This window comes from Varroa jacobsoni, unplaced genomic scaffold (assembly GCF_002532875.2).
Source record: "Varroa jacobsoni isolate VJ856 unplaced genomic scaffold, vjacob_1.0 scaffold_712, whole genome shotgun sequence".
In the NCBI taxonomy this organism is placed as follows: Eukaryota; Metazoa; Arthropoda; class Arachnida; order Mesostigmata; family Varroidae; genus Varroa; species Varroa jacobsoni.
In genome coordinates this window covers 1-71,682 of record NW_019213614.1, presented here as the reverse complement: position 1 = coordinate 71,682, position 71,682 = coordinate 1, and the positions used below count along the sequence as shown (strand labels likewise).

At 38.9% G+C, this 71,682-nt stretch overlaps 6 protein-coding genes and 2 long non-coding RNA genes across 10 annotated transcripts in view; 6 read left to right on the top strand and 2 right to left on the bottom strand.

The window, feature by feature from the left end:
- The window catches only part of Duba (Deubiquitinating enzyme A), a 12,030-nt gene extending 11,222 nt beyond the window's left edge, over positions 1-808 (bottom strand). The window contains exons 1-2 of the mRNA XM_086969356.1: positions 734-808; positions 385-560 (exon numbers count right to left, since the gene is read on the bottom strand). The gene's annotated coding sequence lies outside the window, so the exon portion shown is untranslated. The remainder of the gene's footprint in view (positions 1-384; positions 561-733) is intronic.
- Positions 809-837: 29 nt separating this feature from the next.
- LOC111262895 (uncharacterized) lies at positions 838-2,376 on the top strand. Its single transcript, XR_002681915.2, has 2 exons — positions 838-1,092; positions 1,875-2,376. It is a non-coding gene; the product is annotated as an uncharacterized LOC111262895 (long non-coding RNA).
- A 1,662-nt stretch (positions 2,377-4,038) lies between these two features.
- LOC111262887 (uncharacterized) lies at positions 4,039-20,222 on the top strand. 3 transcript variants are annotated; one of them, XM_022837493.2, is made up of 13 exons: positions 4,039-4,433; positions 11,918-12,065; positions 12,299-12,810; positions 13,066-13,513; positions 13,874-13,967; positions 14,718-14,917; positions 15,439-15,550; positions 16,512-16,605; positions 17,429-17,605; positions 17,829-17,905; positions 18,352-18,589; positions 18,993-19,114; positions 19,718-20,222. In XM_022837493.2, the coding sequence occupies exons 1-13, from the start codon at positions 4,368-4,370 to the stop codon at positions 19,884-19,886; spliced, it is 2,457 nt and encodes an 818-aa protein (XP_022693228.1). In that variant the 5' UTR covers positions 4,039-4,367; the 3' UTR covers positions 19,887-20,222. The 3 variants fall into 3 exon arrangements, with proteins under 3 accessions (XP_022693228.1, XP_022693230.1, XP_022693231.1); XM_022837495.2 differs by having other exon boundaries at positions 4,040-4,433; positions 13,069-13,513; XM_022837496.2 differs by lacking the exon at positions 4,039-4,433 and adding an exon at positions 7,198-7,484.
- Positions 20,223-21,971: 1,749 nt separating this feature from the next.
- On the top strand, positions 21,972-25,883 carry Membrin (golgi SNAP receptor complex member 2). Its single transcript, XM_022837507.2, has 4 exons — positions 21,972-22,125; positions 23,619-23,766; positions 24,415-24,571; positions 24,931-25,883. Exons 2-4 carry the CDS (start codon positions 23,624-23,626, stop codon positions 25,255-25,257), a joined length of 627 nt encoding a protein of 208 aa, XP_022693242.1. The 5' UTR covers positions 21,972-22,125; positions 23,619-23,623; the 3' UTR covers positions 25,258-25,883.
- Positions 25,884-27,655: 1,772 nt separating this feature from the next.
- Positions 27,656-32,444, top strand: Rpt3 (26S proteasome regulatory subunit Rpt3). The gene is made up of 6 exons (XM_022837505.2): positions 27,656-28,176; positions 29,512-29,760; positions 30,057-30,263; positions 30,685-30,912; positions 31,158-31,379; positions 31,640-32,444. Exons 1-6 carry the CDS (start codon positions 27,964-27,966, stop codon positions 31,754-31,756), a joined length of 1,236 nt encoding a protein of 411 aa, XP_022693240.1. The 5' UTR covers positions 27,656-27,963; the 3' UTR covers positions 31,757-32,444.
- A 1,302-nt stretch (positions 32,445-33,746) lies between these two features.
- Positions 33,747-62,389, bottom strand: LOC111262893 (protein phosphatase inhibitor 2; the record flags this gene model as incomplete). The annotated part of the gene is given in 6 exon segments (XM_022837510.2): positions 33,747-38,667; positions 39,366-39,455; positions 47,563-47,731; positions 58,376-58,841; positions 59,420-59,482; positions 61,254-62,389. Coding segments are annotated over 4 exon segments (471 nt in total). The 3' UTR covers positions 33,747-38,541.
- Positions 45,694-51,850, top strand: LOC111262894 (uncharacterized). Its single transcript, XR_015312083.1, has 3 exons — positions 45,694-46,424; positions 46,874-47,403; positions 51,392-51,850. It is a non-coding gene; the product is annotated as an uncharacterized LOC111262894 (long non-coding RNA).
- Positions 62,306-71,412, top strand: LOC111262891 (FGFR1 oncogene partner 2 homolog). Its single transcript, XM_022837506.2, has 6 exons — positions 62,306-63,501; positions 65,478-65,615; positions 66,191-66,273; positions 69,593-69,665; positions 69,827-69,952; positions 70,132-71,412. The coding sequence occupies exons 1-6, from the start codon at positions 63,394-63,396 to the stop codon at positions 70,384-70,386; spliced, it is 783 nt and encodes a 260-aa protein (XP_022693241.1). The 5' UTR covers positions 62,306-63,393; the 3' UTR covers positions 70,387-71,412.
- Positions 71,413-71,682: the final 270 nt, after the last annotated feature.

Genomic DNA, 71,682 nt, shown 5'->3' with positions numbered 1-71,682 from the left:
ATAAGCGATAAGACGTAATGTAGAAACGTAATTATTTCGTTAAAAGTTAATGGCTAATTAGGCATTCGAGACGTGTAAATAAAAAACCTATAATTCGCAGACCTAAAAAGAAAAAAGCTATAATAGTAATAATAAGTGAATAAGTAAGAACAATGATAATACGAATCATTGTTAGTAAACGAACATAGACAACAATAGTGCAGCCAATGAATACCAACGCTAAAGAGCCAACAGTGAAGTAGGTGAGATCAACTTTATGCGTACACCACCGGAAAGTACAAGGCACTCAAAGTAATCTACATTACCATAGGATATTTATTATATATGATTTGCCACATAGCATAAATGAGGTTTGCACGAGCACTTCGCTATCGTTATACTAACCAGCTTGATAACGTGAGGCGACAAACGACGCTCACCAGCTTGAGGCGCAGAAACTTGTGGAAAGCGCATACTAGACAAGTGTCTGCCGAACGCTAGGCCCTAAATGAGAGAGCAAGCGAGAAGGTGAGAGAGAGAGCGAGCTGCGAGGGAGAAAGCGAGAAGGTGTTCGATGGTACCTAAGACGTTAAATAAAACGAAAAAAAAAAGCGTTAAAAAAATCGCAGTGCGAAACAAAGTATACCTACGCTCGAATTTGAAGCTAGGCTAGCAGGTGTCCGTAAGTTGTCTAGTTGGTAAACACGTTTCCCATTGCGCTATCAGGGGCACAGGGCGGTGTATACATACATACATGCAAAAGCTGGTGGTCCGATCAGCTGAACCAAACTCGGCTGCTTATTGTGTCAGCTGACTGATTTGAATTTCCGCGCGTAATAGCAGCCGACGCCAATGGAGATGGAACGAAAACAGCAAAAAATATCCTGCGGCAAAGTTACAGCAAATACTATGGGTGAATACATAGAATCACAGGCAACAGAGTATTAAATGGCTATAGTCTGTATTTACATTGATCTGGGAAACAGTGGCGGATATTTGCAGAAATTTCTTGATGCAGGTGTCTTAAGTGAGAGCGCCAAAAACGAGTTACCTTTTGAACTGAAGGAAGATAGAACGGCGGACTGTAATATCAATGAAAGGAACAAGTACAAAGTAATTTGCCGTTTCATCTAGCAAAGGTTTTCTAAGTCTTCAAATATTTTAAAATTTATTATTATTGAGCTGGTCAACATAATAGGGCACTGTATGTATTATATTTTGCATTTGTACTTAAATTGGTATCACAGTTAGCACAAACAAAGGTTACTGGAACCTTGAAATAGTGCAACGATAACTGGCCATCTGCTGATTCAAGAGTATTCTAGATTGAAGTGCTTTATCAAAAAAATAAAATTTCTGCAAAAAACGAAATTCTGAGACCTTTATCATTTGAAAAAATCTTCATGACTGAGTAAAACATTTTCGTTTTTAACATTAGTAATCACCATTATAGGAATGTAACTAAGAATATGACTTCTCGAGGTGAGAAACTCCTTTTTAATGAAGAAGGTTTCTTCATGTAACATAACACTTAAAAAAACTAGCAAACTATGATCGTAAGCATTTCAAAATGAAATCGTATGCTACTCATTTGCTCGATCTTTTTTAGTCTACGTACTTTGAAACAAGTCAAGCTCAAGCCAAAGATTCTTTGCCACAAAGAGCACGTAAACACTGAACACAACTAAGATGAAATAATGTAATTATGTCATTTTGTCAAATCGAATATAAGTACAGCATATTTGAGTATTCTGTCCTAGTAACTAAAATTAGTAAGGTGGTTTTAACGATACAAGTTTCGATATAAATAGTAACTTGTCATAATGATCATCGTCAGCGAGTGGTAAGCGAATCAAAGTCCGATGCATAGTTCAGACATCGTCATTGTATTTCAGGTTTACCGTCGGTGTCAGGATGTTTAACCTAAAGCAGTGTTTGCACATGGTACAAATAGTAAGTTTTCCGCAATGGTATCTGCAGTGTGGTTTGCAATCTACTGAAGAGGTTTCCTATTTTGGAGGCTTCTACGCAATAATCAAAAATGTTAAAGAGCAAAAATTCTCTTTAACATCTTCTGTGGGTCCTCTCATGAGGCTCACAATAAGCTAGTGGATACAGCCCCAGCGAACGCTCTGTGATGAACACATTTTAGGCTACTAATAATTAAGTTGAGAAAAACAACGAAAAAGGCACAGGATGACGCTCACAAACGCTCAAGCTGGAAATGCGACAACAGATTTCAATCGAAATAACGAGATAATGAATCGAATGAAAAAGAGTTTGTGCTCCCTTTGCACTAAGTAAGGTTGAAGTTTGCACAATTTTCCAGACTTAGCATGTGCAGTAAATATAATAAAGTTCGTTAAGTAATAAAAGGAATTTCAATCCCTTCCCTTCTGACTTGTGTTCAACTTTAGTCATTTCTGAACAACTATTTTTGCAGAAAATTAACAAATCGCCGACAAAGTGTAAGGCACCTCTTTAATATTTTATGGTCCAAGAGTGGGCTCAGTATAAGAGTAGAAAGATCATATTTAATTGCATAGTTTTGACTTTTTTAAGCAGTTGTCAAATAATGCTAGGCAAACGGATGCATTGATTATTTTCGAGAGTAATAGATGCCTAATGTCGTGGATATGCAGCTATTTTAATAACTTTTTCTTTATTAGAGCTTTCTTTGTTAAATTTAACAATAGTTTTAATGGAAGTAATGCTTTTAGGCCCACTGGATGTCCCCAGGGCTTTCTTTTATCAACCCACGGTATAAAAGGTGTGATTCAAACAAAAAATTTATTGAAATAGTCCTATACTATGCTGTCCGTCTAATAACCCAGATATGATCATTTCGATCACCATAGGATGCTGAATCCTGCTCAAGTATTTCAACCCGTGTCCAAATAACTCTAGCATAAGAATCTCAAAATTTCGAGGGATAAATGGCCAAAATACTCGTTGATACAGTCAGGATCAAAAAGAATATATCATATATTCACGCAGCATATATTTAGCTCACTTAAAAAGTAAAGCGGAATACATTTATTGTATGCGCTAGGTCTAGGCTAAATATTTATGATCAATTTGTACATAATAACTGTTTTTGCTTTGTAAAGTTAATAAATAAAAAAATTTAGTAAATGGTAAAATTAAATTGACGGAGTGTTACTGATACGACTGCATAAACGATAACACGTTTTTCTTTCCTTCAGGTTTAAGTTTGTGCATTAATCTTGGTGTTTAAGTAGCGGCTTAAGTAGCAGTAAACGTAAAACACGAAAACCGTACAAAGGGGTCTACGAAATATCTGTGTTTTATAAAGCTAGAAGAACGGTGAGACGTGAATTACATGTTAATCTAAAGAGGCATGTGCAATAGGTTAGAAAAAAATTAACCTTTCTTCGGGTGTCGTAAGTTATTTGAAGCCTAATTTACACCCTGGCACATTATACACAGCATATTTAACTCCATCGCTAGTTAAATTAAGACGCCTGATTTTGTTTTACTTTTTTTGTAAATTTTACATTTGCAAGAACGTCTAGAAAACTCGAACCTCACCTTATTATTACTTCAACACGGCTATTGTATCCTCTTACGCAACACCAGGAGAGAATATAATGTCCTGTGCAGGTTGCTTATAGTCCTATTAATGCGTCAAACAGTTATGTCGATATGATTTGATTCTTAAGGCAGAAGGCTAAGCTGCGAGTGGTTGCCGAGGCACTTTCTCACTTACGCAGTCCATAAGTGTTTCCACCAGGGAGCCCCAACCGAAACCCTTGACTCAAGAAAGCTGAAGTCCTTGCGCGCGCTTCGCATAACTCAGTAAAACTTCAGCCGCCTGTCACCTCACTTCACTGCACCGCGAGAGCAATAGTGAATAGCTTGCCAACATTAAGTATTTGTGAGAGTGGGTGTTTTGCGAGCGCTTTCGATCGTAGATTTGGACATTTCTGAATGACGCAATAGACTTACGATGAGCTCGCATGATTACAGCGATGACATATTCCCGAGCAGATAAATTTGATATTTCATGATTAAAGACTAATGATGCTGGGCATTTGATAGCTCATTTACGCAGCGCCGTTAGTTCTTCATTTCCTCCGTATGCATTTACATCTACATTGAGCGCTGTTACTGATAAATGTAGTTTTCTTTTGTATGTTTATAAGAGAAAGCGCTAAGGGATCATAGAAAATCATAGCGCAACCAGGTCAGAAACGCCGATGTGTGCATATGTTATGAGTTAGAGATTATAATGAGTTGAAGGGAATCGCGTGAGCAGCGTGGAAAAAACAAGGCGCTTATGGTGCTGAGCAGTCTATTTCGGTGTTCGAAATATTCAACGTAGTGCCAAGTTCTAAGTGAAATACGAGATTTACAAGCAGCTGAAAATGAGCGAAGAACACCACTTTTACCTGGGAAACGGTTTACGGATACCACTACTCGCAGTTCTTTTGGTACGTGCATTTATTGCAATAGAGAAATTCAGATGGCTTTTGACAACGAACATGGCGTTCATTAAGTAAACGTTTGCGGACAAGTTACCTCAGAAAATACTGCAAATGAAAGATACATATTTTAAATGAATAATTTTCCAAGATACCAAAACTCGTTCGTCAACTTCAAGTTGCATAGTTTTTCGCAGTCAACAAATGTGCTATTATGCTAAAGTAAATTCTAGAACTTGTTGATCTACATCAAAAATGCATTTTTGAAAATATCAAAGGCAGAAATTAATCAAACACTTGCTTTTGGGTCTTTGTTTTTCATCTCGCCTTTCTTTTATTACCAGAAGTCCTTTTTTTATAGCTGATGTCATTTCAAGGGTTTTCATATATAACTCATTTTGTAAAAAAACTCATACACCTAAATCATCTGTGTTCAAAATATACAAGCTGAGATGGAATCTAGTTTATGCAAGTTTCGATCTCCTAGTTATATTAATATTTATTTTGTTACCTAAGACACCAGAGAATTTTCCTGTTTTATTGAACGTTTCCTGAGATGCTTGGAGTGGTATTCAGTTCATATCGTGAAGGGAAGTAATCGTAGTTGAGAAAATGACATTTATTAATATATAAGATGAAATAAATCTTCCATAAATTTTTTTCATGAGATCAGGTAACATTACTGAATAAGCCCTGCGGCTCGAGCAGTTGTTTTAACCAGTTTTAGCACAATTTATTTCTTGATTGGTCAGCAGGTTAGAACAACGCATTACATTTTGAATGGCAGTGGATGAATAGCTGATTTCCTGTTAAGAACAATTAAACTGTTCTAGTTTTTTCGATAATTCAGCACAATTTGACTATGTATGCACTTAAACTTAGAGAAACTCATTCAAAACGGATCATTAGGCTTTCGGGAACAGCATTGATAAATATCTAATCGTTACGATACAGTCGCTACACCTACTGGAAGATTTACAATACTACCCTGCCCAACTTCAGCTCCCTAAACTGCGTCTAAGATCGCTGATTTCAAAAGATTCATGCAGCAGAATTACAATAATAAACACAGCGAAAACACTCATAAGCATAAAGAAGCACTCCACTCAGCAAGATCTCGCCCTCCAGTTTGTTGGAGGGGCATCCGTAACGCTGTGTCGTTTGTTGGAACCGTTATCATATTCCTTTTATTACCAGGAAGTTATTCTTTCATTGTTACCTTATAAGACGAACCCCCCGGAGCCATACACAGAGATTATCTAAGCATGTGTGGCATTGTTTGCACTGTAACAACATCCGCAAAGCTTAGGCGAAAGACCCGAAGGGGAGTCTATTGATGCTCATTCTGCAGTACATAGGCCAAACCAGCTTGTCTTACTCCAGGATTCCAACAACTCTGCTGATTAAATCAAAACAATCGTTGCCAGATCGTGCCCATGTTTAACAACAGATCCGCAGTGTTCAAGGGCACCAAGGACTTACTCTTTTGCTTCGTAACAAGATCGGAATTTTTTTCATTTCACTTTCCCTCTCGCTCCCAGCCGCTCCAGGGTCTCCTTGCCAACTTGTCATTTCTGCATTACTGAATAGTACCAGTTTGAACACGTTTTGCCTTCTCGGCAGACCTTTTATGCTCTGATTTAATATTGAATGTTCTTCTGTCAACCAGTCTATAGCAGTGGCTAAAAGGGTCGGTTAATGGTGAGCACCCCCTGCTCCCGACTCCAAGGCAGACGGGTGCCAAAGTGTCCCATTACTACGTGGCGTCTCTACATGATATCATTCTGCCATTAATGGATCGATGTGGGGTTAAACTATTCTTTTTGCAGCAGCAGCAGCTTATTGTAAGATTTTCTTCTGCGACCATTGGCCAGCCACTCGTTCGTCGTCATTCGAAAGGCGCACCGGAGCGTCGAAGCGTTCGGGCAACGAGGCACATTTGCATTACTCGAGCCGTTTAAAGTTGCTGCAAATTGCCCTTTGTGTCTGTCTGCGTACATCCGGAGAGGGATAAAGATTGACTTATAGTAAGCCACTCGTCTGTGAGAATTGTATAATTATGATCTTTTTTCACCACTTAGTTATACCCAGATATGTTGATCCCAATTCGTTTTAATGTACGGGATTGATTGCAATGTCACATTTGACTTTGGACTCCGGTTGATAAAGATATTCTCGACGCAGTACCTTGACACACCAAGACTGCAAAGGTCTAAGTACATTGGCACTAAGCTTTTCGACTAAAGTACAAGCTTAATACAAGTATAGCTTTGCTTTTGCCACGAGCAGCTCAAAAGTTCAGCCCAAATGCTTCCTTCGTAGTTCTCGGTGGAGCTGGCACCTTTTGCAGCCGAATCAACGACAACTATTATAAAAAAAAAAAGTAATGCTGCGCTAACATCTGAACTGTAGAGATACAAAGCTAATTTCTGAACATAAAATGAAGTAAAAAGAAAATGGAAATTAGCAAAGAAAAAATAAATGGAATACTTTCTTATAAAGTTATACGAGGAAAAGCATAGAAAAGATAACTAAAAAGAGGTGTTTGTAACGTCAAAATTGAACGACTTAGACTACTTAGATATAAGAACTAATAGGATTTAAGTTTTGGTTCAGGTGTCTGAAGACACGAAAAGTGAGTGAGCTCTCCCTTAAGACACACACACAGACTAAAGTGATAGCTAGTATCTACTTGCCTGTCAATGTAAGTCCGCTAGCTAGATAACTACTACTAACGAGCTTGGAAGTTGTGAACTGCAGTAAGCTCTTTCCAAGAAACGTTATCGTAACGTCAGCCAATCGCAGTTATGTCCATCTCAGCAGCATGTAGCACTGCCACGAACGTCAGTATTCTTTTAATTTAGGCATATTTAATGGCTATTCCCGTTTTGCGCTTTCAAAAGACATTGCCGAAGCAATTATAGCCGTTTATTTGAAGCTAGCGCGTTATAGAGTTTAGTTTACCACGTGAACTGTCACACCCTGCGGAGGACGTCACCGCCTTGAAAGCTTCATCGACAAATGGCGGCTACACATAAAACGTTCCTCTCAGGAAAACGAGTAAGTTCAATAGTGGCTTCTGAAGAACCTAGACAAGGTTAGGATGTTTTCGAATAGCTTTTAACCAGCGTACGTAAATGTTAAGTTTTATTACCCGAGCATAGAGTTAGCAGACGGCTATGCTGAGCACAATGAAAGCAAGTTTTGACTGGCTATAAGCACAGTCACGGCTAATTTATTCTGGTTTTCTCTGATATGGGTTCTCTATGCAGTCTCATAATAGATTATCTGCGCATGGCTTAAAATAGCTATGGCGGAGATCAGCTATTTAATGCCTATTTCCGCTATACGATCGCTGTTTGATTCAACGACAGTTGGCTTTATGGTCTTGTCTAACAACTTAATTGTTTAAACGGGCGTATTACGTATAAAAAAGAAATCTAGATATTCTCATATGTTCATTATTGTATACGCGTATGATGGATAGGGTTGAAAGATGTTCCAGCGGAGTCGCTTTAGTAGAAATTGAAATGGAGCCACTATTTTACTATGCTACTTTCAACGCTGGAAACTTTTACAATGAAATAGCAAGCATTTTTAAATAAAACAAAAAGTATAAGAATGACAGTCTTTCATAAATAGCTAATAAGGCAACAAAACGCGAAGATACGTAGTTTGGTGGGACGCTCAAGTATTAATACTTATCAGTTTTGGACGTTTCATTTAGCAAACCCTGCAATCGATCATTAGTACATCTTGAGGGTTTTCTCGTCTACGGGTAGACCCCTGACCGAGCCTGACTGTAAATAGAGAAAGTTTATTCTAGGGCGGCCTCGTTCAAAAGCTAAAATTTAAGCTATCTTCACGAGTGTTACCTTTAGCGGGTATGTCTACTAGAGTTACTTATTAAATTGTTATGGCTTTAAAAATAGGCGAGAAGATCGTTGACAACACGGGCTCTGACGAGATTGACCAAACCGGCTATACGGATTGTGTAGAGTTGTTCCCCTGTGTAATCTAGGTTTTGGCAAAAGCAGCCTTTTCTCTTCCACTAGCCATTTGTAATATAATGGCAAAGTTGTTGTGTGATTGTGTATCGTTAATTCTCCCAATTTTGTCACCTCAGTTTATCGACATAGACATGGTTCAGCCGTTCCAGCTTGTATTCTAGCTTTCTTTGAAAAGTTAAACATAGAATAAGGCAGCTGCCATTGTTATCCGCGTTATTGTTCGAGTCGCTATAATTTTTACTTGTGACCAATAGCCGACCGTCGATAGATCAATCTCCGGTAGTAAGTAAATCCTTGCTGTCAATACGACATCGGTATATGTGGAGATTGGACAGGGCCTTTGTTGAAGTGTTATCGCTTTTATAGATCGCTTATATTTTATAGATCGCTTAGATTTTATCTTTTACTACGTTTTTCACAATGTTGTTGCCATACCATTTCTCGCGGTTCGATATATTCGTGCTTTCCCACTATCTATTACGGCAGCTACTCCACAAGCGGTTATGATTATTATGATATCTGGCATGGCCACTTTATGTAGTAGTCTTGCATGTCTTGAAACATACGTCATTGGCTATGTATCGATTACCGTTTCCTGTCATTATTAGATGGTCAAATAAATGAAGCGGAGATGTGGAATGAGTTGCCTATTGACTAGTAAGAGGAAATATCACGCGTTCCGATACTGTGTATAGAACTAAGTAGAGTTGTCGCGTATGTGCCTGGAAGGTGATTTGCCTTCTTTAAATGCTGCCAGGCTTTCGAACGGATCATCAAAAATTTGGATCTATAAGTGATCTGTGTATTCGGATGTCTGGCCGATAGCAGCTATTGCTACATATGTATGCTTAACTGATTTATTCGTGTCGTTTCGGCTAATACCTATGGGAAACCGATCAGTTTTTGATATAAGCTAGTTGTCGTACACGCACTGCATCTAAGATATACTATAAATATCTATTCTATATACTATCTGAATAATGCAATATTGCAGTGCCGCATAGTCCAGCACAGCAAAATTCCTGAAAACCTGAATAAGCATTCTATTGATTTGATTGTACACATTTATATTGGATGAAACTCTTGAAAACATTTTATTCATATAATGTTTGTTTAGCGGAATTCCCTATAAGGTTCAGTTTGTTGCCAAAAAGCGACGAAGTATTCTAGCCCGTTAGACCCGAAGGGGTTGCTAGGCTCAAGCCAAAAACGTCTGCGATTTCGGTTCAGTTAAATCTCTACAGGCGACGAAAGCGCAGGACCCTGCGACAATAGAAAACAGCTTTGCCTTAGTTAATGGAACGCGTTTCAGGCTCATCCCAGGCGTGGAAGGTCAGTTGTTGGAACAAGTACCAAAGTGACCTGTATTGCGAATTTTTCTAAAATAAACCCTCTAAATTAATGTGCCTACCGGAATAAAGTGCTGTATGCTACCACTATATATTTATGAGAGCAGTATTTTAAGCTGCACTATACGCTGATATCAGTACTTTTTCTAATTTCAAAATTTTCACATCAATTTAAAAACAGACTCAATCTCGAAAATGTGAGGTAGAATGGCATCGAAGTTCCACTGGGGCAATTTTGCACTTTTCCACAATCGACATGCCGCGCTTGCGCTCGCTACGCGCAACAGACAAGCCCAACAAAAATCACAAAAATTTGACAGCATGCATGACCGTGAAAAAAATGCATGTATATACACGTATATATATACTTGCCCGTATAATCTGACCTGTAGATGTGTGAAAATTTAAAGCTCAACTTATGTTGCTATAACGTTGGTTAGTGTGTGGCAAGCGACAGTATGTTTTGAGGATGAACGAAATGAACATGACCTGGTGAATAAAATTGGTTAAAGAGCAACTTTAACTGGGTCGTTTCATTTGGCTTCGGTGAGATGAAACCGTTGGAAGATGTGTCCATCATTATCATATGCATCAGCTATTAGCCTCATTCCATAATTTTTGAATACCAACGAAGCTAAACAGTGATAGACTTCACTGGTTGGCCTTTTCGTCATTCTGCTAATCAACAATGCTCAGAAAAAGTTCAACCACAAATAAATCACTATGACCAGTCACAAAAGATGATAGCTACAAGTTGAAAGACCAACCATTCGATGCTACAATAGAAGTTGTGTAAGTTGCAGCGCAGATGGAGGGACCAAAAAAAAAGCTTTAGGGCGATAAAAACAGGCCGCTCCGCGGAAAATGCATTTCACGACATTGTGCGTTAATCTTTCAGGTGGGCTTTCCCCACAGGCGCGAACTTCTGCCCTATACTTTGCGTGCCTCTACGCTTCAAATTTTACGTCCCGTATCGCCGTTAGACTTTCCATCAGACGGCTGGCTTCCAGCACAAACGCAAACCGTGTGTCTATGCCTGGGTTCGAATTTAGACCACAACTTGGGCCTAAGATTAGCATGCAAGTTGTTACCCAATAAGCTGTTACGGGAACTAAACTGCACCTAGCCCCACACTATAGGGGGTTCAAACTGACTGCGTATTTTTTAGCAAATTTCTGCCTTGATAGTTTGTTCTGATATTAATTCACCCATTTGATAACGAAAATGATGAGTGCTGAGGTGAGGATCGTAATGAAGCAAACGTATTTATCCTACTATGTGTCATCATCGTCCTACTCATGGCGGAAGCTCTCTCCGAGAAAGCCATTGCCTTACTGTAGCAAGCAGTGATCAGTCCTACGGAAACGCTCAAGGGAGAAGGTGCTACGAGACGAGCACGCATTGACTTAGCTAATTTTCAAAAATAAGATGAGATTCTTCAAGGAATTTCATATGTTTGGGGGATGATATAGGTAAAACGAGTATCAACCAGGATGGGACAGCATTAAGCACAGGGCAAAATGTGAGCTAATGTTACCATTGGCTCAATAATTATGCATATTGCTTAAATGCACGGGGAACAAAAATCTGGGTGCACAAAAATTTCAGTTCAGCCGATTTCAATATCATCGGCTTTATCTAGAGTAGTCGTCTTGATTCCAGTATAGTGGTGACGTGTTGGTTTACTAAACTTACTAACTACTACTTGGGCTAGGTTCATAGGCGGGGCAGACAGAAAGGAGCCGCCGGCCTTCTAAAACAATCCTTAACAGAAGTGCGGGACGTAAAACTTGAGACAGTCATAGACCCAGCGCGTCAGCCGTAGGTCTATGAGTTTAAGAGCTTGCTGTGGTTCACTCGCGTTATTACACTTTTGTTTTCTTTCATTCATTACATGTTATTTTGTGCTAATACACCGCTCGGTCGGACATCGAACAGGCGCACCTAATGGTTTCCTATAGTAGTATACAACAGAGTTCAGAGCTGGAAAGCTGTGAGGCATTCCAGGACAAGTGTCAGCCAAGAAAACCCTACTTAATACACCCTATCGTTTTCGTATCTATAGATAACATTGTATATTGTTTGGATGATTTGACGAACTCATAACCTTGCATTGGCCTGTCACAACTTCCAGATTATGGTGAAGGTTTCAAGCAGCGACATACTAGATGAGTTAGACCTCCTTGAAAGCGATGATATCGCTCTTGTAGAGGAACTGTTGGACTCCACCATTGAAAAGGGGGCCCCGCTTAGTTTAAAATATCGACCAAGGGAAGGAAGAGGTAATTTTTTTTATAATTAAAAAATAAAAGGCATTTTCTGTAATGGTGATTTTGCTGTTTTAATTACGAAAAAAAAAAGAGAAAGATTCATGACCTACAACTAAACAATTTTATTAAACAATTTAAAAACGAGTTCTTGTATAGTATTAAATTAATAGTAGACTTTTTACGTTTTAGCGATTTGAAAGTTTTTCAATGAACTAAGGTAATTCTTGTTCGTTTAAATATGAAAGGCTATTTCACAGCAAATCGCCGAGAGCATACGCCCTCGGTGGGGCAAAAATTTCTCAGTGAACTACACGCTTCGACGTATACAGCGCCAGTTACTCTTGGAAATGTAGCCGAGAAATCGTTGCATGATGAATCAGTAAAGCGCGAAACTATCGACGAGGGCAAAAATGCTGCTCCGAAAGTCACAGCTCAAAGGAATAAGCCGTTCTCACAGCCTCTTTACGGGAGAACTCATCACCAACTTCATTCACTCCAAACGAGGACTTCTTCTAAAGTAAAGACGCCAGGCAAGACGAAAGACATAAACGTGGGCATCCAGACCTTATCGGCAATCGTTGACAGTCTCGCGAAGAACAATATGCCAAAGCTGAGACAGGAACAGCAAGACGATAAAGACTTGTTAGAAAATCACAAAGATACTGCCTCAACCTCGGTTACTCAATCTTATGCACTACCATACCCCAATACAAATGCTTCCGAAAGCTCTCGAAGTAAAGCACACATTTTTAAACAGGTACGAATGCAGAGCAGAGATAAAAGGCATTGGGATGAATGCTAGTAAGTGCTAATCAATCTTAAAAAATAGTTTATCGCTATTTGTAGTGTTAAGAAAATCAATAAAATTCTAGCCATCCTGGGTAAAACTCGCTTGAACGTTGTAATAGACAAATGCGGTGTGTCATATCAAAATCAACGTAATTTTAGGAACCAAGGTGTACTGATTATACTGTCGAGAATACTTAATTATTGTACTTTGCGTATTATCCAGCAGGAAGTTCTCACTAACGAAAACGACGGAAGACATAATTCTTCTATTCACGGAATGCCTCTTCAACCAGCCTCTGCAGGATATAGCGAGATGCCACCTGCTAGCTCGAACGAGAGTCGTCGGCGCTCGCAACATTCTACTCGTCATCAGTCACACGGGATTCAACAAGAATTAGTCAAAACACACGTTCCAAATTATGACTCCAGTTCTCCTGGTCAATACGGTTTCGTTCAGGAGAATTCTATCGCTAACGGAGCAGCATCTGGGCAAAAAAAAACTAAAAATTTCAGTAACCCTATGTACGTCGAGCATGAGGCAAATGGCTTCCCACTGCAGGGTCTTCCAGCTGTGCGGCCAATATCACCCGAAGGAACTTTTCAAGACACATTCTTCGATACATACGCAGCAAGTCCCGGCTCGCTGTATGTGCCAGAGGCGCCACAAATACGTACGTACAAAAGTGCTCACGCTGTGCTTCAATCCCAACGAGAAAAGGTCCGAATAATTTTGACTATGGCATATCTTACAGGATGGAACGCCGACACCTGAAATAAACTCTGCTTTTTTAAGGCGTTTGTGTGTTCTTACAATTTAGTCTTAACTATGGAGTTTCATTATTGTAAAGCTATCGGATCAGAGTTGCAGTAAAAATTCTGTACCGGAACATTGAGCTAAATAATCGTTTGTCCTGACAGCTAAAGGAATAACCATATAAGGACAATTCGGTGTATGATTAAATAAATAAACCTAAATATTCACCTTAATATTTAGAGACACATACACAAGTAGCTATTTTTTTATTTCACAGAAAGTAACGCCTTTTCGATCAGCTCAATTGGCCAAGGAGGTTACAGACAACGATTTGTAGGAAACTTGTATAGTGGAGCCGAATCCAGTTACGGGTAAGACAATGCTTATCTTCGTTTGATCATTTTTGCTTGGAAGATTTCCTGGTATCTAGTGCCTGTAAGCTTAGTGGTGACCATTCGATTTCGACGTCAGCAGCAATACTTGCGACAGGTTGTAGCGCTGAACAAAGATGTATAGCTAGGTATAATCGACTAACCACTGCATTATTGCTATTGATAAAACTGAATAAATAAAAAAAGTTTTTTGATATTATCACTACATTTTGGGATGAACGTAAATCTATTAGATCTGTGAAAATTGCGGACGCATAAAAATCTTTGGTTTAATGATAAACGTCCGGTGATTGATCAATAATCAGTAATTAGCTAATTAGAAAAGTACAAACACTGCAGGTTGAAAACGGACAAAACTAATAAAACTATCAGCTAAAAAGAAAAGAGAAAACTTACCAAAAATTTTTATTCACGCATTTACCAAGCCAGTTTTGGAATTAGGCTGTTGTTAGTTTCTGGATCCAAAAATACCTCATTCGATCATACCAGTTTCCCAAAATTATTTACGCCGTTGATTTTAAGTAATTTTGAGACTGGTTTTTGAGGCTATTGTTATTTTTACGACGATCTTGATCAGAAGTAAAAGATCCGGTCGACAATATCCAAGGTGCGCGGTATTCCATCATTCAAACATCAAATAGGCCTCAGATCTAAAATGGGTGTAACGCGATTCGCAAAAACGTTGCCTTTGCTGAACAACTATTGTTCTGCAATGATGGGGCATTTCAGAAGGATGTTTGGTCAGCCGGTTCCGAATTTCGGATTGTCCACTCATGCAGACACCGGTAACTCAGGACTTTTTCCAGCTCAACAAAACGATCCTGTTCCAGGCAGAATCTACAATCCCTCAATCAAACAGAGTTTCGATGATTACAGCGAGAACTTCTATTTCAACAGTCACAATTTGAACTTCGCTACTGGAGAAAATGGTATTTTTAAGATGTATACGCCCGTTGATGGTTGGCCTTTATTAGATAAAGCACCTAGATATATTCATTCCACGCACTCAGCTCTGATTCTCGTCTGTCGGATTAAACAGCTAGAACACGTAAGTGTTATTTTTTCGTCGGTGTGGAACAACAAAGCAAACGGAAAAATTCACAGAGACATATGAGGTAAAAAAATTCGAAGTGACTAGGAAATGGTCAACACCTCTTTAGACGGTTGGTTAAATGAACCTGCACGAAATAAAAATATTCTTTCTACAAGATGAACATAGAATGCAGTTGCTTACTTGACCTAACATGTTACAACACCCCATAATAATAATAATAATGGTCTGGATTCATCAGCTGTGACAAGCGCATTTCTCATTCACACGCAGCAGCTAGCCGTCTGATGTTCTACTTGCTTACCATATTACGAAACATCAACTGCAAGCTATATAAAATATGACGGCACGTTTCGATTATTTTTTTGCTCGCTAATTTAATGGTTCCATGTTCTTCAGAATTCGCCGGTCTTGAAGGAAAACGTCAATATTTGTCCGCCAGTCTATCAGCCAACAGCGACTTGGAATTCCCATTCCGAGGAAGCTTCCATAATGGCCAAACGGACCATAGGTAAAAGTCTGCGCTATATCCAGATTAAATATGAGCACCCATATATATCATAGATGCTATATTCCCCTTGAGTCATCCCACGCGCCACGCGTCCTGACGGCTCACTGCATATATCAAATGACCGTAACAAAATTACTAGCATATATAGTCGAGTAAGTGGAATAAGTATGGGTATCATAAGACGATGAATCATTAAACCAGTAGTTGTTACATCAACGAATTGGATCGATCGTGGTTTCAATATGTAAGCTTGTAGTATCGTCGTAACTGTCGTGGTGTAACTCAGCATCGGTCATTACGGCGACTCTGGTCACAAGCCCACTGATGCATCCCCATTTCGTTTCATCTACAAGATATTTCTACAGCAGATTTAATGGTCTCACTGATGCTCCGCTTCGTGGGCGGTGAAGCTGATTGAAGGCGAAGCTCACACGAGAGTAACGTTCGTCGTGTTTGTCGATTCTGTAGCGGCGATGACAGCCAATTTATGTATGGAGCAACTCTTATATCGACCCTAATACTACAATATGCATAGAGGATAAATACAGGAACGTTTCCGTTTTTGTTTGAGATTTGTTAAGATCGTTATTATAATGCTCACCGCTACTCAGTTTTCAGTGTGAAAATATTGAAAGAGGGTGAATGCCATGGAGTGATCTCAGCTAGCATCCGTATAGCAATACTTCCGTACGATTTACGAACCATAGTTGTTGTTTATTTTGTGAAGTTTGCTTGTGATACCAGATTTTAAACGCAAATATACTGCGAAGCAAAGTGGCTCGCGAGAGCAATCGCGATCATGAGGTTCATAGATTGTTGTCTACAGGAATGCTCGCAAATGTATATATGTATATAATCACACAACACCAACGTTTGTTATCATATATACGAAAACATTCTGCTCTCATCTCGACATGCGCTGATAGTACATCAATCTGATTTTGAAAATATGACCTTCTAGGACAAATCTGCCCGGAAATGCATTCGAGTATAACGGGGTAGGCAATAACGATCTCGGACTCCATGAAATCAGTGTACCATTTGCTGGCTCACAGGTAAATCAGTTGCCGCATATTGTAATAGCTGCAATGTGCTATTATATGGCACCCCTCTGACCAACAAATCGTACTTATTATAAACTACTTTTGAAGCTATAACATGTATAGTTAAATGTAAAGTATCTTGTTCCTGGTAGAGGAAGGCTGGATGCGCAGCTAAATACAACAACGATTTTAACTACTACTAACTATTACCCGCCACAAAACCGTCGTTGCTAAAAGCGAATCAAGTGTTTTCTTTCTATCAACACTAAGCAAGCGAAAATGAACACAGGAAAGTCATAGCTCAAAAATGTGAGTGAGTGAGTTCAACCGTATTCATCTAAATAACAATAATAATAACGACGACAACAAACAATGATTATAAAAGGATTGAAAGACTAAGACAACAGTGATGTTCTATGTCTGTAATTCCAAATCTCCACATGTGCTTTTAACCGATTCCCTCTTTTTATACCTATATAAGAGCAAGTGGAAGAGATGGCATCGCTGGCAGAATGGAAAATTTTCCGCAATGAGCGAATTACATGCAGGCAGGCCGTAGTCCCCCTGTACGATCACTTTATTGTATTGTGTTTTATAATAATAATCATGACATGGTTCCATATCAGACAAAAATTTCTATGAACTCCTCTGAGTTTCCTAAACCCGTAAGAATCAGTGTACACGCCCTTAGCTTAGGCAAAATGATTAAGGACTGACTAGACAAAAATGCTCCAGTTCATAATTAATTGTCAAGACAAATTTCTGACAGTGAATGCCTTTATGGTCCTTTATTTTTGGTGTCAAAACGACCCTAACAACCTACAATCTCTTGCAGCACGGTGCCATTCAAATATCGCCTAATAAAGTGGGCCACTTGTCTGTGGTCCAAAACAGTCAGAGAGATTCTCGGCCATACGCCATTTTGCCCGGTGGCAACTTTCACCCTGCGCAAACAGCGTCTACAAAAACTCCCCCAGTTCCGGATCTCAAGTATCATGAGCAGCACCAACAGGTTAGGCCGATTTAAATTGTAATGCTGTTTTGTACTGCATTTTATTTATATGGGGCTAAAATTCCTGTCGAGTTATGGCAGAATGGCTAAGTTCGGTAGGCATTTGTGATAACAGACCGGGCACTATGTGCGTTTCCTATGCAAAACGCATTGCAAGTTGTCGAATACTTCCGAGAACAAGACGATCCTGTAGTTAATTCTTCCTTGTTCGTTCTTGTTTCAGCATCCACAATGCGCGGCTGCATCCGATATGAAGTCTCATAATGCGACGTATTGTACGGAAGACGTTAACTACCCAAGGTTAGCATTGACCGATTGCCTCCAAGGCTACAATTAGATTTGAAATAATACCATCGAATGAAGTAAATTAAACAACCGGTTTGGCTCGATCTAGCCGTTGTTAGTGCCTGATATTGTAGACATGATGGACAAACCTGCCCAGTGTTGCCTATCTCGAAAATATTATGATTGCGTGATGAATCTTTGTTCAATGACCAGTTGACTAAAGTTTGAGATATTTGATGGCATGAAATTTGTTTGGTAAATATTTCATGCAAGCAGTTCAACGAAAATGCCGCACCTCTGGATATTTCAAATTAGTCATTTCTCATACATTTACGCATTATTTATGCTATTATCATATTACTTTTGGCAAATTCATCTGACTAAGTTCTTTATTTATTTACCTGTTCAATTAACATGCGTTGCATCATTAGGAGATTATAAGAAAATGGCGTTTCTTACAGGGACTCCGTCATGCAAAGCGCATTTCTCGACCCATTAACGGCACGTCGTCTGGTGCCACATATTCCAGATGAACAATTGGTTTTTGCGGAACCCTACGATACTTTTGCAACGGATTTGATGGAGCCGCAGGAGAGTGTGGCTGGCGAGTCGAATAAGAAGTACGACGGACCTGATAAGACAAGCGAAGACAAGGATTCGGCTGCTAAAAGCGAACTTCGAAAAGCATGCAGGTCACAGGTCGGTAGTGCGCTTAAAATTTATTAACCATACTCAATGTACAGTTATACTGTTGATCGTAAAGCCAGCAAAGACAACTCAACAAAACTTGGACTCTATAGTAAACTGAGAAAAATAGAGCGACTATAATATGTTGTTCTAAGTACCTCTACTACGGAAAACAGCGACGAAATACTCAAACAAAAAAGAAGCAATGCACCATAATACAGAAATAGCATTTATGGTAACATTCTGAACAGAAAAACAGTTCCACATATCGGTGAGTGTGTGTGTTGACCAATTCCAAGAAACGACTAGCTTTCAACAGGCAACAGGTTATTTTGATTTTATGAGAACCCGTTCAAATGTCTAGCATAAGCAAAAAGGCGGTATTACCCATTTTTTTCCGATTCTGCCCGTGCAGGTGGCAACAATACGACCTTTACGAGCCCAAAATACACAGAACCAGTGGAAGGTTATCGTGAACGTGGACACACCGCGCAATGGCCAGAAGTATGAACAGCTTGTGCGGATAGAAACTTGCAGGTAAGCTTTAAAGTGTTCCGGTGATAATAAAATTTTAACGTTTTTGCTTAAACTCACTTAAAAACTTAAGGACACTTGATGAACAAGTTTAAGTTCGAAACCGCCGTACTTGGGAATCAGTTGTCTGAAGTAATATGTATCGTCAGTAAGGGGCGTGACATTCGTAACATTTATTTATTTAGATTTCTTAGAAAATCTCTATTTCTAGTGAAACTGCCTTGATGAAATAAAGCCACCCAAACCATGGCCCATATTAAAACCGTACAATACTCGATAAATACCACAGTAAATTAGTAAAAATCCGCAATTCTTTCTCCATCGCTTATTCATGGTATAGTTGTTGAAGACCACTATTAGCCCTTGAATTTTAATTGTTTTTTTTATACTTACATGAGCATAAATATGAATATCGTTACACTTGACTGTTGTCTAAAGAGACCATATATCTAATTAGATGTCCTACACATCGGGAATAAAAAAAATAGTAAAAAACAAAGTACTCGTGCTTTTCAATCATAATTAGTAAAGTTCACTGATTATGCGAAGTATTCGTTGTTTTATCAGAGTCATTCTTGTTCCGTTCTTCTTTTTGGCCTTATGCAGATGGCCATCAATGTCTTGCTCCCACGTGTCCTCATCGGTCCAGAAATCGGTGTGCTCACAGGAGTTGACTACACATCGATTGGCTGCTTGGTCACTTGAAGAAGGACTTCATATGGATACATTCCATTTCCCGGTGGCCTGCTCATGCCTTGTCGAAACCGAAAAGTAGCAGAGAAACCTATGCTACATAAAACAACTGCAAGATCTTTTGAAGATCTTCCCAAATTACATTTTCTGCCAAGCATCATATGTATGTCGTATGACTTGAGCATGGAATATACATGAGTTAACTCTAGTTGGTCTGGGAAATGTGTCATACAGGCTAGTTAGCAACAGGTCATGTAAAGAGTTTGATTTTGTTGTAACAGCAAGAAGCTGTGAATCATAAATGCATCATACTGGACCAGAACAGAGACGAATGTTTGTTAAAATATGAATTATATATAATAAATAAAGCTAAGTATGTGCAACCTGTAAGTACGTGTTTCATTCAATTGTTAACCGAATATCTGCTGTTTTAGCTGAGCAACGCTGAAAAATTGCAATAATCTTGCCAAATAAATTCTTTATGGGTCAAGAAATAAAAAACAATGAGGGAACCGGGTTTCTTTCCGAAACCAACAGGCAAAAGCTCTGTATGAAAAAAGAATGTATTTCTTCTAACCTATTAATATAGCGTTATGGTAACTAGGAAAAAAAACGCGTTATGATCAGCAAAAACAACGATAGAATCTGTTAAGCCACTATCATGCAAAGCTGCCTTAAGTGCAAGCTGAAGTCTGAAGAAAGCGTACTTAAAGCTGGGCGTGAATTATTGACGGCCCGGATCTCTGTCTAATACCAATATTGCGTAGTGAAATTAGCTGCGAAATGTTCTATTACAGGTAACAGTAATTACTGTTTGAGGTGGAAAGTAAACCCATAACTAAACCGCGAATAAGAACCTCAAACAAGATTTTTTGAACACGCTTGTACAAACGGGCTTATTATGATCACTATGAGATATTGTGAAAAGTACGATCTGACATTGAAGAAAAAATGAAAATTCAATCAGAGTACAAACTATAGAAAAATTTATTTTCAAGATTTGACTTTAACAAGAGAACGATCGTGCCTGCATACCCACTGTTAGGTTTTGCTCTGAGAAGCATTTTTGTATCTAGCAAAGTTGGTAAGCTGTGGAATACGCAGCATAACTCATGCATAGATAACATGTAAAGCTCGAATTCAGATGTCATTTTTGTCACTGTCGAATAATATTTGCGCAGAAAATGACAATAGGATAAAACAGTTACAGCTGTAAACAAGATGGCCAGCACAATTCAAACGTTATTTATACTTATATAAACACTATAAATCTCGAAACGCTGAAAAACTTTGCAAAAAACCCACTCGCTCGCGGCGGTCGCAGAGCTAGCTTTCTTGTTACCTTTCGAAGTTTATTCCAGAGCTGTACTTTTTGAGCCGAAACTTCATGAATAAAGGGGGTAATTATCAACGCTACAATATAAATACATCAAATAAAAATCAGCGATCTTTAGACTATTCAAGTTAAACAAGAAACGGTAAAGAAACTTTGGAAAATTCTGTTCTCGCCCTTTCAAAGCATAACCAACTACTAAACATCAAATATATATTTTGCAACCGGTTCTATTTTCACGGAAGGTATCACATAATATTCTATGCAACATCTTAGTTATCCGCACTATACTAGATATAGTAAAGAAGTATTTTCTTTCCCTGATCGCATATAAGATGCAAGTATGAATAAGACGCGGATAAGCTAAGTCTATCCTGTATGATACATCACAGCAGGTTTGTTCATCAATGCATACCCGTAATAATCCAGTAGTAACTATTTATTTACTGAAGGGACATGTGAAGTTTTTTGATTTAAAATTGAGCTTAAAGATTTTTAATTTCGCACCCGGACTCCACTACAGAAATGCTTCATTAAGTCAATAACACCGAACATTAAACTCGAGCCACTTACTTGGGTCGTTGAATGCATGCTGGGCTATATCTTTTTATTAAACTTAAACCCACACCAGCTAAAAACTGCATCGCACGCTACACAAAATGAATCTTCGAACTTCATATTGGCTGGAACCCACTAAACTGCGCGCGCTCTCAGCAACCACAGGGACTGGCACCAGTTACCAGATACTGTTATTCCAAAATAGCATCGGTCTAGGATCAGCAGATAGTGCACTTCAACCGCAACAAAACCACGTCATTTGCAAAATCTAATAGCGGCTCCATCAAATATTACTCGCATCAGCTGCTCTTGGTGATGCGCTAGCGCCCAAGTTAAGACTTTCCATAAACACATAGTATCAGTCCACGGTTTAAACGGACATAGTGGCGGTGGTAGCAGTAGAAGACTGTAATATTATTCATCGGAATCGGTCAGTATTCTAAGGCGAGTGACATAGTTCACTTCTTCACCAGCAAAGAAGTCCGAGTGTTATTTCCGTTGCTTATCTCCATCGTCATTTCTGCCACATAAAATTCACAGTCCACTTAGAGCCAACCTATTTTTATGGGATAATTCATATTGACATTCAATTTCCTGGTGTAGTCCATCAAAGAATTAGAAAGTGTGTTATTGAGCAAATCATTAAATGGTGCCAAAACCGTATGTTGTTTCAATGGCACAAGTTCTGTCGACTTATAAGTCAGAGAGGGAACTGGACAGTAATTCTGCTGCAAGTTACATGGTTTAATGCATGTGTTAAAAAAAAATATGACAATATTGTCCAGGATAGAAAGCTGTTCTATACAGAAGTGCTTTGTTGTATTTATATATATATATATAAATATATATATGTTAATTGAGTATAACTTGCTCCTACGATTGTATTAATTAGTTTTAAGTAAGGACTGCGCCACCTATTTGGCGTTTCTATGTGAATAATTGAATTCGAATGAATCGTTGTCCTATAAGATCGCAATAGCAAGTACAGTTTATTTAATTTGTTAAAACGGTCCCGGTGGTAACTTGTGGGCAATGTGTTTGCCTACTTAATCTCAAAGACACATAGTGGTGTAAGGTCGAACCCGGGCAAAGAGGTATTGTTAAAGTACTTTTACCGCCTAGCAGCGGTGCCAGACGTAGAACTCAAACATTGAACACAATGAACTGTGCGGTTTTTCAAGTGATAAGCATACCAGATTCAGTTTAATTGGATTTAATAAGGTCGAAAACTGTAATGTAGGCAGTAAAATTAACTAAAAAAAATGATCAACAATTTAAAAAGCGGGACGTTAAACTGACCATCTTCGACGCGAGCATATGATTAACATTAATAAGAACGGATATGACTTCGTGTCAAACAGTATACGCTATGCGAGCTCCATGACTCTGACTGAACAAAAGCGACATAATGATTAGATTATATTTTGGGTGGAGTGCCCGACAGAGCTCCGTGCGAATAATAAGCGATGGTTGGTCCCTTATATAAGACGGATACAGTATACATTGGTCAGGTACGTTCGCAATTGAATCTGACGTTGCCGACTAGTGGGTAAGGAACAACAGGCTAAACGAAGACAGCAATAGATGAATGCCAGCGCGTATGGAAAGAATGGTCTAATAGAAAAAAAAGAAAGAAAACTAGCACTATACTTCACGTAGGCCTGTCATTAAATTAACTGTACGTTTTATAAGTACGGAATTGCCGGTAATGCCAGTACATAAGGTCTGAGTTAACATTGTTTAGAATTTCATTTAATAGTCAACTAATCAATTGTAATAACAACTGTAAATCACATCAGATTATTTATGCCCCAAAAGAATCGATCAGTATATTAAATATATAATTCTATCTGAGAAATCGATCTGGTTAAAATAGATTTCTTCTAAGTCAGTTAATGACAGAGTGCTTGCACGTCCGGGCAGGAACGATGGAGGAATTATATCATCGCACGAGGCATGACATGGAGGAGGTGGATCGGGCCTTCCGAAGGTTTGATCAGGCTAAGGACGAGCAGGAGTTTGACACTCATGTCGATCAACTAATCGAAACGATATTCAACAAGTGCGAGCGGTGAGCAATAATACTGATAATAATAGTAATGTTTAGCTTTTTAACATATGTGGTAGACATATGCGCCTTAGCGGACTCGAACCAGCATCTTTTCTGGACTTAACATTCAAATATTGCCTCGGAGCTGACTAAGTCACGCCTGCTGCAACACGTATCGAAGTTGAACTTGTGTTACTATCCGCATGGTTTACATTTATATATATATATATATATGCATATGAATATTAAGCACGCTTATATAAACATAATATGCCATATTTTGCTGGCTATATAACTTTCATAATCGGTTTTTATGTGCCAAGGAAACAAAATTTCGCTTAAGCAGCAATAAATAAGTTAAAAAGAGGACCATAGGTGGAAAAAACATTTGCAGCTATAAAAACCGTTTGGCTAGCGCATAGGTTTAAAGAAATCTACCTCGAAATTGAAACTGGAAATCTATACAATATCATATTGTTTGTAGCTGTTTAATGATCACTTTAAACAATATGGTTTTTGTTATATTTGGGTCCGTGAGAAGATCTCTCTTATTGCTGTAAACCCTAAGCTGTCTGTCCCGCAGCATTCAAATCTGGTATTATGACAGTTATGTAGCCTTTTTCCTGTAGAAGTTCTATGGAGCTAATTTCTTCCTTATTTTTGTTTCAGATTAAGTATATTAGTGCATAAGGAGCCAGCATCACGACGGCACCTTGCCATGCAGAAAGTCGACCAGTTGAAGTACGATGCGAGACACCTTAAAGCGGCACAAGAGAACCTCAAACGAAAGCGGGACGAGCGACGCGCACACGAACGCAATAGAGAAGTATGCATAGCTTTAAACTCGAATTGTTTTGAAAAAAATATATATAAGTGTGAACGTATTGAAAAATCTGTTACCGAGTTTAATAACGACGCTTGTGCCATTTACGATCAAACAAAGAATATTTTTTCACATATCTAAAACTAAAATCTGCCAGTTTACTGCTCCTACCCAAAATGGGCTGATAAATTCAGCAATGAATCAACTATTATAGTACTTTATCAATGAATCTATTCAACCCTATACAGATTCTAGCAGATCCGTTTACGAAACATTCTGTTGGGGCAGCGACAGCCTCTATATGAATTAAGCGCATATTACCTACCTTTTTGATTTTTCCTCTGTCTGTTTCTTCGTTCTAGGAGCTTCTTCACCGAACGTTTCGTGCCAATGATACCTCGATCGATATGGACCACATGGTCGTATTTCACACAAAGGCGCAAGACGCCAATCGTAATGTGGACGATCTTATATCCCATGGCGGCTTGATTCTTGACAATCTGCGTGAACAGAAACGACGCCTAATGAATACACGGAAACGCATCTTCGACATTGTCAATCAGCTAGGAATGTCTAATACGCTTATGCGGCTGATTGAGAAACGTGGCGCCCAAGACAGATACGTTCTTTTTGGCGGAATGGCTGTCACGCTTTTTGTCATGTTCGTTATCGTAGTTTACTTTTATTAAGCAAAAAGACAGGAGGCAAAGCGTTTTGAGTGACAAGCTCAAGTGGACAAACATGACGGTATTTTCTCACGCGATTCACGCTTCTACCCAAAAGTCTAAGAAAAAAACGAATTTAAATGAATACTGTATTTTTAGGTGTGGCATTGTAATTACAATGCAACTGGAACGAAAGTATGAACTTGACGATGGGATAACAGCAACAATATATAACCATGTTGCTTGTTGCTACAATTTGCTATCAATGGTACTAATTATAGGTGAAATTGCTCTATGTGGATCATACTGAAAAAATATTATTTACGGTTAGGTACTGACACTGAGAGTATTTTGGTGATTCATTTAAAGAAAAAAGAATAGAACGCCTTCAAGATTTCAGATATTAAACAGCACCAGATTAAATAGATAATGTGAGATATAATAAAATACGGACGGATATATTGGATATATTAAAATAACTTGATATTTGACAAACTCAACGAAATGTATAGTACTTATTGTAGATAACAATACAAAAGCGGGTCAAGGTAGCGATAGCAGCGTTGTGCAAAGTTGTCAAAGTATATCGTGTAAGTTTTAATGCATTATAAACAAAAATAAAAATGTAATGAAGAAAACATAAAACAAAATTGTAGTGTTTTTACTTAGATGAGCTAGTACTAATGCGAAAACTGTAACTACAGGCAACTATTTCATCCGAAGTTCAGCATAATGATCAGCAAATTTATTCTGTAGATACAATGAGTACAGAGAAGTCACCGCACATCTGGAAGTCCTCACATAGGTTAAATAACACTGTTTTTCACCGGTCAAGTTCATATCTAGTAAATAAGTTGAATCACTTTTTACTCCCAATTTGTAATTTGAAAGCAGATTTATGAAAAAGGATCGTAAGCAGAAACGCTATTCATGTTGATAATCACCTTTACGCAATACGATTGGATCTCGGAAGATATTAGCATTTCAAAATAAGGTCAACCAGTCAAAATAAAAGAAATTTTGAGATGGGCTACCGATTATGCTTTAGAACTATTATGTCCTTCTGGTATTCATTCGTTACCAAGCTTTCAGTTAAAGCTTGTGGGCATAAACAGCAATAAATGTGTTCTGGAGTTTTACTTGAAAATATAATTTTTCTCTTTAATAGTACGGCGGAGAGTAGCTTGCCTCTTCTGAACGCACTAAACAATAACCTTTAAGTTTACTGTAGGGGAACAATCCACCTCTATCCCGTGGTATTTAATATAGAAAATTAGCTTCACCATATTTCCAAGCTTCAAGTTAATACAAAGTCGACAAAGTTGATAATATCGTCAATGATTATAACTTAAAAAACTGATCAGTATATTCTCAATAAACCTAATGTAAATATTATAAGCCAATATACTATTTGAAAATTATTTACTCCTTAAAATAAGCAGGCAATATTAGGCTGATTAAAAAAATTTTATCCATTTTAGTTTATTGTAGTTTTCAAATTAGTAAACACATTCTAGTCAAGGTACAGTCTTTTGTTTCCTACGGCTTCTGCTCATTTTTTTCTAGCCAATATATCCCGCGAAGTGAAACAGCTTAGTCAGCGGAAGCGTCCAATTCGCCGACTAATTTGCGGACTCCGGCCTCGAATCTAAGTTGCCTTTTTCTGTTCATTTCGTGGCTGGAACGAATGAATAGATTTGAGTAACGGCCTCATCCCACCATATTCAGAAGTGCCACTTTTAACCGTGAATATTTCCTCGTAACATCGAGCTAAAAGGGTCTAACCCTTCTGGTTTATATTTACAAGTAACATGAATGACTAGTCTTTCATCAGTAGTAACGACCTTGTATAGAGATTATTCATTGTCGTGCAAGCAACAAAAAACGCCTTGTCAGGTGTTTCTTTTTTTTTGTCATGTTTACGGAATCTATGTTGGTCCATTTTCTTTCTTTTTAAATTTTTCCTAATGCATGCAAACGATTAATAGTGATCTCCTGCGTCACTCGTAGCTGTGTAGAGAGCTCTCGCTGCCGACTCCGCCGCGCTTCGAGTAAGTCGTGCCTGCAGCTCATCGTCATTTGCTGCAACGTAATAATAAAGGTGATAAAAAATAATTCATTTCATATAGGGGCATACTCAATCATAGTTACAAATGAAAATAATTCGCTTTAGCCTGTTCCAAATTGACCCACAAAATAAAATATGAGCAATCAGAACTTTCACTTTTTTCTTTACACTTGTCATACCTACACCGTCAATTCTAAAAGTTCATTTTTCCTTGGCGCAGAGCCCCATCGTTAAAGGCTATCCCATGCCAGCGCCTTTGCTGTAAACACCAACCTCTTCAACAAGAGTGAGGGCAAACATCCGTTGTCAAATACGCGTGTAGCAAAAAACAAAGTTGCCGAATCACGGAGCAAACCAACAAGCTGACCAGCGTCTACCAAAGACACCACCTGAGCCAGGATTCTTAATTGGGACCCGAAATATTACCAGTCTTGATAGTGTGCTTCACTCTTTAACGCGAAATCATCTGCACTAAGCAGAGAAAGTCTAGCCTGTCTGTATGTATCTGTGATTGTTACTTTGTGACGAGTTACCCAGTCGTGCAAAGTCAGTGTTATCATTGCTATCTAGTTGGACTGAGCCCAGAAAGGTGCCCACAGTCTCAGGGTTTGGTTCGGGGTTTTGTTGACAACTCAAAGGATTTGGCATTATAGCCATAAGCGATGTCAGCGGTCGCAGCGATCGCCCCAATGGATTCTGTGTCAGCAGTCACTGATCCGGTAAATATCGGTGGTGGAGATGATGCTGAACTCGAGGACTATTACGTCCGTTATATGCGGCTGAAAAGGCAGCTTGAGTTCCTCGAGGTTCAAGAAGAATATATAAAGGATGAGCAGCGCAATCTCAAGAAGGAGTACCTGCATGCCCAGGAAGAAGTGAGGACAGAAAACGAGATTAGACGCAATAGAATGTTTTGCACCTAATTTTTTTTATGGAGAGGAGTCAGATTTATAGTATATGTTAATTCCCTACTGTATCGGTATGGTTACGAGTATTCTTGGTGAATCGTGCATAAATTGGAGCACGAAATTTTCATCTGAAACGGATACAGCAAGAAAAACATTAATATGAACGAACAAGGTTATTTTTTTGGGGTTGAAGATAAAGTATTTTTTAAAAAATTGACACTTTAGTGCTTATAAACTATAGAAAATTGAAAGAAAATACTACGTTGTTTAGTACACCGCCTGACACAGTTAAACTTGTTTAGAATTCCGAAATTACTTTTTCTTCATTTCAAGTTCTGTTTATTTTCAACCGAAGTGTGCATTATTATTATCTATGTCGTTTGGATGGCAACTCATTTATATTATTGCTGTCGAAGCCTTGGGTAAGAGAGTCTGTGAAATGTTGAAAGGCATTTCGATCACGTTAAAATGAATAATAATTATTGATTGAGATTTGGCTAATACATGTGTTTATTTACATAGCAGCACTTATGTTTAGCATGTTGGAGCGCACGGGAAACATCAAAACTTAAATATCTGAAAGGCTGTTACTGTTAGATTTCCTATTCTTAACTGGTTCCTATTCTTTGAAATTCGTTTCTCTGATGGACAGTCAGACAAGGTTTGAGATGAGATCTGTATTCGAAATCGGGCGTACTCATACTTAGTTTCGTCCTTGAAGGGGTCGCCAGTTGCCTGCCACTGCAATACTTAACTAGCCTGTAAAATGGGAGTAAAGCTCAAAATATTTACCTAGGCATAGAGTTGAGGATGTAGCCAAACAAGACACCAACAAATTCTGTTTCTCGACGAAGCCGAGTACACTATACGGATAGTGTTCTCTACGTTCGATTAACGACAAAGGAGATGTACGCATTATTAATGGGGGTTACAAAAAGCGTACTCTATTTTCTCTTACGTATCCTATCAAAAAATGACAAATTAATAATTTTGAATTAAAAGAACTTTTAAAAGTTTCGTCTACAAAACAAATGTGCTAATTATTATTATTTAAGACTGGCATCTTAGTCAAGTTGCACGCAACATTTTCTGTTGTTGTTAAAAGCAAACGAAAACTATCTTTTTAATAAGTTTACAGTTAGCTGAAACAGATTGCAACCAGTCGTCGAATAACCCACTTGTCAGAAAACCACGGGTACAATTTCGTATTCTTCCTACCCCTTCAGCAAAAACAATATCTTCATGATTTCAACTACCGTTAATTTCTGCTTATTTTTCTGATTTTTAACCGCGATCTACCAGGTGAAACGTATCCAAAGTGTACCCTTGGTTATCGGGCAGTTTCTTGAGGCGGTGGATCAAAACACCGGAATTGTTGGATCGACAACCGGATCAAACTACTATGTCCGTATCCTGTCCACAATCGATCGTGAACTTCTTAAACCATCGGCTTCTGTGGCGCTTCACAAGCACTCCAACGCCCTCGTTGATGTTCTACCTCCTGAGGCAGATAGCTCAATCGCGATGCTTCGACCAGATGAGAAACCCGATGTAAGCCGGCTTTTATTAAAACAACAGTAGTATATATGTTCTTATCTATGTTTTAGACAAGGAAACCATATGTAAAGTTGATCTTGATTTGAGCGTATTTATTACCTCATATTCTTAATTCTAGTAATGATGTAGGAAAAAGATATGGCCTTTTTATTGAGAAAATATTAGTTTAAAATTTGTTACTACCACGTTATGAAGAATGTATTGAGGTTTCGCTAATACCGCGTTTGAGGCTGGCTGTAGTCTCACGTCCTTTGGTTTGATGTGTTCTTCTGTTTGATTTCTTCATTCAGGTATCGTATGCAGACATCGGGGGTCTGGACATCCAGAAACAGGAGATGCGAGAAGCTGTCGAGCTTCCGTTGACGCACTTTGAGCTGTACAAACAGATCGGTATTGACCCCCCAAGAGGTGTTCTCATGTACGGACCACCTGGCTGCGGCAAGACCATGCTCGCGAAGGCCGTTGCTCATCACACAACCGCCAGCTTCATTCGTGTCGTAAGTAGAAATGACGGTCACTTTTTTAGGTGGTAGAATATCTGTAAGTTTTTTCCCCGATTTCAAGATTTCTTCATCATGCTATGCGTCGACCTTACCAAAAACGGTTAGAATATTGGCCTAAGCTAGAAATTGAACCTGGTAGTACTATAAATAAGAATAATGTAATAAAGATGTTCCTGGCAAAAACAAAATGAGATACCTCAGCCTGCGTAAACAAAATGCGGAATTTCGTCTTATAATACAATTTATAGAACCAACGCATTATCTGATTCGATAAATTGATAATTGAGGTAAGGTGGAAATAAATCAAACCGTTGAAAAAAATTAGTGCCAAAAAAAATAATACCATGTACCTATTTTTTCATTTTGCATCACTATACGGTTACGCCATTTCTTTGCTACACCTACTTGGTGACAGGTTGGTTCAGAATTTGTGCAGAAGTACTTGGGTGAAGGCCCTCGTATGGTTCGAGACGTATTTCGTTTGGCGCGTGAAAATTCGCCTGCGATTATCTTTATTGATGAAATTGATGCTATCGCCACAAAGCGTTTTGATGCACAAACCGGCGCCGATAGAGAGGTGCAGCGTATTCTGCTTGAACTACTTAATCAGATGGACGGATTCGACCAGACGACCAACGTTAAGGTATGCCTGGATTTCTTCTTATAACTTTTGGTTCTATATACAAACCCAGAACATCCATACTCTGGAGTTGTTAGTAGTAAGATTTGAAACTTTATCCTTTTAACTAATAGGTCGATAAAGCGTTTTATGCTATCGGTTATTGCCAGTCTCGTACTTTAAAATTTATTATTCAGGCTGAAGAGTTATGCCCGTATTTCATATTGCAGCAACCAAAGCAGTGAAATTAATATTTTAAATTATTTTAGGTTATTATGGCTACAAATCGTGCCGATACTCTCGATCCAGCACTTCTTCGACCTGGTCGTCTCGATCGTAAAATCGAGTTCCCTTTGCCCGATAGGCGTCAGAAACGGCTTATCTTCTCAACGATCACAGCTAAGATGAACCTCAGCGATGAGGTCGACCTTGAGGATTACGTCGCTAGACCGGACAGGGTTTCCGGCGCTGATATTAATGCTATCTGCCAGGTAAGACTTGGTTAATAACTGCTGTTATATATATAGGAGTGCGAGGCGCCCTTTAGCACACAGCATAATGATCTAATACTCCAGTTCTGTCATTAATGGGACCCGAACCATACCGGCAGTGTACCTGATGATGACTGTGACTATTTAACAGACGTAATATAATCTTTCAATGTTATTTTTCCCCGCTACTAATTTCTTAGCTGTATCGTGTTTATTAATCAAACACTCTACCATGCCTGTTCCTTTTATTTTTTTGGCAGGAAAGCGGAATGCACGCTGTTCGAGAAAACCGGTACGTTGTACTGCCGAAGGACTTTGAAAAGGCTTACAAGAATAACACGAAAAAAGATGAAAGCGAACATGAATTTTACAAATAAGATCAGCAACAACAACAAAGTAACGTGTTTCAACAATTCCATTATACTAGCCCCTTATCAAAAACCACCACAACATTAAACAGTGACAGAAGAACCTGTCAAACATAGCAAAGATACTAAGGAATAAATATATAGTCAATAAAAGGAATAAAATGTGAGGTCTACAACACACTAACTGACGGACTGACTGGATTTTAATTGAATGCTAAATCAATTTACAAAGAGCTGAATATGTGAGAGGGAAGCGTGTTGTTAAGGGCAATGACGACAAAAAATAAAAGATTAAGTAATAAGAATAATTAACGCAGAAGAAATAAGCATATTCTGCTCTATTACAGACCACCTATCACCTTCAGGTAAACACCGGGCACAAGGGCACAAATATGAAAAACTTGTATTCGATATTTGTCAAAAATAAATTTGACCAGAGAATACGACTGAAATATGAATCACGTACCATTGGTCCAGAATATGTCCGATTATATTTATGAGGCTTCTTTGTCAATAATGCGAAAACGCGGAGTAAAGCGGTTAACGTTCAAACTGGAAGGTCGCAACATATTTTTGAAGCTGGTTTTGTGAAAATGTTTGAATTGCTTATTGACTGCGTCTGGCAGTCCTAGTTCGGTTGAGGGACCTTTCACTCCGTTTCTGTAAGGTCGGTAATAAATCTACACTTTCCAAAATACTTAGGAAAAATCATGTTTGATTAGACAATAGTTTTTTTGGTATCTTCTATCGTACCTTCAACTGCTTCATTAGAAATCGTTTGCTTTTTGCTCTGATAATTTAACATGATATTATTACAAGCTGCGGTCAAAAACAGTGTCATTTTAGTAACTTCGCATTTTCTTAAGAACATGAATCAGCTTGTTAATTTAGGGATTTGCATGTAAGCATACCTAGACGATTTTTAAACAAACAGAGATAATCATCACACTTGACGGCTTAGACCAAGGGTTTCGGTTTTTTTGGAATCACACACCTGTTGTCGATCCAAATTATCATTGGGTCGTCTAACAAATGCTCAATAACGTACCTTTCTTTTTTAATTTATTTAGTAATTAATGTTATAACTAATCCTTAATAATTAGCCGAGATATGTAGCCAATAATTGCAGCCTATGTAAGCAATGGGTAGTTTACGCCATATCAATAGTGGGCTCACCTTAAACACGGTTGATTCAAGAAAATAGTACTTCATTCAAAAGGTATCCCGTAGTATAGAACTCGCAGCATTTGTTAACTCAATCTGCTGGGATATATTGGATTTGAGAGTATGAAACGAAGACAATACTATGTGGCAGTTTTTATACAGTTCATTAGCTTGTTGTATTTATTAGTTTATTATTAGATTACGTTATCAACCATTTTTATTATTTAAATCATATTTGCTAATAACTTTTAAAATGTATTTCTTCTCTCTTACTTGTTTTGGAAAATCAGTAGTTTATAGACATCTTTTGAAAACATCCTGCCTTAATGTACTTTGAAAATCAGTTAAATTTAATGGCGTAGTATTAGTATGTAGGACGTGTCAAAAAGGCGAACGTTGACCATCAAGCCTCGATTTATAATAGTTCCAGCTTTTTTTTTTTTTAACTAAAATCGTGGTGCCTTATGGTATCTAGAAGAAAAAAGCCATCAGAGTTGAACTTTGGTCATATTACTATATTTGAAGCCGAAATGACCGTTAGACCTTTCTGCTAAGCACTATCGTCGTGGAATTTTCAGTTACTCTTATGTACCTTTTGTAGTGCACGAGAGTGCTGCAATTAAATCTCAAGGTACTATGGGCACCTATGGACTCAGCTTTTATATGATGTATCTATACCCGACATGATGGAAACAACCCAGTGAAGTTTATATATATATATATATATATATATAGGTTACTCTTTTTATTTTTATTCAAAGTTTATGAATATATTTTATCGTCAGTTTTTCCTTTCTTTCTATTTCTATTAAAAAGAAGAAAAGATGGAAAGCAATTACATTTCATCATCATGAATATTTTTTAGTTTATTTTTTCGTTCATTCCTCGGCTATTTTTATTTCATATAAAATTTCTAGTAATTGTAATATTATCCGTTTATTTTAGTTGCATTTTCCTGTGTCATCATATGTTGTGTGTTTTCTCATCGCATATATATTCTGCCATCACAGCTATTTATCATTTGTCCTCGGCGCTCCTTTATCGCCGCCAGAGAGCAGACAGCGTGCTAACATAAGCATGACATTAATAGTTATATCTTTGATATCTATATTGTATGCAAAAGTATATATAATATATGTGAATATCGTGGGAGTAGAGATAGTAATGTCGAAAAGTCTTCCACTTGAATCATTCCTAATAGCCTAATTTTTAATTTTATGTCTAGCATTGCGTTTGTAATGCATCCGGAGGCTGATGAAGCAACAAGAAACAAACATGTTCTTTTAGTAATTCGAATTAAGAATTCATATAAGATACGTAGGCAGACATGTGGACACTGCATAATCATGGTGGACTGCCATTAAAGGTTCTCGCCCCCTAGCCTTTTGTAATAGGTAAGCTTGCAGCAGGGAACTCGCGGTGGCGCACCCCTAACAGAATTAGACCGAAAGTTTCCAGAGCTTACTACCATGAATTTATGTTGCAGTTAGTATAAGAGCTCATTATTTGCCGCCACAATCGCGGACTACAAGAACGACACGTTCGGATCAACAAATCACGTTTAGTAACATAAGTCCATAAAATATTTGAAAATTCATTAAAAATTCACGGTGCCTATACTATGCCACGGGCAGTAAGTGAAATGATCATTCTGCTATAATATTAGGGCGGCTGAAAATTTCTGGTGTACTATCAGCTGTGTAGGTACAGGCAACGTCAACATTTTCTCACGAGTTTGCCTAACTTCCATTAAATTTCATATTTCGTCACCGCTTAGTAACTCTTGAGTTTCTTCGTTGCGCGCAATCGGTCACTGTTTGTATATGGGTACATATAGCTCCAGATACAACGCCTTCCAACGCTGCACGTAGATATTCGTCGATTGGGCAGCTCATCTCCAAGATACCCAAGTGTGATCTGCTTTGTTGTTGATTTTGTAACAATGATTTCTGAGGATTTTTTTTTTGATCATTCAGTCGTCTCCCTTTCTCTGGACGTCCCACTCACACATACTCTAACATGTATTCTATGTGAATAACTATCGCTATCATTTCGAATATAAATAATAGTCCAGATATATCTTTAATATAGGCAACTATGTGTGGTAAGTCACAAATAATTATGCTATAGTGCGAATTCTATCATACTTATCTCTATCAATAATACGCACGCTACCCTCCAGTTCTCTACTGTAAGCTACTGTGGCTTCATCTTCTGTTATTACTACTTAAATTTTATTTGCTGCAGCACGCGCTGTTCAGCACCGCAATAAATAGTAAATAGCTGTGAAAAACCGTATTATGGCTTCAAATTTCACTTTACATACCGGGTTGCAAGTTCTTGTGTAGATGGCAGCAACCGATGATAGTCGACCACCATTTGGACAAAAGTATAGTGCAGATTTATATATGTATATAGCCTACATGCCTCCGTGTCAATTGTGCTAAAATTGCCGTGTGTTTTCGTATATAATGTCAGCTATGCTAAAATCTCCGCACGATTTTTAGATATTTAGGTTCAATATATTGTATAATGTGTTCCGTATAATGTTTACCGATGTCAATGAATTCTTCGTGCTCTTTGGTTACCTGATTTTATCTGAACCTTCCATTTCAATATTAGTGAATATTATCTTGTAGATATTTGACAGTACGAAGATAATAAATGACCTGACGTAGATGAAATAAATTATGTAAGTGAGACTAAAACGAAAGGTTTAACAAACGTCTCCAAAGACCACGGCCCAGAGAGTATCCATTCATTCTGCATCTTTCTTTATGTATTGGGTGACTAATCTTGCCGGTCAACTTTTTCGACTAACACTTAAATAACCTGCTTAAAAGTTCATCGTGAAATCCTTTTTTACTAATAATTACGCTATTACATATACTTGCTAGACAGAAAGTTAAACGCCTCCACATTACAGCGAACGCTTCTAACGAGTTCTATGATATAGATGTCGAAACACTAGCTCACATAATCGGTCTAGCATTGCGTCCAAGTGAACGTTTACCTTGGTATATAATCGAATGAGCAATATTGATTACCACGAAATTCGCGGCAGAACATCCTACGCTTATAGAGAATTAACCATCATTACCACTAGAATATTCAAGCTTTTAACACTTGTATGACGACCTAGCTATACTACACATGATGCGATTCGATTTGACCTTAGCATCCATTGTTTTTATTCAATAGGGTGAACAGCGCTCTACTCGAGACAACTGTTGCATTTGTACATGACTGATGAATTGGTTGAACCTTAAGAAATTATGTCAACGCGATAACTGGCCTTCGTCCCTCTTTCGTATAAAGACATTGTTGTCATTTGCAGAAACTGAGAAGACATCTATTGAACATCTACTGAGGACATTTATCTCTAGTGAAAAAGAAGTCTATTGAATATTCGCGTCCAGCTTAATTTTGTTAGTGGTTTTATCCTTTTGCGTGACCAAGTGCTGTTAATAACCTCTCCGTTGTGTGCGTTAACAAGATTTCGTGAAGCACGAACGCCGTAGTTTTGATCGCAGAGACTATTTTCAAGAAGTGTCCCGCTACTCACACAGGAATTTGCTGTGGAATATTTGTGGAAAGATTAAGACAATGATAACTAACAATTTTACGGAGTCACGCGAACCTCGTTGCATTTTTCCACTTCTCGTCTTTTTTAGTATCAATGGCATAAAAATTTTTTCACTAAACATGTTGGACCTCACAACTAGCGACTAACTGATTCTATTTAAGTATCTGTTAAATTAAAACCGAATAAAAATCTAGTGAATTTTTATCTCAAGACCATGTATTGTTTATATTGAGGTTTAATCTGTCGCTCACGAGACCCTGAGTTTGGACAGGACAACAAACGATTCATCTTGTCGTAGATTTTCCCACGAACAATATTATTATTCACTTGACAGGTATTATTTCTGATCTAACTTACAGTAACGTGCTGATAGAGTTTGCACATACAATAATATTACAGCATTATCGCTGCTATTTAGCCCCCACCTGTATGCTAGTTTTTCTTTCTACAATTCACTTTCCGCGCATCGCCCGAAATATAATCATTTGTCTTTCTCCTAAAACAGCAACATTTTGTACACGTTATATTTAGCGGCGATTGTGTGTCGTGTTTGCTTGTCTGTGCAGACGCTTTGGTGCATCTTCTCATTACTGCAACTATTAATTATTTAGAGTGCTTTTTCAATAGCTTTTTGAAAATGCCCGTAGCGTTTTCGTTGATCGCCAAACGATATCTGCAGGCAACATTTCTCTCCTTCCTTGTTTTACGGAGTAGTAACTGTATTAAATTTAGCAAATTTCGGCTTCATAAACAATGAACGAAGAAACCAAATCCATCGGTACACGGGCCCGTCGGCGGAGGGAAGACAGTCGGATTATTTCTATCGATGTTTGTCTCATCATTTGCAATAGGCCGTGCCAACAAGATTCCTTTCCTATTTTACATGTGAACAATCCTCTCCCCACGATCTGTGGATTGGATTGAACCCATCTCTACGTTCTGGCGATTCGCTATGATTCATTCTATAACGACGACTTGTGTGCTGACATCATTTCTAGTTATGTCTGTCTCGCACGTTATTGGTCTTGTTGAACATAGGGCAAAAACTAAAACGGTGCTTTAACGCCTGTGTCCCCGTGAAGTACCTCCACAGACAGATGGGTACGCACACCAGACGCGATAGTTTTCCTTTTATCGATGATATTCTCTTGCTCTGTTCGAGTCCTCAGGTACGAGGAATTTCAATTACGTAAACCCCGCCAATAGCGTTGTCGCCTATGCCCTTTAACGCACGCGTAACGATCATAAATATGACCGTCATAGCGGGTGGTACCAATGTTCGTAATGAGGAAGAATAACGTATCGTAAACCCATAAAAAAAGGGGTCAAATATAAATGAAATAAAAGTAAATATCTTATTCCATTACTACTGATTTTGGTACATGGTAACAAAGAATAATTTGTTGCACTTGTTTTGAAAATCTGTATTCGATGTTTTTCACCAAGACAAAACAAGAGCATTAGGACTGCTGCTTAACGAAGGAGTTCGTTCCAAACAAATTCTTGCTTCATATATGACGTTGATGTACGTTGCTCAGTACAATATATTCTGAATTCTGATTCTAGTCAATGTTTTTTTTTGTTGACTGTGGTGAACTGCATGCACTGTGTTCTTCTGATTGCCGAATTGCCGGCAGATTCGCTAACTTCACGATGCTTAATTAGTCCCGCTCTACCACGCTCATTTACGTCATCAGGCGCTGTTCTACTTGCGTACCATCTCAATGTGCCTGCGCTGCCCATATTTTTTTCGCTGTTCACACTTTTGTCTTTTATTTCTTTCTGTCGTTTAAGAGATATTTATACTTGTCTTTTATTTCTTTCTGTCGTTAAGAGATATTTATACTTTGCAGTCTGCAAGAATCGGCGGTATGGCCTTTTTTGTTTGTATATATATATATATATATATATATATATATATATATATATATTATATGTTGAGTACTTTTATCGCTTTTGTTTCTGCTGTTTCTAATAATCATACAAACTTCATAGCATAAGAGTAATGATAATGCAAATACGATAACGAATACGACAAATCATATTATTCATCCATGTCAATGTCATCATCACCGTCTTTCATGTTTCCCATCCTTTCACGCATTTTTCGGACGGCCTCAAACTCGTTGTAGTGTTTGCGGCGTTTCTCCTCAAAGGACTTTCTTCGAATCTGCAATAGAAAGAAAATACGGTAAGTTAGTGCGATTATTATTACCATTCGATGGGACTAAGCAGGTTAAACACACGATAAATACCTAGTGCGTCCAAGCCCTTCACATTCATCATGCAAGTGCAGAGGTGTTAGAAAATAAATCCAAGCCCTTCATATTCATCATACAAGTGCAGAGGTGTTAAAAAATAAATTTAACTATTGTCTGGGTTTTTATACCAATGGTAGGATTTGTAAATAATCCTCGAATCTTCCCTGCACTCTCAGTATAAATGAATTCCGTTGAAAGCTAACCGTTTTAAAGTGACCTTCCCTTAAAGTGATCGCGCTGGTTATTAAATGTAAAAAAACAATCAGAATACTAATAATTGACGCATTTAATCTCATATGTACAGCTCAAGACCGTTCGTAAAGAACGCATTTAAGTTAAATGTGGTACCTTCTAAGTTGCATATGCACAACATTGCAATTAAATTTTACATTTAGTAATAGTTAAGCATTGCGTGTCAGACCGCTGGGCTCTTCAAGCACGAAACCAAGAATCTACGTCCGGTTCCAAACCGGACCCGAAACCGGATGTTTAGTAGCCAAACGCGTCGATACTCTGTCATTACGCGAATGCTCACAACAAAATTGTCCTCAAAATGCTTAGCCTTGGCGGAAACAACGAGAAGGGAAAAAAAATCAGAAGTACTTACACGCTCCGCTTCGGTGAGCATTTCGTCTGGCGTGTCCCGGTCAATGGGCGAGCGGGGTCGTTCAGCATCGCCCAACTTTTCCGCCAACTCCTGCAAGAAATTATGTGTTACCAAAAATTGGATGTCGTTACCATTACGAATATCTGATGCTTGAGTTAAGTTAATTATGATCCAAATTGCATACTCCTATAAATAATAATAATAATAGGTTCTCAGGTTCATAGTACCACCGCTCAAGACATATAGAATAGAAAAGCGATAAATGCAAAAATTGTAATTGCTCACAAAGCGAGTTCGCGGAACGCTCCCATTGGTACTCATGAATAAAGGTCAAGCTTGTCCACGATATGTCTTTAATCGAATGCCTTTGTCTTTCGCTTATCAATCCGACCTATAAGACACATGCCTCTGCCCCATAAGCAACGGAGACGCGGCGACGGTTGGTCGTTATCGCAAACTATGCATTTTATTCATACGGCCACTAACGGCCTTTACGCTTCAGCTAGAAAATACCTCGTTATTTTTTGGTAACGCTCAGTAAATATACGCTTTGAGGCCAGATTGGTCGTGCTTCACCTTTCCGTTCGGATCCAGAATTTATTAGTTGTGAGGTTTTCAGCCGATAGATACCGCTGATATAAAAGGTTACGACTTTTTTCTTTTGCTTTGTTTTCTTGATTTGAAAACACGGACCGATAATTTGTTGAAATAAAACACCATTTTTATCTTAATGGTTATGTAGGTGAAAACAATGATTTTTATTGATAATAGAGTTTCTAAGAAAGAAATACGTTATCTGTTAAGCAGACAATAAATAGTTACGTATTGCAATAATGTAAGAATATATAGACAATTATTGTATATATCATTTTTAGGTTAAATTATTATTTTATTGGTTAGAATGTAAATATACACCTTAAACGTCTTAAATATTTTGCATGAAGTTTTACGTCGGATTCCGGCGTTAAACTTAGCTTTATATCAATGTCAAACTCTAGTCCACACAACGTTGTTTACAACGTTGCCTGACTGACCTACAATCTATATAACGTGTGCCCGTGATCTGTCGACTATGATCACCTAGTATGCACGAAAAAATGACAGCATATCGATATGGGGAAGTGAACTACAGTGAACAGATTAAGCATCTTTCTTATTGCATCCTTTCCAGTGTATTCGAAACGCCACCGATATCAAGGAAAATGAACGAAAGGAAGACTAATATAACAAATGACAATATGTCCTTGCTCTCACGTTGACCTTGCCCCTCTAGTATCTCGTGCCAACTCCGCTGGTAAGCGAGTTATCACTATCAGACAAGTCCACTCTTGAAGTTACTACTTGTTTTTGTATTCTTAGCCTTGACAGCTCTCTCAAAGTATTACTGCGACAGCTATTTCCACAGTCCCTTCTGACTACGTTGCACGATAGATATTGACCTTACGGCAGGTCAATATCGGCCTATCGCTATTGAATCTCCTGTTATCCCTCTATCGTCTAAATGGCACGCCAGCCTTCACTGAACACCGTGACTCTGCTACGGCTAGCACTGCTGCTATTGTTAGTGTAGTCTAGTGGTGTCTAAATAACCTACAGGGCACTCAAGCTGCGCCATCAGGTAACTGGTCCGTGCTCCTCCGTTCGAGATCGCTTCGAAGCCTACTTGAAGCTGCTCGCTAAGGATGATGTCACATCTCGGGTTACGCCGGTTAATTCACTTCCGTCCGAAACCGCTGGAAGATGCTGCAACCGCTAAGCTACTGCTAATCATAGGTAACCATGACTAGCCATTGATAGCTGGCCATCTTGCCTACAACGTATTCAAAGTAGCTGGCAACTTGCACGATCACACATCGACCATATATTGTTCGGACGCAAGGACATGTACATACAAGGATGATCCACTATGGCCTATGATCAACAGCCATAATGATTCACCGTTCCCTAGTGACGGGGCAGAATTCGATGAACACGGACAGTTTTACATAAACAGTTGCCAGTGGTGATGCGTAGTAATGATAGAATTATGGCGGGAGTAATGACGGCAACAACTGTAGGAGGCGACTGCAGAGTTGAAGTTCGCCACGACAAAATAAAGCTAATGAGTTCGAATGAGAATGAGATCGAAGAAAGCGTTCAGTTTTTCGGTCGTTTATATTCTGCAGTATCTCTTGTTATACCTTACTTGCACGTGTACGAATTTAATGGATAACGAAATACGTATGAATATGTCAATACAAGAAGAAAAACGCGATTCCAGAATATGGTAGTGTGGTTCTTACTACCATACTGGTTATAACAGTAACCGATAATAGTATTATCGATTCCTCTCACTGTAAACTGCTGTCTCTCGGTAGCTATTATGTCGGTGATGACAGTACTAAGTAGAGAATCCAAAATCACTAGTAAATGAAAAGATAAACATAGCACTTTATTATTGTTTCACGTGGGAAAAAACCCTTGCATTTCATAATGACAGAGCGGTGACATATTTTTGTTATGATTAAAGATGTGAGTAACCTATTGAGCTTGAATTGAAGCTCAAAAAAACAACTAACGATCGTCACGACCACTCGAGACTGATGTGGCACACGCGAGGGCTTCTTGTAACGAAACTGTCGTCAACCGTAGCGTGCCTGCCGATCCAGTAGCTGGTCGTCTGGGCTCTGGATTTTCATTGCCGTTTACGACAGCATAATTTACGCAAACTGCTTAACAGGCTACATGTACAGTACCGAAGGCTGCAAAAGCAATATAGCCAAATCTTTTTTATCTATGTAAAAACAACAAACTCGAAATAGAAGTCGATGCAATTGGCACTTCAGACAGAGTAGGTTAACCCAGCGAATGTTGGGAGTAGCCGGCGCATCCTTACCGGATTTCCCGAGTTTATGGCGAGAACGCACGTGTATTGATGCCGGACATGTACAGCTTTCGTAACTAAGATGAGAATCTAACGTATAAGGTTTGTGCCGGCACTAAAAAACAAACTATGACGCTGTATCGATCGATTCATATTGCATAAATGTCATAGCGAGTTGCTACGAAGTTCACCGCGGAGATCGAGGAAGAAATCTTATAGATACAATGACAGCTATAGACAACAGTTTCAAAAATATATCTTAAGGGTATGGCACGCGAGATGCCATCCAACGAGAGATACATAGCTTGTTAGTGATTTGGGCGCAGCAGCTGAAATGTAGCCGAGATCCTTAAGTCAGGAATTCCCTAAGCAGGTACAGCCGCTTTAGGAGTATCATACAATAAATAAGCAATTAAGAGCGGCTTAATTTCGTGAAAGGTCAGCATAGCAGCATAGTTCTAGCATAATAATAAAATCAAGCTTCCAAAGTGCAAACTCTTACAACGGTTTTAAAACTTTGACTCTGTTGTGTTTTTCAGAGAATCACAATAAACAAAAGACAATTTAGGAAAAATGAAAAAAACGTTAGCTTTCATTTCAAGCAGCATCCGTTTATAAAATTTTTCCGTATATAAAATTTTTGAAAACCCATTTGTTCTTTCCTAACTCGAGACTAATTAAAAGCTTGCATCTCAGTTTACTGCAGGCCTAATTTTGTCATCCCTTGCGCAAACACATTTAATAATTAGCAAAGTTAAATGTCAATTAAATGTGCCCTAAATAAGGCTCATGGACTTTATCGGGTGTTTACGTTCCTCTGAATCAATTCCAAGGTTATTTATCACCTTCAAGGGTATCTAAAAGCCCTTTGCTATTTAAATCAAATGAAACGTAACGAACAATTACAAAATGCTTGAAGCATGATCATCATAACCAACCCAAGACCTATGTACACGTCTTATCATGCGTCTCTGGCTTGCTAGAGCCTTCAGCCTATGTCGATTAGCAGATTAGTTTCGACTCTTCCTGGCAGGCCTCCCTGGCGGTCAAATAAAGACGTGCAAACTACGATGGCACCACAGTTCAATAAAAAAGGTTCGTCTATTTTGCAAAAGTATAATGCTCAAGCCTTCATAAGTCTTCAGCGACTCGTGGTAAGGCGAAGAGAAACCACCAAATGAGATCTGATTGAAGGTACCATGGTGAATCATGACATTTACCAAAAACTAACTCGGCAGTTGATAAAAAGTGATCGCAGTCTGAGAGATCTGCCGAATTCGAGTTCTTTATGCCTCTCAAAGCATTTATTTTCATTCGACGTTTTTCTATTTTTGTCTTTTTTTTTCTCTTTTTTTCCTTATAAAAGTAACAATTATTTTGTGATCAGTTGAGTTTTTTTAAATTCTACCACTGAAAATTAAAACGTTCGGTTGCTTTTGTGCTGGTGCGTGTCTGTCATCGCTGCGAGGGTAATGCCGGCATGATGAAGCCGTCGAGATTTTTTTGTGTTTCACGGACGATTACCTACCTCAAGCCCGGCTAGGGACGCTCTCTGTTTTGAACCAACTGACACTAAATTAATCTGCAAGTATTTTCGTTGAGTGTTCTGCTAAGAATTTAAGAGATGAAAATACTTTCTCTACAATAAATGCGACGGTTTGTCTCGACGAAAAAGAAATGACACTCATTAGATTAATGGTTCCCAACTGTGATCTTCCTAACTGCCGATACCAGGCAGTATTCTCAACCATACTGACGGCTCCGCATGATACTGCAGGAAAAAGTACATTCAAACCAGTTGGTGAAATTAACATTGTCATCACTGTTATTACACTAAGATCCAGAAGTTTGTCATTCTGCTTTAAAAATCGATTGATACTTAGCTCCGGTTGTCAAGTTGGCCGGCTCATAAAAACAAACAAAACTGATCTACAGGCCGATGTTTCTATTTACCACAGCCTCTTTCTTGCCGGTTCAAACTCACTTGGCTCTCAGTTTTCAATGTTCGTTCCATCCCGCGTCCACTCCCCATGCGCATCAATGTTCGATATGCGACAGTAAACCGTTATCCTTTACCAATATATAAATCGATTCTCGAAATAGTACGCTACCCGTAGGGACGGTCACCTCACTATTATTGCTATATACCTCTAGAGGGTGCTGTAAGATATTGCATCGTTTTGGCCAGGCAACATTTAGTTATTGCAGAAAGAAAGGCTTAACAGATGATCTCAGCCTTCTTTTCTGTGCTTGCTGGACTCCGATTTTTTCTATAGGTTCTGTGGGCCCTCCTGGGGCCTGCGTATTTTGCTATATCTTTCGTCGGAATCAGAGTAATGGTCGAAAAAAAAGCAACAACAACAACTGCACGATACCAATCAAGTGATGAACACACCTTGACAGAGAGTCCAAACCTGTAATATATTATACTGATTTAGTCTAGTTGACTATTTTCAACCGGTGGTTTTTTACTCTACCAATTTACACGACTAGCTCAGCAGTAACGGCATCGCCAATTATTTCTCAAGGTCTTTCCCGTTTAAGCGTCGTAGATGTTTATCGTTAGACGTCACCAGCCAACGCGCGGTATTGGCAACATGAGAGATAAACGGACGGCCTGTTTGTTTGTCTATGCGACACACTTGACGCTTGGAGACAACTGGACGAGAAAACGACTATAGCACTAAGAAAGCATCAGGTAGATTCCCGACGCGCCGGGTCTATGGCCGACATTTAGCAAAAACGTATCGTGCATCGAACTGGTTGACCATCTATTGATTAGAATAGCGGCTGTTTGCTTACAGCGCGTGCCGGATAACGTGAACTTTCTTCAACGTGTAGAGAGTAGAGTGTTTGCACGAGAACCGGCTCGTCGCAACATATATCCACTTATGTAAATCGGCCAGATCTAACAACTATCTCTGGAATGAAGTCTCAAGCACCATTGTTGGAAGTAGGAGAATAAACTTTGTGTCACATTTGTCATCTGGCTGATGTATTTCGTTGACGATGTTCACGAAGAAACAATTGCTCGTGATTGAATTTTTTGTTTTTCTTGTCTTTCATACGACTCTACTGCACCACACTAAACAATAGGAGGATTATATATTATAATATGTAATCCTCCAGGCACAGTCTTATCATAACAAGGTTGTGCCTGAGGTGCGAGAAATTTATAAAGGTTGGCGCAAGGAGATGTCTGCAGCAGGCTGTATTCTTCTGTTCGATTGTCTTACGCAAAAAAAATACGTATGAAGGGGAAGCGATGTTGAACTTATGGTAACATTGTATCATGGGGGAGAAACGAATTAGGAGAATTTTATTTTTTCTCGCGCTTTTGCAAAGAAGAAATGTGCTAAACCTGCTTTATTATTTAAAGCTAGGTGCACACTACTGTTTGGATACATTAAACGAAGGCTTTTGGTTGACTTAAAATTTTAAAAACAAGTTTAAAAGACTTACCTGAAGTTCACAAAAGCCAGCCTGTATAGTATTCTCTAAGTGGAGTGTTTTTTTTTTCTATCTTTTAACAGGAAACATAGGCAAAAAAAGATACAAGCAATTAGACGGCTCAAGATTTTTCTCTTCCCAACAATTTACTCGACACAGCACAAACGCCTCCACTAAGACGTCAACGAGTTTCTACGACAACCAAACTGTCACTGTCGCCTGTTGTTAAGGCAGCCGTAGTGTCTGTTATTGTTGTCGAATAGTAATTTTTACTTGATATGCTTATTCATCGCCTTGTTTTTGTTGATTGATCATTAACGTGACGAATGACTTTTTAGCCTTGTTTCGTTTGAGACGACGTGCATAAGCTTTGTCGCTGCAAGGTCCATGGCGGCTGGTACACTTCGGATACACTTCAAAGGCAGACGCGAAGAATGCAATGATCAATGCGGTCAATATAATTGTGTACTGAGTGGATACGATAGGACCGAGAAAACACACTCACTAATGATACAGTACGTTGCAACAAATTAAAGGCAACTCTCAAAGAACTTCCCGTTGAGTTTTCACCTCCTCTCCTCCTCAGCGACATCGGTTGCGATGCGCGATACACATAAGTATTTGAGACATTTGCTGTCATGTGCGCATTTTGTATATTATAAAGGGACCTGGGATGCAATCAGCCAGATAAGGTTCCAGTTCGCGCATTACAAAGCAACTGCAAAACCCTGGATGCGATCAAGAACGTATGTAACGATTTAATTGTAATAAGCAAACAGTCAATAGTAGTTTAAGGCGGATAAGTAAACGACAGTAGCTTTTGATATTAGTACAGATCCTATTTTTGACTGTTTAATAAATGTTTTGACTTCTGTGGCAAAGACTGAGTCAGTTAACAGATATTCAGCACGAAATAAATGTAGGTATTCTAAGACTTGAAATCACCAATAACCATAGATACTTCTGAGGGTAGCAGACGAATACGAAGACTTCATTTCGAATTATACGTAATGTAATATTGGAAAAAGACATAAAATATCAGGTCTTCGAGACCAAGCGGTCGTCCACGAAGTTAATTAAAAATTGTTAGGAGAATGCTATGCGATACTTTTTATGCTGCTTTAGAATAAAAACATATTAAAGCAAAAAATGAGTCCTTACAAAAAAAAATTACAAAAACTGAGTGTGCTTTCAGCCATGTACTGTATACCGACAGCATGACGCTCGAAAGGTTCTTAGAACTGTCACACGAAGCAGACACGTGGCTCAGCAAGGTTAGCCATGACACAAAATGGATGAAGGTGATATAAAAGTCCTTGGATAGCAGACGCCATTGTGAGATCATTCATCGGGTACGATAAAGACTGAGGGGTGCCGTTTTTGAACGACCAATTTCCAGGAGGGTGATGGCATAAAGGTGTGCCTATTGGTGCCCGTTCTACTTGAATCAACACATGATAAGATAGCGCTCGATGTTATTAGCAGTAATAAGTGCGTTCATCTGTAAAAATTAACATATGTGACAGGTATCTCGAAAAGCAAGGACAACTATTCAATTTGTTGAAATTTTATCGTGATCTAGATGCCACGTTTGCAAGAAGTGCTATCTTGAAGATCGACGATACAGGCATCCAGCGAGATGTCTCTTTTGGTTTGCGAAATGGAGATCTGTAATGATCGGCTTGACATTACTAAACACTATTTGTACAGCGTATACTTAAAAAGGCAAGTATTTTTTGAAAAAATAACTGTTTAAAATCCAAAAATGTCACTTTCCATTCCACAGGCATCGTTCGCGTCTCTAAAACGAAATGTTTCAAACACTCTGAATTCTTTTAACTTATCGTCTAATTATTGAAGCAACAAAATAGATAGTTTGCCTACCTCAAGATCAATGGCTTCATGTCTGGCAACAATCTCTTCATCAGTCTCATCCGCTTCGTACGAGTAGGGCGTTTTCGGCTCCTCGATCTTCATGTGACCGTAGTCTTTGTCAGCGGGGTGATACGTTGCTAAAATGTTCTGTTCATCCCATTTAATATCCTGCGTGCTCCTGTAGTAAAAATAGACAATCAAAATTACTACTTACATCCTTTGCTACTATAACCATAGCCATACATAGTTCCATTACGTACATTCCATACGCCCACGAGTGGCCTTAATCGACAAGTGGGCTTGCTTGTACTATCTGCTTTCTTTATTGTAGTGTACAAATTCATAACAGGTACCATAGTTGGTGTTAATAATAATAATAAAGATTCGTGACATTTCTAAAAGTAGTGTAGGTTAAAACACATCTAATTAGCCAGACGGGTTGATCTTGGGATGCCTTTGCTACTCCTTTATGAGTTTAATGTGCTAGATCCTTAGATATCCCTAGAGATAGAAGCCCGTCTTTCGTCATGGTTTCTTCTGTATTTTTTTTTTTACAGTAAGACATGTTTGACTAAGAGTAACAGAGATGTGTACACAGCATTTGTTTGTACGAGCTATTAATTCATCAAGCCCATCGCGTACATTCGGGAAGCATGTGCACCTCTACCAATTACTAATTAAACGGCACATACTATTCACTTCGCAACCGTTTCGTGTTGCCACACTGGGACGGCTCCGGTTTAGCGAATGCGCAATCATTTTACTGCTGCAAGTGTCACTCGCGGGAGCTGGCAGTTATCTCTTCTGCAACAGATGTGGATAACAAGTCGGAAGTTCGATTGCACATTACGCTACCATTCATTTTCTATTTACGACATATTCTAAAACTAGCAAAGTACTTGATAATGGAAGTATTTTTCGGTCCGTAGCATGAAAAGAAAATGTAATTTCACGTTCGATTCCTTCCTCTAAGAACGCAATTGAGCAGGTTTCAGTTTAGTTACGTAGGAGTAACGTCATCATGCCACGTTAAACGGCGGAGAGCGGAGCGGTACTGCCATTGTCAGCACATTAGCGCAGATAAACCTCAAGGCTTGCTTCCTGCAGGACCTATAGCGTGCTTAATAACGACAAATGCGAAGGAGCGCGGAAAAGGCGCAGCGGCTCTTTTTTTGAATGTTCCAATCATGGCTTACCAGGAAGAGTTTGCCAGCAGACGCACAAAGGGATTTGGCTCCCTGTCTATGGATGCGACCTTTGTAGATCGATACTATTATGCTTTTACATATACGCTAATGTGACATAATAATAATAATGAAATTTGAATCGTAACCCTTAGTCCATGAGTTATAAGTCGCACATAATCATTGTACCAATTTACACAGGCAGGTATGTTTTCCTAAGCGTAAAGCGACTTTTATTGTTCTAGCGGATCGATTCTGCATTAAATATTCATTATCTACCATATGGTAATTATCAAACAATCAGTTAGCGAATTTACATTAACCAACTGGAGCTGTGTTTGTTGTCTCGGATGACATTGTTAAACAGCGCAACGAGAACTTGGTCTACCTAATGGGGGCACGCTCGCGGGGTAAATTTGTTCAGAGGTAGTACCCCCACAACAATTTAATCACATAAAAATGCGTATTTTTGGCTGACTTATTCAGACTAAGCAGACACATACATGAGGTTTTTGTAAAATTCAGCTCAACGTGTACTACAACGAGAATCAAAATTGGTCATTTCTATACCTTTTTGAATGCTCTGTAGAAACGCATTCCGGATTGAACTTTATTTTCGTTTTTGACTTGCGGTTGACATTGTTGTTGATGACACTAAAACATTTTTTTCTTTACTTTTCATCAAGCGGTAAAACTATAAAAAAAAAAAAGGAAATATATTCCATTATATTTCATTTCTATGTTAAAAATATCATGATAGAGAACAATCTAGAAGCGTTTTACAAAAAACCGAATGTTGATTAACGTTATGAGGTAGTTGTTCAGACGCAGTTGATCGTATCTGCAGGCCACATTCATTTTCTAGTTATTTTCTCCGACTGTCTGTAAACAAAACAGCCAGAGATTTTCAAAACAGTGGGATTATACATGATTTGACAGACCACTTCCTGAGTAGCTTGGGTACGTCGATCTCGGCTGTTAAGTAAACTGTAAAGTGCCAATCTCGCCCGGTTTACCATGCATGGTTTACGAAAAGAAGCGTGTCTGCGCTGTGTTACAGAGATAAAGAAAGGTAAGCTTTATGAACTTTCGCTTCGCATCCTTAATCGTAAACTGCGGATACAGTTAGAACCATTGTTTCGATTCCAATACTGCCGCTAACATTGTCTCAGACGGCTACCTTTCAGTATGTGTTGTAATAAAAGAATATATCTGCCTGCACCTGGTTCCGAACTTAGGCCATCTTGAGTAGACAAACATGTTTCTAAACCACGTCACTACTTTAACACAGGGGCTACAGTAATATAAAGCGAGTCATGATCTTCAAGGGTCGTAGGCATCGGACGTAAAAAATAAAAAGTTTATATGAGACATATTATAGAGTAACTCATGATCTGTAGAATCATGGCAAATAATGCATTGTCATTCGGTCTCCTTCTGTATATATTATAGAAACATATGTATCCACTAGCATAATAATCTCATACGTGTATTATCGATTTATGTGCTGTTTACTAAAGGAACGGTGTTAATAAAAGTTTATATTTAAATATCGTTGTCTCACAGTAAATAATCTAGACGTCAAGGAAATGATTTCACAACTAAAATCAAGCGAAAGACAAATCTAGAACAAATACCGAACGACAACGACCACTCACTTGACCCAATTTGTTGATCGGTCCTCATTATAATCCACAATATTTGATAGGTCAACAAGGGTGGAATGGAAGATTAGTGGGTAAGTAACTCAGACTATACAAACGCCAGTTGATTATAAGATAGCTTGGTTTTTTTTATGTCATTTTCTAGGTGCCGCGTTTGGCTGAACCTAAAAACAACACAAAAGAATCGATATCATGTATTATAACGTATTATCAATATTTGCACCTATACAATGCATATTAACGTATAAGGCTGGATATCACTTGTTACAGCGCACAAATACTTTTTGTCTCTTCTCGACGATCGTTTTAATTATTCTTACTCACAATTATCGGAATACAACAAATGACTCCTTTGGTATCACGTATGTCGGAAGTCTTTTACTTATTTGCAGAGTCTGTGCATAAAGAGTGCATGAAAAAAATACGTTCTTACATGAGTAAAATACCGAGAAATTCACAGTGTGTTGGAACGCCACAAGCCTCGACAACTACCAACTGAAAATAGGAGAAGAACCTAGCCTATGGTTGGCCTCTCTATTAACGCGAACTTAGCGCACAGAAGACACTGATCATAACTGTTAGCTGTTTGACTTATAATAAGGCTCTATCCGCGATGAAAAATTAACAACAATAACCGCAACAATAAAGAAGGGCTGTAAATATTCATTTTAATAATAGAATGTGTAATAGCATAGGCACGATGCATTAGGCGCTCCATTAGCACACCAAAACGAATTCATGCCCACAGCGTGTTAAGTTCCCGTGGTGAAGGCGTAAGGGATAGTCATTGTATAATACATGTATAAATGTAGCCGTGTTGATGGATTAACACGTACTTGTTCACATCTGTATCGCGTTACCAATGTTCTTGTTGTTGTCAATGAAAACACAATGGAGCCAATGCCTAGTTAACAGTAAAGGGACAGATACACCTTGCTGCATCGTGTCATCTGCTAGCTGACGGTTTGGTACATCTTGACTGCGCTGTAGGGATCGTGGAAGGCTGAACTCAGACCTCGGATAAGCGCCTTTGTTTTTGTCTCAAGCTGTGAACTGCGCAGACATAACGTGTCCGCGCACGCGAAGGCAACTCGTGACAAACGATAAATAACGGTCAAACCATCAACCACAACGTGACAACATGGTCGCGGCTAGGAGAAATTATGCGGAATCGTCAACATGTCGCACTTAAAACGATGCAACTTAAAATGCGCGGGAACAACGAGACTATACCATAGCTCGTAAAAAGTTAGTTATAGCGAAAACATTGTAAACTTTCATATGATATCCATATCCGGAATATCATACGGAGGTACTTTATCCAGAGGTTTAGAAAAGAGTGTTTGCGTGTACGATACATTTGTTTTAAAGGTGTTTATGTGCGTTAAGCGTTCGACGTTTATGGGCTAAATGTGACAATAAATAAAATAAATGGTATGCCGTATGAAAGCTTTCTAGTCATGGTCTATTTACGTAGTAGGATAAAGATTATCATATAGAGTACGTTAGGAATAAAAGTTTCACTTGCTTTAAGTGAAAGAAATCTTTTTATTTTTAAGCTTCACTTCTTTCACTAAATTAGTATTAGAACATGACAAACAAAGGGTTTTTGAGACCCATCCAATCCGATGTCACCTATTCAACTTTCTACACCACGGGACTTAAAAATACCAAACGACTATTAATTATTATACATTCACTATCTTAAGTTTAGTTACTATTTCCTGTAGAAATATGCACCATGACGCACAATTAAAATATGACATTATGCTCATTCACCCCGGTGCTGTATAGATCTGAGGTTATATATATATATGTGTATGTCTGGCGAGTGAAATCAATGACTGAGCAGACCATTTGTGCCACCGTAATTTTTGTGGTGTGAGATACAGCGGTGTCGTGCAATAGGAATGTTCTACCTTTGCTTGTTAATCTTAATTACTCACTTATTTCCTTTAATTGTTGACAGTAGACCTCAACTATGATCGGTGAACTAGGAATCATGACGCTGTAGTGAATTACACCAACATTAGACTATTAAACGGAGATCATAAGCTTTTTGCAGTTGTACGTTTGCTTTACAATGATGTCACGCCGGTTCAGTTGCGTGCACACCCTCATTCGACCGTCTATAACTGTTGTAAAGGATCTATTATTTTTTTCACAGTTTATTGTTTAATAGGAGAATGAATCAGTGCTGTACTGTGAGAGAAAATAGGAAGTTTTTGGTTTTTGCTCATATCATGCGGCACCCATGTCTACTTTATTAAAGCTAGTAGAGGTATAGTATTTTTACATATACCAAACCAAGTCTTGAGATCGATCAATGATAAAAAAAAGTTCATCTTGTGTATTTACTTTGAGGTGAATCCTGCACTGGTGATACACTTCGTCGAAACACACATCGTTTATCGTTTAGAATTTGTCCAAATGTACGTAAAATTCGCGCGCATTCTCTCTAAGATAACGTAGTAGTGTTGTGACTTGCTATAAAGTCAAACTTTTAGAAACTCATTTTTGAGGTCAAAATTTCTTTCTCTGAATTTTTTGAACCAACTGTTCCCGATGTTTCTAGTAGCAAAATCTTCACGAAATACAAAATTTATACGGCGGGCTGTTTCCGCCGTTGCAGTTTTCAAGATGGAGCTCATTCATAAAATAGTCGAATCTTCCCAGGCTCGCTACAGTTTGCCCACTAAAAGCCCGAGTCGTGCTATCCGAATAAACGGTGTCAGATTTGAAAGAATAGGAGTGAATGCCGCATCGTTATAAAATATTGTTATCTTAAGATATGGGATTAATTTTTATCATATGTACTTGATTTACTATCATTTCCACTTGCAGCCTTGTATCATTAGCGCACGCGTTGATACACAAACGATACATCATTATCTCTCTTATCGCCTTTAGCCCGCCCTCCATCCATCGCGGCTTTGAGCAGTGCCAACGAATCAAACAAAAGCTATCGGTTACAGTTGTTTCTGCATAGCGGACTCTTCAAAACAACGGTGGACAGACAGCTGCAGCATCTAGAAAAAAGAATTCGCCAGCTGAAAACGATTCAAGCACCACTCAGCAAAATTATCAACGCTACACGATTCACGAGTCGTCAATGCACTGCCTCCGTATTTTCCATCGATGATAATTCATGTTTACCAGCAGATACCTTGAACAACATTTATTCCGGCAATACCCAGCGGGTTTGGTGGTCAGAGCGAAATGCGGCCCGATCGTGGACCAGAGAAATGGATACGTTAACATCCGATACCCTTGTATTTGAATATAAGTTTGATTATGATTACCTTAAGTCAGTCCATTTTTAAATTTCACTACGTCTGCTATATTTTGATCATCAATTTCGTATAGTCAGACGCCCGCAGTCTGTAGTAGTAATCGCTGTGCAAGTATATGGCAGCAGAGGTAATAACAAAAAATACTACTAATTCAAACCATTTATCAACAGGTCATAGAACTGTCAGATATCAGATTCGTGTTACGTTGACGGTAATTGTCTTGTTATCAAAACGCTATTTTCATAAGTGACTTCTACTACTAGAATGGGTGATAGATCTCAATGTATGTCAACTCTTCTTGTGAGCATGTACACGTTGCCGTGTTCTACAATTCCTCAGATCAAGTTGTCAGATCAAGGTCCAGTGATGGTCTTTAAATTAGACTGAACGTCGAGATATTAGCACCCGTGTTCGCTGGCAAATCTCAGCGTTGGCAAAAGGTCACCAGATATTAATTATCAAGAGAATGCCATACCGTCTCCTTGGTCTATTCAAAAAAACCTCGGGAAAGTCCAGCAAAGCTCACTGGGGTTAGCCTCTTAATGGGGAACAAATCCTTAATGCTGTATTTGAAGACTTGCTCACACAAAACGTAACTGAAAATAATATTAAAAAAGCATGTTTTTCGTTATGATGTTTTTCTTTTAGGGCAAAAAAATGGTGGAATACGCCATTATTTATTTTTTTAATGTGCGTTCCGTAATATTAAGGGTTTAAAGACTATAATTTATTGGTTGTGATATGAATAACGACGGCCTCACGAGCTACTGTTAAATATGACAAGTAATTTTACGATGACGAGACGTCCAAAAAACTACTAGTACGCTTCGTTTTTCGCTGCGCTTTAGATTGTGGATCGTAACATGTAATGGGAAGTGCCCAGCAATTGTTAGTTATTTATAATGACGAAACGATCGCAGAATTACACTGCGCAATTCGTAAATGTCGATAGGGGTTAACCTGCTATGAAACCACGTATTGGCCTTTTTGTAGTCATGATAATACTAATAATACCAGTAATACCGATAAAAACAGCAGCCCTTGTTCTAATTGTGATTTACTATGACTGGGCTATAGATAATTCGCGGAGAGAATAACAGTAGCTAAAATACGGGAGGAAAATGGCTCGTTTGTCGCGGAGGGAGCGTATAGGTCCGGTTGTGTATGAGCTAGCGTTATGCCATCATCTTGGCTTCATAATAGAAAACATTCTCTGCATATGAATCAATTTAATATATTCGAAAGAAAACAACAAAATCAAATTGCGAAAAGCTTGCACATAATCTTACATGACGGTATCTACATAGGTCTCTATTACATGTCCAGAACCAACGAGTCTTGAAAAATAAAATATTCCTTGGTCACCGATGACAATAAATTACACTGCGATATTCCAGGTTCGAGATGCTTGGTTCGGTTTGCTTTTAGATGAAAAGAAAGGGTACATCCATTGTATCTGAAACAGGGCAGGGTACATATCGAAAGGATTAAGGCCTTAAAAACGCTAACCGTGTATCACTTCTCTAGTAACCGATAAAATAGGACGTATTTATTCTTGCTTCTACACACGGCCGAAGCGTCTCAGTACCAAAACCCACGCTCAAGAACTATACGGTCCAATGTGTGGTGGGAACCGTATGCAATATACGGGCACGGCAGAACATTATGATATATATATAACCGTTAAAATGGCTGCTTTCTCGGATGTATGCTGGGCCAAACTGAGGTCCACTGAGATATATGCCTGATATGTTCTTGAACATTCATACACGCAGCATAATTAGGCACCAACCTATTTTAACTCGTACCTAATTTTCCAATGTCCATGACCAACACAAACAACTTTCGACCATTAAATTGATTTCGGAACATCTTGGCGATCATTCAAAAAGATGAGGTAAATTTTTACTGTATTTTGAATCAAACCATGCGCTACAAGAAATAACGAAATGAAACGCCAAATAGCAGGCGATTGATTGGAATAACGTAAAATGTTTGTTTGATTGAAATAATAATAAATAAACCCTTACCATTTTAACTTTATTTTTCGTACCTTCTTGGATGAACAAGAAAGGAAAATATTTCGATTAATGTCTTGGGACTATTCATCGAATGAAAAACCACAGTGCCGGTTCTAGGAACAATACAGGGAACAATATAAAACAAATTGAATATTCATGTAATATCAAACTTCAATTTTTTCGACCTTTTTCAGAACATGTTGAAAGCACAAACTTGCATCTTTTTTTTGTAAAAAACAGAAATATATAGAACGAAGTGTGCTTGAAACCCTACCCATACAGAAAATCTCGAGTACGAAAACTCTTAGCCGATTTAAGTGTTCCCCTAGACGTTCCGTCAGATTGGCGATAAATAATGTTATTTTGCTTTGATTGTTCTTTTTATTTATTTATTGGTTCTGCTATTTATCCTGAGCGTTATAACGTTTTATGGAAAAGTTAATGGAAAAGCGCTTAAAAACCGAATCTACTGGCTCAATTCTTTGACAAAAAGAAAGAGGCTGTGAATTTCACCTGTTTCAATAGATCTGCTGATGGGAAGCAAACATATACTCATTCTCCGTTTGTTTACAAAATTTACAGTATTCTAGTAACTAGTTTCGAGAAAGTTGGGATTTTTGGCAAATGTTTGACCACAGTTATTTTGAAGCATATTCACCATGCAACTTTTGCTGTGACTGCTTTCGATAGCTTTTACTATAAATAACTAAAAAGCTACAGAAAGGCGTATCAAAGTGTTCCTCGGTTTTGCCTAGCTTAAATTGTTTTTTTTGGTGAAAAAATTTCTTTCTAATAGCTAATTTTCGTTAATATTCGCATAATCAAGTACTGTCCACGACATTTCATGAAAATAAGAACTCGAAATGTAAAGAGTATGTGCTATATACTCAGAAAAGGTTAGCATAACATAGTTATTTGGCATAGGAACCGAGATACGGCCGACACGAGAACCTCTAAAAGTAATTACTTAGTTAAAAACTATGACACATATAAACACTTCTACATACAGCGGTATTGATTTTTGGTCATATACAGGACGCGCAATGAAGGCTGCTATTGTGACCATCCTAGTGGTAAGCACGTTCAACATCAATACGTCAAATATTGGCAAAATTCTAAGAATCAAATCTGTTTGTCGAAAGTCTCTGGGTAGGTAAGAAGCTCCACAATGGTGCAGGCTACACATCGTTTGCCATAGGGAAAAAAATGATTACATTATGATAGCCGCCCAGAGGTAACTAAACTTAACACGATCTGGAACAACGGAAAAAGCATAAAACGTTGCATAATCATAAAACGTGGCACAACGCGGCAACAGGTAATGATTTTTATGTGGAATTTGTTCAGCGCCCTACTGTTATCCCAAAAACTTCACTCAGGTTAAAATCACTGTCAAAATGCGGCCATTCACTAGCAAAAGATAACAGTAAACGTTCGTGTATTAAAAATATTTTGAAAGCCCCTACAAAGCGATTGCTGAGGTGTCTAAAGTATGTGTAAAGTAGGTGAATAACGTAGCGTTACTTATAACAAGTGCTTGAGATTAATAAAACAAAGGCTAAAATAAGAGCAAGGTTGTATCCAGGACATTGAAAAATATCCAAAAAGGTGCAAGAACTGGCTTGAAGGGAACATATCTTATTAGTACATCTAAGTGATATTGCAGTGGTAACGTGTTTCCCTATGCGCTGCGGAGGTGGTCTAAGTCTAAATCTGGGCGTCGGCAACCTTGGAGACTCTCTATTTAGACAAGACTATCATAATGCTAAACGGGGGTACTGACGTCTGTCACAAAAAGGAAAGCTGAGTATCTCTGCTGTGGGAAAATTATGTGGTGATGAGTTGGGCTTCAAGCACAGCATTGTACATCATCTCCTTGGCATCGTGAACCGATGAATCTTGTTGTAGTTAACACGGTAGCATGTACCTTTTTGTGTAACCTCTATAATGTGGAAAAACGGATAGGATGCTTAGATTGTTGGAAATCAAAAGGAGGCAGCCAACAAAAGGATAATGGCTAGTTAACCGAGTTAATAAACGCACGAACCTCTAAATAATGAAATAAAATTTATTAAGTATCACATGATTTTAAAAAGTGAACATTCTGAATCTTGTTATGATGATAAGCAAACCAAAGCCTCAATTAAAATTGTCAAAAACACATAAATCATGGTTATTTGCCGGAGCAATAAATGATATTAAAATTGCAGATATCAGGCTCAACCCGAAGAAATATCGACTGGAATAGGAAGTTCAATGCTGAAGATAAGGTGTGTAATAAAGGATGAGAGCCTAAACGTAGTTATTTTAGTTGTCATAAAAAAGCTAATAGCTAAGGAAAACGTTCGGGGACACACACCGGTTTTGAAATTTGGAGGTCTGTCTACAGCACGCCTTAATTCATGATATGTAAATTTGATATCAGTACCACTAGAACAACCTATATATGCATTTTAAACCTTTTTTTTTGTTATAATCCTTGGAATCTAGCAGAGTGGCAGAGTAATTATTCTGTATTTTTCCGTCAATCCATAGTTGTGTTACTAATTATCTCGTACTAAGTCCATAGTTGGACGCTGGTATATGCACAACGTAGTACGGTAATTTGATAATTCTTAAAAAAAATCACTCCAGTCGATATATTACTAGTAAATACGTACTGTCTTCGCTGATCGTGATATTCGAAACTTCCGCTCGCCTTAAGAATCCCCTTCATTGGCCGTTTGGCCACGCTGCTGTCAGCCATGCTGCCTCACGAACAAAGCGCGCACACCTCCTATTGACCGAATAGACCACAGACACTTTTCTAACGAACTCTCGATTTCTATCCTGCCTGGAGTCTCACTGGCCCTCACGGGTCCCACCGTCCCTTACGTAGCCGCCGATTCGCTTGTCCACTGTGTGCGTCTATATCTGCGGCAGCGGTCGGCTGCCGCGCTTCATCGAATTCGCACTGGTGCCCACCTTCCTCGATCGGCTTCACTTGAGTCGCGCAAATCTAACAAAGGCTTTGTTTCACACCGCAGTCACTATTCGTGCTGCTGCACGCGCTTGAGCTCTCTGACATCCACAAAGCACTCTAGCCGTCGTTGCCGTTGATGTGCTTTCTGATGAGCATACGATCTTCTACACAAGTAGAAAGATTACGGAGAACAAAATCAGAATGAGCTAGGATCTAAACTTTCGGGACTAATAAGACCTCTCCACTGTATGCCCCTGCTTTGAATGTTATCAACACTATTCGTAAGGTACCAGTTCGTTCGGACTTGGCTTTGCTTCGCTTGCAGTTCCTCGCAGATATATGATCGCATAAATACACAAAAAACAGAAATACCACAGAGTCACATTCACAGAGCACGCTACAACAGCCGTGGAAATCTTGACACAGCGTCGCTATTGCGAACAACTTCAATACAGCAGTTTGATTGTACGAAACGAACACAAGGAGGAGCTGCACGATAGTAGATTAACAAACCTATATGCTATTATTACACATGTATAGATGTTATTGGTTAGTGAAGAACACCACCTCATATTACGCCGACAGTAAAAATAATCTTCCCTACCGAAGTCGTAAACGAAAGAAGATAACTGCCTTATCACAGTCGAACAGACGGAGCCGTCAAGTCTTTCAACTTTGCCTTCCCTCCCAAATCGTTTCTAAAGACCAATAACGTCCGCTTCTGGGTTTCAATAATACTCACTTCGATTCACGCACGCGTTCTGCCCTGCAGAAAAGCATTCAGCAGCGGCAGCAGCAGCGAACTCTGGAACAAACCACAGACACATAAAAAGCACCTGACTGTAAGCAACAACAATGATTTTTGTTACAAAACACAAGCGATGCGCGAGCACCCGGTTAGGCAATGTAAATGACAGTTAGACTCTTTAACGAGCGTTACGAAATCCAGTAGGAGGTCTAGCTAGCAGCTGATGCGTGATCCACCTGACTCGCTTCTATCTCTACAATGCATAGGGCGTATAAACTTTTTTTTTTTTACTACCACCGCGTACGATCGACTTCCACTGTTCTTGCTGTCGTCAAACAAGTCGTCACAATCGTTTGCTATACCGTACGGTATCACGTGCGAATATTCTTATTTAGTACGAAGCAAACTGACTGCTCTTGTTGATTAGCCGCTTGAGTACAATCCGCGTAATGTCCCTACTTGACACACAAACAGAACTGAACTCTACACTGTCAAGCAATCTGTATCGTCCAGCGATTGTTACCACAGCTGCTGAGCAGCATCTGCAGCAACCAACCTGAAGAAGGGGTTGTAAAGCGTTACGGCTAAACACACTCTTTTCTGCCCGTAATGTTCTTGGCGCAGTGTTTAAACGGCAAATGGCTGGTGGCAAAAAGACGGTCGTTGTTTCATCTAAGCTGCAATCATTTTTTGCTGTTCTTAGAGAAATAAGAAGAACCTCATTCACGTTCCGAAGTCGTACCCGACTTCGCTGATTCAGTAGTCTCAGCCAAGAACAGCATCAGTCTGTGTGTCTGCTTGTTCACTCGTGTGCGAATCTCTCTAATTTTTCGCTGGAGATCGCAACAAACTTTTCGTGTGCCTGTCCGTTCAACTGCCTCTGTTGAGGCTGAGTCCAAAAGCGACCACGACAGAGATCAAAACAAACAGTCGCACTGGTTATTTGCCCTATCGATAGCGAGAGACCTCTATACAAACGCAAACCCAAGTGCAGACGGCTAGTACGAGCGCCTTATTCAACCAGCCAGACACTACCACTGTAAACAACACGCACCGATAGTGCGATGCGACTGCTGCTGTTTGCTATGAAACGAGGCGACCTGGGTGCAATAAATAAACAGGAGCAACACCGACATCAAATATACAGCGAACGAACAAACAGAAGCATAGAAGGCCGTCTGCTTTGCGACGAGCAAATAGCGATGGTAACTCAGCCTTTCGCCAAAACAGAGCTTCATAGAAGCTTTGCTCATAAAATAAAAACGGCTAAATCAGAGCAGACAAGCACGACTAAGCTATCTACAAATAATGCTCAAGCATGAACAGTATATATATGTAGATAGCCGAATTTTACCAGACATGAATTGGAGGTGAAGTCGGGTAGAATTCAAGCAACGTTAATGAAGATATTAACATGCGTTAATAAAGATATTAACATGGTAAAGGGAGTTAACGATGAGTATCGGGGTCAACTGGCTAGTAAATAGGGAAAAGGAATGACTTTTGGGCGAACAAACACTAGGTAGTTTCGTTCATAAGATAAAAGTTACCTCTGCGTATGGGCATAGAAGAGCTGCATTCGTTAGTGAATTATTAGCAGGATTCTTTCTTATCAAGCCCATAGACGAATTGTTGCAGATGGTCCAGCGGAGATTCATCGTAGTTGTCAGTTGCTTCACCTAGCCTTCGATTACCTTCCCGCACGACCACCGAGTCTCGCCATAACGAACCAATTTAAAAACAGTTTAATCACTAACTTATAACGTCACATTGTGAGTAGATCGACCATCTACCTTTTTGGAAGTGTTAAGACTCTTGCAATAAATACCTGTAAAGATTCACTTGTCATTCTCGACGTTAAGCCTTCCTTGGAAGCCCGCTCAAGCTCAGCGGATGCGCTAGCAGACGACAGGCAAAAATGTCGTCTTCTCCCGTCCATCCGATTTAATCAGTAGGGCGGCAGTTTCGAAATTATTGCGGTTCTTTCTACCGCAAACCCTTCTCTCCAAGCTATCTTCCTAAATGAGCAATAGAGGACCGTGAGTGTATATCCCTACGAGATAATTCTATGGGTGTATGTGTCGTCTATGTTATGCCTTCTCGTAGTGTTTGTTTTTCGTGGTTCGACTTCTATCGTACCCACCACCAGTGGCAGCACTAGCCACTACGAATAGTGCAAGTAGTGTTAAATTCGCCATTGCTCTCTGTGTCCAGAACGGAAAACATGTGTTGTCGATTTGTAATGTGATGAATTGCATTTCTTCATCTTGTAGAAAGCTACCCTGTATTATTCAAATAGCGAAGTAGTTGTTGCTGTTGTTCGTGCGATCGATGTCCATGATATCGCGGTGAACCTTTGCTCGAACCCGGCTACCAAAAAGATACTTGTGGCTATCTTCTGCCTTCGTGAAGTTCTAGCGTAGCAGCGATTGGATTGTTAGGAGCCGGTAGATACTTATGCTAATGAACACGCCGAGACAATTAGCCGTACTATATGATAGTGATAGAAGCCACCGCCTGTTTTAAGAAGTGCTAAGTCGAGTGCGTGACAGACAAACCGAGCGAGTCTCTTCTAACATTTAATTCGACATATACACAGATACGATCCGCATATTGTGGTCGTGTATTTGAACAGCACGGCCAGTATAACGGGAAAGAAGGGAGTGACCAACAGTCAGTGATCTTTTTGTTGTTCTGGAACAAAGTGAAAGGAACGAACAAAACACCTAATCACAGTTTCATTGCCGTGTCCTGGATTAGCTTGTCACCGTAGTTTCGTACGCTGATACCATCGGCGGCAGTTATTCGCTGCAAATACTAACCAGTCTATGAGTATTAGATGTATTTACGTTAGCCGATGATAGCTGCTAGTTGCCCTTCGTCTTACAAGTGTCTTGCAGGTGTGCAATACGAGGAACATAACCACGAGACCAGCTGTTTCAACAACAACAAAAACAACAACAACAAGCAAGCAAGCAAGCACGTTAACGGCGGTGACAAGTATTTTTTATCTATTACCTTCTGACGGATAGCCGTCATAATAATATCGCAGGGAAAAGAAGAAGCGGGCCAATTAGCTAACAGATAGTTTTGTTGTTGTTGCCGTGGTTATTGTTATTCTTCCGTATAAGAACTGAACCGCATCGGGTGCTATGAGATCTTGATGTTATTGATATTAATGAGACTTGCTCCCATCCCCTAGGAATTCACAAAAGTTGTCCCATCACATAAGAGACGGGCTCTGTCAATTTATCTAAATGCGCGACCATTGTCCGGTCGAAAACAATCCTGAGTCCTGGCATGTGTGCGTGTATAGCTTCTGAGTTCTGATGGTTGTCAGTGCCGTAATGGTTGACGAAAGTGCTGTTGCTGATACTACTGTGGCGGATTATAACAGCAACCAGATTTGAGATTCTAACGTAGCAGTGCCACAGAGCGGTATCCCGATCTGTGCTGCAGGTGCTGGTAACGAAGCGGTGAAACCTTCTACGTAGACTAACGATCCTGTCTGCGGAAGCTCATGCTGCTCTTGCAGCTGTTGGTGCTCCTTAGACTGTTATTGTTGCTGGTGCAACTTGTAGATCGGTGTGGTGTTGATCTGCTATCGATTTTCAGCTTGTAATATGCGGGTGTACTGGTAGCTTTTAACGAAGTCGAACGGGAGGAAGCAAAAGGCAAAACTAGAAGAAGTTACAAGCAGGCAGTAGCAACAAACGTCTGTTTTGTTTTTATTGTTACTGCTGCTGGTGCCGTTGTCGTCTTAGTAGCTTGAAATAGTGAAACCGGCATTTAGGATGCTCCCACTTGGAGCATCTTTCAGGTAATCAATAAACTTGTGGTAGCAGTGACTGCAACATCGTAATTATTCGAAAATATTGAAACAAGCAGAAACGTGGAATCATCTAAAACAACGTTGCGGTGCTCTGATCGCTATTACCTAACTCTAAAAGGGTGTATAACACAACTAAATGCAAATGATGTCATCACAAAACATCATGGCAGTAATCGACTCTGCGAAACAACTCGTAACCAACCTCAAACAGGATGATGCCTCCCTCGATAAGCTTCATATCGATGTAGGTCCTTTTTATAAACAATAATAGTGTTAGTTGCTTTTTGAGAATTGCTCATATATATGCGTATATAGTATGCTTTATAGTATGAAAGGGGAACGAGAAGTTTTTAACTTCCTTGTCGTCGCTTTATATACGTGTGGGCTCAACGGTGAGCTTGCGTGATGTCAGTCACCCATTGGTACTCTTCAGTATCAATATGAATAGTTTTTAATAGTGAGAAACGAGCACGCCTTTGACTGCATGATAATAAAGAAACTCCAGATATTTATATTAGAAAAAATTGCTTTTAGAACAGCCTGTTGGAGTCAGAACAACTACTAATAATAGCGAGTAATTATTTCTAGGTGAGGAACATATGTGCAATTATATTAACTCATATAAATAAACTGCGTCATTGCTTAAGAGACCTTGAATTTCTTGGAGGGCTGATTAACAGCAAAGAACAATGTTTTCCTAAACTCTGCATATTTCTTATTACAATAATACCGCAAACCATGCCGCCCCTGTGCTCTACTAGAGTGCGCCAAACTTTACGCAACTCATAACCACATCAGCTCGCATAGATATCTCTTATTTCGGGTTTCATACCTTACACTAACGGCAAACAACATTGACTTGAGCCTTGGAAAATATATTGTTAAAGAACGCATCTACACGTGATTTCCACACAGTGCAATAATGGAACGCCAGCACTCCACGATATTTTTGACACATTAACCGAAAAGCCTTTCGGCTTAATCGTTACTATTTTTGATACACAATACGAAACTCGGATGTTCCTCCTATTGTGATACAAGCTGCTTTGTTAGTAACCTCAAACTAGTTACACCAGACCTAAAAAATATAGTGTGTTAAGACCAACTATATAACTTCTGAATGCACTTGCTGGGATTCAAGTTCAATAGACCGAAAAAGTCATTCAGTAAAGCAATAGCTATGTGTACAGCAAAGCACGATATAGTGCAGTGACGTAGTAACGCGACGGTGAATGTTATAATTGCAATCTTATAATATCGGAATTGATAAGGTGAAAATGTCAGCGGGCAGCGATATTGATTAGACCGATTCCTACTGAAGTCGATGATCACCTAATCTTAAATAGAGAAAGAGGTTCCCTCAAGGGAAACAAATTTAGGGCCGCCTCCTTTTTGTAGTATCCATGATTCTGTACATGAATATTATTCTGTAATATTGCGAGCTCAACCCAGAACGAAATCAGGTTAAAAATATGAACGTTGAAACATATAATTTGAAAAACGGCCTGAATCATCTAACAGCTAATAAGCGCCTAAAGCTCAAGTTACACATAGAATAGTAGAGGTATTGTTAACAACTACGATGCGTATAAATATGTCAAGTAAACCCAAGCTATCGAATCTATGGAGAGTTCGCTGTTTTATTCCTGCACAAAATGATTATGATAACAATAAGAAAAATAAGACACCGCATGAAACAGAGGGTTTACTGGGCTATCGGCTAAGCTGCAATAACTGTAACGCAGCATCGAATTAGTATTGTTTTTTCATTACACTGAACCACGGTCATTTTTAGCCAGGATCAGAATCGTATCGTAGGAGTGAAACTGGCGAGGACCGGATCACTGAAAAAAGCAGCTGTTCTCGATATAAAAGCAACTCAAAGGCCTGTGTGTTCATTTTGCAAATGCAGCAGTGATACATGAGACTGCATTGTCTAGCTGCGTGTAAATATTAAGTGTTTGCCTGTTCTTTTTTACACGCCGCGAACTATCTGCACGGAAGATCGGCGTTAGTTATGTTGGATACGTCACCTTCACTACATAGTTGCTAATACAGTTTCTGCATAGTAGGACTGTTAGAATTTTTTTTCGGGTATATCCTAAATAGCACATAACCCCGTATCCTTAAATATCTATGTATTTCTTTGTATGCACTGATGAGTTCGCTTTGCGTTTTTTGTTTTGAAATGGCCGGCTAATTCGCTGTTGCTTCTTACAGGCGATGGCAATTCTACGTAAGTTAGAAGCAATGAAAGAATATAGTGATGAAGTATCGCATATCGAATCCGTTGTCAAACCGACGAATTCACGAGGAGCTCTCATCGCGGCCATCCAGCAGGAAAATCGCCAGATCAAGGTTGGGGACCATAAATATATATATCACCGAATTGCGTGGGACAAAAAAGTAAACTTCACCGGGCTGATCACACGGTTGGATAAGTCAGGGGGTTCCTTGACAATAAAGCACCTTGATAAGCCCGTTAACAGAATTAAGTACCGTTTTATAAAAAAAAAAAATTCCTGTTTCATACAAAGGTAAGAAAGCTTAGATAGACGTCGTTTTTCAGCCCTCCTGTCCGCAGCAGATCCTTTCCAAATAAAGACTACGGGAAAATCGTCTTAACTGCTTAATGATTAGAATACTGTTACATAACATTATGCTCGAACGATGAGAAACTAAATAAAGACCGCGGTTACAAGAACCCTTACAAGGGTTTATTTATTTAATATTAGTTGTGTTTTATACCATTTAGTTAATAGTAATAATAATTATTACTATAAATTAAAATGCTATGTTGTTAAAAAATATTGTCATTAGCTAGTTAGACTCAGATTTCAGATACAGAAATCCTAACAATAAGCCTTTTTTTGTATGGTTCGTCACTTTTAATGCAACCTTGTCCGTGCTTTTATCTATCGTCTCACTCTCAGGATTTGAAACGGGAAAATATTGCACTGCTGGGCGCACTTGAAGAACACCAGAACACTCTACAAATGGTCATGACAAAATACAGGTCAGTTGTACACACAAACACATATATACACTTTCTTTAAAAAAAGTCTACATAATATGCCTTATGTGAGGCTGTTCCATGTTTATTATCACCGTAAATCACGAGACTGAAAATCAAACGATATTTATATGACATAGAAATATAATCCACCCACTGAAGTTACCATGTTTTTTTAAACATCACTCCATTTCTACATTACCTTTTAAAGTGTGTTTAATGACAGTCAAATTGATCCAACGTCTTTTACAGTAGATGTATTGTGAGTCCCAAATCAACTGGTTTATGTGAGGTCGACTAAATATCAAACATCTTTTTGGCTTCCGCACAACTTTTGAGGTCCGATCCACCGACACTGAACAAATGCTACCTACAATAATTGCCCTGCGAAAACATTCTTTGATATTCTGCCACGCGGACTTTGATGGAAGAAGTAGTCGAAGGTCACGTAACCGCTGTTGAGGAATATTACCAACGGTTCTACATAACCAGTCTTTGTTTCTTGTTAGAGATCGCATCGAGTGCCTTCTGATTCAAGCTAAGTTAACACTAAGAGTAGCAACTCTACTAGCAATAATTTGACTCGGTCAAGACGGAGGGTGCGCCCGCCAAATTTAGCGCGTTCTAATCAATTACATGATGCGATTCGTGGATGTGGTGCATGTTCTGATGAGGTGGTTTAATTCCCATTCATGTCCTTAATGTGCCTGAATCGGTCTAAATTGTTGATATTTTTTAGTGCATTACGACGTAAAACAAAAAAAACAGCTAGGTCAATTTTGGCGCGCATTAAAATATAGAGGATGGCTTGCGGCGAAAATCTTTGAAATAAAGCAGTGCTTAGGCAAAGCTGAGCTTGATACTTAATGGCGTGAAGAATACTACCTTGTTATTTTGACTGTCTTAGACTTCTGTTTTCAGCAGCATCAAATATCATTAGCGATGACGATACTCATTTGTATATTTATAGTTATTTCCGTAACTTAAGTGTATAAGACAAGTGTAAACGATCTATTTCGCTCAATACCCAGTAGTATACAAGTCAAAGAGTTCTCTTAGACCTTGAGTAAATTCGTTTATGGTCATGGTTATTTTACAAACTGAGTTTGTTCAGAAATATATCGCAGCCTAAAACGCTGTTCTTCCATTATGTTTAGAATAGGTAGTGCAATGCACGTAATGTGATCCAGCTTCAGCGTAATAATTCCATGTAGATATCATTACCAATTTACCATTACAATGTTATGTATTAAACTTCCTTAAAACACTTTTGTCGCCACGGATGTTACCAGTGGGTTCAGACCAAATCTGTAATATATCCCTGCTGCAACATAACATTCATTTATTCAGCATTTACAGAATGCTCGCCGTTATCGGATTTTATGGACTAGCAGACTTTAATTAGCAAAATCGCTGTGTGTCGCTTAAGTTATCAGTTTGTGAGATACCTTTCTCAAGAAGTAAGTCCTTGTTAATCCCAGGAAAATTTAACCATCTCCGTTTTGACACTGTTGAACATTTCTGAAATGTTGATATTGCAAATGTTTTGCTTTTCGACGCCCACCAATAAAAACATACATTTAATTTTTTTGCGGAGATGGTTCACCTCTTTTATGCCATGTTATATGCAAATTAGTAATGGTAAACATTAGCAGAACTACGCTGTGTGACACGAACGAATCAAATATAAATCATTCACAAAACGAGTGCAGGGTAAAGCCCATCGTTATGTCACGTTAAGAAAATAAAAACAATGATTTTTCTATGAACCAGCGCTGAGAGATACGTAATAGAAATTCAGTATGTTGCGGATTTGCCATTGAGCAAAAATGAATATGTACGAAACGCACTTTTGTACATAATATAGAATGATATCTCGAACTGTCTCGAATAGTCCGCTCGTTTTAGAGCAAATTTGTCCTCTCAGTTATTTTACGTGCTTTTTAGGCAGCTTATTCAAGTCGCCTAAAAAGTACAAATCGAACTTATTGTATGCACTATGTAACACGGTAGTAAATTGAAATTGAACTCGTATTTATTATGATTTTGTAGACCGACGTGTTTTTATGATCCTGTGTTAGAGGGTTTAACCACCATGTTTTTGGTAGAATATCTTTACTATCCAGTTGTTCCAGCTAGAATCTACATTTAATTTTTTAAGTGTACTTTGCCTCTACTGTTCAAAGCGCGAGTCAATTATATGCATTTTAGGGTTTATAAATGTGCAGAATTAATTGTATTGCTAATGATATTCCTTTCTATTTGTCTCGCACTTTGGTTAGGTTTTCTTAAGCTTAAGAATTGTTAGGACTAGATCATAGCAGTTTTTACAGCTTTGTCCAAAATGAAAACCGTCTAATAAGCAGATCAGTTTATCCAACCTGCTTGTTACGCATAATTAGAGGATTTAAAGTTAGCCACCCACTTAGTTTTAAGACTCTTCAAAGGCTCACGCCCTCTCTCTGTCAACGGTCAATGCGTCCGTTGCTACCAGATTAATAATTTACACTATACTAGTATTTAACACGAGTAATATTTATTCTGGTACCACTACGATATTACATAAAAAATACACTCAACTTGGAGTGCGCGGACGGTCCCACGTAGCGACGGCAGATGACTTGCGTTTAGCTCGTGTCAGTTCGCCGCACTAAAAATAATATTATTACAGGGAGAACGGGCCATGGTTGTTTATGAAACTGGTATATTACCATCACATGGCCCAAAGGACAAATCAGTTAGTGGACTACCGTCCCTTAGACCCTTCCAGTAATTTTCTGCTGCGGGTAAACTGCGCGAGCTTTTTTCTAGCCTCTTGCAATTCTTTTGTGTTGTAGTTCGAATTCACACGATTTTGTTTCAGGAGATATAAATTGGAGCGACAAAAGTAAACAATGGTGGTCGCAACTCGTACGTGATGTCATTTCGAACGCCATAAGTAGTTGGCCCTGAACGCTATCTAGAGCAAATTATTACAATAGGGTGTAGCTGGGCGTAATAGCAACGTGAAAACTGTTGCAAGCACAGTGTTGAACACAAAGTGCTTAATCCTGTTATAATCATGCAAGGAGAAATTTTCGGCTTCTGGTAAACAAGTTGAATGAATTGCAACAGTCACTGGAGGATGAAGTTAATTCTTACGACAACAACGAGAGATTTCCGTTAATACTGTCCCCTAAATCATCCGCTGATTACTTAGAACATTTTAATGTATTCGAAAGTTTATTGCAAAGAGTTTTGGCTCGTTAGCGCAATAACTACACGATTTGACGATTTTTCGTAACGATTGTAATAGCGGCTCGGGGCTTCTAACCGATTGCAGGCAACACGTCTTGGCGTTGACAAAAAACCGTGAAGTCGAACAAGCTTGCGCCCAGCAGCTTAGCTCTTCGCAGGTCAGTTTTTAAGAACGTGATTTTGTCCACCTACTTTGATCATAGATACTGCTTCAAAATTCGATAAATTTGTCACCACTAGCGTTGACACCGCCATCAGTAAGTGCTAGTGAGAGTGTTCATAAATATACCTATGGTTTTCTATTCCCTTTTTTCAAAAGGCTGTCCACCGTCTTGCGGATAAAATCTCTGAAATGGCTGGTATCATGCGATTGGCGGCCGATATTGACGAAAACAACTCGAACTGTACAGAGGAGCAACTTGCACGATTGCGAACGGAAAATGGGGTACGTACTGTAAGGAAATTGATACCGCAAAAGTTCCGGAATGTTTTTGTACATTCGATTCATTACACAGGTTTATTTTATGTGCACAATCACATAACACGATAAACTAAAGAATTTTTTTCTGAAGTCACTTTCGTACCCTGCAAGCGATTTCTAAAGCTAATATATGTTTAATCCAGGTCCTTCGCGAAATTCTCCAAATAGCTAGCAGTTGCGGATCCGTCAAAAATGAATCACTTCAGAACGGGTTTACGACGATTCGGAAAAACGACGGTTGTGCAAAGACTGCCTCATCAGAACCATCCGCTATCTCAGAGACGCCGATAACATCTTCAACCCCAACGTCAGCCACGACGAACTCTGCTCCCATCGAGAACAAAAACGCGACCTCCAGCAGATGTCCATCGAAAAGGATCGCAACTGAAAACAAATAGTGTAATGGTGAATGAAAGTGATGTAGAGGAGTGCTTTGGTAAAAAGCAGTACCGCGTGACCCTAATGGCCATCTGGCGGGCCATGGTTATTGTGCTTTTGGGTCCAGCAGCTCGAAGCTTAAATTGAAGAAATCGCAGGCATCTGAAGGGCGATTTAGACGATAAGAGCATTGGCCCTTCCATGTGTTGGCGTCGGAGCGCGACAAACCAGGGTGGGCCGAGTATAAGATGAATGTTGTGCGTGAACCCGTTTTAAATATGAATGAAACAAACGAAACGGACGGAAAAAATAAATATGACACAAAAAATAGATTTCAGTAACAAAAACGTGTTACAGCACCTGAGCGGGGCTTGGCTAGAGCGCTGCCGCTTGTAGATATAGGAATGGCTAGTTAGAAAACAGACGATACTTACAAGGAAAAGAGGAATTTAACAAATGAGCCACATCGAGACGACCACGTAACGTTGGGCTCTCTCCTTTATCTGTCGAAAGGATCTATTATAAAAAAAAAAATGACTATTTATAGTGAGTTTTTGGTCTGATTGATTCTAGATATTACAAAAATTTTAATAATATGGAGTGCAGATTATCGGAAAGCTTTATCCTGAGGACCTTGTTGAAGTTCACAGCATCTGACACAAGCTGGGTGAGGCTTCTCGGCTCGGTTTTTGAATCAGGACTAGAATGGGGTTTTCGGAGTGATTTTGGTAAACTTGTCAATCATAAACGCGTATCATCTGATCTGCGAAAACATTTCTGTACGTGATCGCATAAGTCTGTCTGCTTCGAATGCTATAGCGGAAGATAAAATATTTGAGTACAATGGTTCTACATCGAATACGTATGGAAAGCATTGTGGACTTTAATATATATTAATTTTTAAGGGTCTGTTAAGTAGTCTTCTTATTGAAAAGGACTAGTACGATCTTATAAGAAAAGACTATTATCGCATCACTCATACAATGTGCAGTAACTGCACCACGGGAAATTTTGTGAAAATAAAAAGAAGAAAATGGTAACATTTACTAGACCTAGCATTTGGTTAACAAAAGAGCATCTTGTAGGCTACATCTCACCGTCGCCATAGAATCGTCGATACGGAAGGGAGGTATTAGGGTGATCCGAATGTCCTATATCATATTTTAACACAGTATGTATTTATTATGCAGGTTATTAGATATTAGTTAGTGGTAGGTAGCGACATGCGATGTTCAGGTTCTTGACAGATAAGCTGGCGATTACCGACTAACAGCTGAAGGTGAGTAAGCATATGAGGCTTCAAGTACAAGTGTGCC

Excerpts from the sequence above, each read along its gene's own strand:
- LOC111262887 (XM_022837493.2), top strand. The coding sequence starts at position 4,368 with ATGAGCGAAGAACACCACTTTTACCTGGGAAACGGTTTACGGATACCA. Across the intron at positions 4,434-11,917 it reads CACTACTCGCAGTTCTTTTG|ATTATGGTGAAGGTTTCAAG; the intron begins GTACGTGCATTT and ends CACAACTTCCAG. Across the intron at positions 13,968-14,717 it reads GGAGCCGAATCCAGTTACGG|AAGGATGTTTGGTCAGCCGG; the intron begins GTAAGACAATGC and ends GGGGCATTTCAG.
- Membrin (XM_022837507.2), top strand. The coding sequence starts at position 23,624 with ATGGAGGAATTATATCATCGCACGAGGCATGACATGGAGGAGGTGGAT. Across the intron at positions 23,767-24,414 it reads ATATTCAACAAGTGCGAGCG|ATTAAGTATATTAGTGCATA; the intron begins GTGAGCAATAAT and ends TTTTTGTTTCAG. Across the intron at positions 24,572-24,930 it reads CACACGAACGCAATAGAGAA|GAGCTTCTTCACCGAACGTT; the intron begins GTATGCATAGCT and ends TCTTCGTTCTAG.
- Rpt3 (XM_022837505.2), top strand. The coding sequence starts at position 27,964 with ATGTCAGCGGTCGCAGCGATCGCCCCAATGGATTCTGTGTCAGCAGTC. Across the intron at positions 28,177-29,511 it reads ACCTGCATGCCCAGGAAGAA|GTGAAACGTATCCAAAGTGT; the intron begins GTGAGGACAGAA and ends GCGATCTACCAG. Across the intron at positions 30,264-30,684 it reads CCGCCAGCTTCATTCGTGTC|GTTGGTTCAGAATTTGTGCA; the intron begins GTAAGTAGAAAT and ends ACTTGGTGACAG.
- LOC111262891 (XM_022837506.2), top strand. The coding sequence starts at position 63,394 with ATGCAAATGATGTCATCACAAAACATCATGGCAGTAATCGACTCTGCG. Across the intron at positions 65,616-66,190 it reads AGGAAAATCGCCAGATCAAG|GATTTGAAACGGGAAAATAT; the intron begins GTTGGGGACCAT and ends TCTCACTCTCAG. Across the intron at positions 69,953-70,131 it reads GATTGCGAACGGAAAATGGG|GTCCTTCGCGAAATTCTCCA; the intron begins GTACGTACTGTA and ends TGTTTAATCCAG.